The sequence below is a fragment of the Triticum urartu genome, chromosome 3 (assembly GCF_003073215.2).
Source record: "Triticum urartu cultivar G1812 chromosome 3, Tu2.1, whole genome shotgun sequence".
Lineage (NCBI taxonomy): Eukaryota > Viridiplantae > Streptophyta > Magnoliopsida > Poales > Poaceae > Triticum > Triticum urartu.
The window spans coordinates 674,503,993-674,576,081 of NC_053024.1; the positions used below are offsets into that span (position 1 = coordinate 674,503,993).

The window sequence follows — 72,089 nt, forward strand, 5'->3', positions numbered from 1 at the left end:
GTCAACAGGGGGCCAGGGGCCCCACTGGCAGTGACCCAGGGGGTGGCCCCAGGTGTGCCAGCTCAGCGCGGCCGGCGGCTCAACACCGGCGACGCCAAATGCGACGGCGCGTACAGGGGGGATCGGGATTCTGCTATTGGGCACGGGGGAGGTCGCGGTTAGGGGTGTTCAAACGAGCGCACGAAGGCGCGTCGACTAGGGACAGTGGCGTCGCCGGAGTTGGCTGGAATCAGCGCCGGTGTCCAGGCCAGCGGCGGAGCGGCTTCGACCGAAGGAGGAAATGGCGAGGCAGCACGCTATTGAGCAAAAGAGGAGGCTGGGGAGGATCTACGTGGTGCGGCGAGTCCAATGGGCACGAGCCCGTGACCAAACGGTCATCGGAGACGCGTTGGCGACGAGCTACGGGGGCCGTGCATACGGGACCTCGACGGAAACTATGCTAGGAGGCACGGGGAGGGAAGCAAGTGGCACGGGCGGCTTCAGCGAGCGGCCCTGAGCACTCTCGTGTGCTCGGGTGAGCATGACGATGCCCACAACGACGGCGGCGAGCTATGCGGCGGAGCTGCGTTCGGGCGGCGATGGCAGCGGCGGCTACGTTGGTGGATCCGTGCGGGGGAGCGAGGGAAGAGACACGATGGCTCACCGGGAGCCGTAGGGAAGTGGCAGCGTGCTCGGGGAGGCTCATCGGAGGCGTACGGCGGCGGCGATCGACGACGGCCGGGGTCGGGGAGGAGCTCGATCCCGAGGTTGTGGTGGCGCCGGGCTCAATCCAGAGGGCAGAGAGGAAGTAGAAGAAGTCGGTGGAGCAGTCGGGCTCGTCGGAGAGGCACTCGGGGCTCGGTGGCCGCGAAGATGACGAAGGCACGGCGGCGATGGCGCTCGGTTGAGGTGGGGAGGGGATCTGGAGAGCGAGGGAGAGAGCGACGAGGGAGAGAGGGGGCAAGTGGGCGAGTGGGGAGGGAGCCCGAGGCGTCAGGGCTGCCCTTATCCTCCCCGCGGCGCCTGTAGCGGCGTGGCCGCCGAGGTGGTTCGGTGGCGACGTGCGCGCGCGGCCGCTCGCACAGTGGAGGAGGGGGAAGACGACAGGGGGGAGTGGGCCGGCCTAGCATGGGCAAGTTGGCTCGGGTGGGCCGAAGCCCACTGAGAGGCCAGGGGCTCTGGCCCTTTTCCCCTTTTTCTTTTTCCAGCAGCTTTTGCCTTTTCTTTTTAGCCAATAATGACTTTGCAAAATCATGCTACTGGCCTAAACAATTTCAAAGAATTAAAGTGCACTACCACAAAAAGGGTGGGAGGCTTTTGGAATATTTGCCAATTTTATAAATTAAAAAGGGCATCTAATTTATTGCTTAGGTCACTGTTTTAAGTAGCTTAGGCCACTTAAACCCTTTGCAAAAATGTTGGTTCACCACCAATATTAGTTGTGGAATATTTGGCACATGATGAACAATTTTGTTTTCATGTTTGAGCATTTTTGAAATTCACTCAGAATTTAAAATTGAATTCAACTGGAATAATGAAAGATATAGAAGACAATGATGACCAAACACTTGTTTAGCAAAAAGATTAGCTTAACCCCAAGGGTTACTGTAGCATGACACTGGGGGTGTTACAGGGAAGGTCAAGCTCTGGCTGAGGATCTATATGAAAACACAATTCAGATTGCAACGGACTGAAAGAGGGTGGTAGATGATGTCCAGAAGAACTCGGCAGCTGGGTATGGAGCTGTAGTGCATGAGATAATTCTTCGTGCAAACTCTTTTATTTCATGTAAAGTTGTTCATGAGTTTAGGAGCTCGAACTTTGAGGTTCACAATCTCGCTAAATATGCTTTGTCTTTAGGATTTGGCCGTCATGTGTGGCTGGAGATCTTGATTTTCTACCTGTAAACATTATGGACCATGAATAAAGCATGTGAGGTTGTCTAAAAAAACTAGTTTCATTCAGTTTCTATCAGTATTTTTCTTTTTCCCCATTTTTTTCGTTTTTATGAACTTTGTTCCAATTTAAATATTTTAAGAAAAATCACAAAAAAATTCATATTTGCAAACTTTTTTTCAATTTCATGAACATTTTACAAATCCGTTAGAATGTTTTTCAAATTCATGTTTTTTCCCAAATTATGTGAACAGTTTTTTAATTTCGTGAACTTTAAAAAAAATTGTTAACTGTTTTCAAATCCATAATCTTTTTTGAGTTCATGATTTTTAATTCATTTTTTTATTTAGCGATATTTTTCATATTAATTAACTTTCTTTGAATTTAAGACTTTTTTTTCAATCGGGATCCGCCGCGTCGAGAACCGTTAGATTTTGCCACATCTAGTGGCCCAGTCTCGTCCTAACAATTGCAACAAAGTTCGTGTTACAGAACCTTTTGCAACAGAGCTCATGTTGCAAAAAGATTTGCAATACAGATTGTGTTACATGTTCTTTTTGTCTTCGCCTTTTTGCAAGATAGACGATGTTGCGGATATTATTTTTTTGCAATGAAATATATCACAGAAGCTGCACGGTCGGACGCTGTTGTTGCTGTAGATGTTTTGCAGCAGGAGTCTTGTTGCAAACCTTCGTGGGATAAGACGTGCATGGGCCACAACCACGTGCCATTCGTGGAAACAGCGGACAGAACCTATGAGACCGAGTGGATGAAGGAAATCATTGTGTTTTCTCTACTCCTAGAGTGGGAGTTGGTAGCTTCCTGTCACTGGTTTTTTTTTGCCTCACCACTCACCACCCCCTCCCACTGAAAAACCAAATTCCATTAAATTGATGAGATCTTGTTTCGTTCTTCCTTTGGCAGGTGCCAATTCAATTCAATCACGTAAATAATAGGTAATTAAGAATTCAGAGATCGCACCATATATGTAAGATCACCTTTACAAAAGACAGACATAAGATTTTTCTCAATAATGTTTCAAAACAAAATCAGATATTTCTCAATAACAAATCACTAATCTCACACACTATACCATTTATTATTATCATTATCTCTACTATTAATTTACAACCACAACTATCGTAATACAACAAAATAATAATAAAAAATCTTCTTACGAAATCACATATATCTCTATTATTGAAGGGGAGTAATTCGTAGGCCGCATCCGCGCACCCCTGCGGAGGGACTCTGTGTGAGACCCCATGGAGGATGTCGTGGCTGGACCTGACGCCGGTGTGATGCTCAAGTATGCCAGGGTGTGTGGAGAATGGCCGTGGCGGCAGGCGGGTCCTCGGACCGCCATGTACATGTGTTTGTGGACGCGGTCGTATTATATTTCTTATCAGTCATTTAGAGAGCCAGACAGGTTAATTCTCAAATCAAGTGTGTCCATTCAAATGTCAAGAAATTCGTTAAGGAAATGTGTCCTACAATACTCGGTAGGCCTTGTAGAAATGAATCCACTTCAAAAGCGTCTTTACCAACAAGGTTCAATTGAACAATACAAGATGCGCGTCAAATGTGTAATATCTCTTATATAGTCGTCGTTCGTATCAGCCATTCATGCGAAAATAATTTAGAAATCAAACGCTAAATCAATTTCAAAATCAAACCATTAATGCAGTTAATTAGCTAAACAGTTAATTACATATTCAATTAATTAGGTCCATTTAAATAGGATTTTTTGGCCCGAATCAATTTAAAAACCGAGTCATTAATGCAATCAATTAATCGGACAGACGGTTAATTATGCCTACAGATAATTAGAAGTAGGGATTTTTTTCCAATTTAGCAGATAATTAATTGATTTGGTTGGCAGTTAATTAGGCATGCAGAGCACTAGGTAGGTCGCGCCGAATTATTTTGAAAGCGCTCGCGGACAAGGATGGTGAGCTGGCTCTCAACGACATGGCTGAGAACCATTTGCCAATATGGACAACAGCCACCATGCGCTCGCGACATTAGCGGCCAAGCGTTCATCAAGATGGATGACGATCATGCTCTGCAAGATGTCCACACGCTGACGGTTGCAGATGAGCAGTGGCGAATCCAGAACCAAATTGAAGGGTGGACTCAAAGTTAACGGAGAAAAAAAATGAAATGTTCCTTTGAAGAAAAACAACATCATCTCGTAATTCTTTTGTCCAAATGAGCTGAGAATTTCCAAGAATACTACTCGAGGCATCTAGTATTGACTGTAATTGTTTTGGGATTTTTGAAAAATATTATATTTTGAGGTAAATTTTGAATCTGTATAGCTAAAAAAAGGGTTTATGCTCATATTTTTTTTCTCTTCATTTCTGTAAATCTGCAAATAGTTTGCATAGGTACATAGGACACCTAAATTAGTTAACATAACATGAACTAGCAAGTAGGAACCACAAATGTACAAAATTACCCAGCCGTCCAACCATGAGCACTACCAGCAGCCACGCCTCAACAGCTCAACGCCTTGAATCCTTCAGCGTGAACCTTTTTTTTTAGACAAACTCCGAAGCTTTTTATTCCGACGTCACAATGTTTACAGGAACGAAAGAGAGACCGTTCAGCTGTCCCAAATAAACATGTCGGCCAGCCGGAAGGGATAAAGTATGCTTCGCGAGCTTGTGAGCCTCGATATTCGAGCTTCTAAATTCGTGAGAAATATTACAGACTTGGAAAGAAAGTATATGCTCTAATATTTCATGTATGATCGCGCCATACTCTGTCGGGTTCTTCTCCTGGATATCTTGTACCACCACCTTCGCATCCGAGGCCACCTAGATGTTTGCCACGTTCAAATCATCAGCTAGGGCTAGAGCCTCCATGATCGCCATGCAGTCGAGAGTCGTCGGTTCAGCTATACCTCTGAAGACCACTGCCGAGGCTCCCAAGAAATTACCGTCTGAATCTCTAGAAATTGCTGCTATAGCTCCAGGTCCTCTTCCTCTCCCCACTGAAGCATCAACATTAAACTTTGCCAGCCCTCCAGATGGAGCGATCCACCCTGATCGTCTTGGCGCTGGTCTCGAACTCTGCGACGTTTTGATGGACTGCAGTGCATTGAGTTCATTCACGTATGAGTTTACAAATGCTTGAACAGAGGACGGGCTTTGATAGATATGCTCATAAATTGCCTTGCGGCGTGCTCCCCACAGTGCCCAAAGAGTGACCACAAAGTTTGTGAACTCATCATGAGATAACGCCTCTTGCATGGAGAAAAGCCACCTCTTCGGGTCCGGTTCCTCGTTTCTGTTAAGCACATCAAGTATGTGTTCAGAAGACAACGCCCATGTGCTTCGAGAGACAGTACAGTTTAACAGTGCGTGTCTCCAAGTGTCTTCGGCTCCGCATAGGCAGCACGCGGCCGAATCCGCCATGTTTCGGTGATGCAAAAGTGCAGCCGTTGGAGTGGTACGCCTCGCAAGTCTCCACAGGAAGACTTTGAGCTTCGATGGTACCTTGATTCCCCAAAGTTTTGTCCAACCATCGCCATCTGCATGTGTGTGAGACAATCCATCTTGTTCATATAACCAAGCTTCACGACTTAATTTCTTCTGCTGAATCATCCTATAGGTGGTTCTCACCGAGAATATGCCCCTCCTATCTTCGCTCCATGCCCAAAAGTCGTCAATCTGTCTTGTGCAAAGAGGGATCTGCAGAATTGCCTCCGCATCAATTGGTATAAAGGTTGACCGAACTAGCTGTTCATTCCACAAGGAGGTAGTGTGGTTGATAAGTTCTGAAACTCTCTGTGGCGGATGCTGGGTAAGAGATGTGATCGGTCTCTTTATAAGTGAGCGAGGTAGCCAATTCTCAGACCATATGTCGGTAGTTTCTCCGTTGCCAATTCTCCTTACTAGTCCTTGCACCATAATGTCTCTCCCGTCAAGAATAGCCCGCCAGATCTGTGATGGATGGTGGCCCAACTCTGCTTCCAACAAAGATACATCCGGGAAATAAACACTCTTGAGTATGCGTGCGCTCAAGGAGGTAGGGTATTGGAGCAGAAGCCATGCCTGTTTGGACAGTAGGGCCAAGTTAAAAATTTCCAAGTCCCTAAAACCAAGGCCACCGAGATGTTTAGGCTTAATCATCTCGTCCCAGGATACCCAGCTTGGCTTACGCTTCCCTTGCTTACTCCCCCACCAAAATTGCCTGATCATGGAAGTGATACTCTCGCATAAACCCCTTGGCAGGCGGAAGCATGACATAGAAAACACCGGTATGGACTGCGCAACTGACTTGATAAGTACTTCCTTTCCCGCAGCCGACAAATTTTTTTCCATCCAACCTCTGATCTTTTCCCATACTCGGCCTCGCAAGTATCTGAAAGTGCCATTCTTTGAGTGCCCCACGTCCGTAGGCATACCCAAATACCTGTCGCTGAGGGATTCATTCTGGACATTCAAAGTGGTTTTGATGCTTTCTCTCATACCCTGCAGGCAGCCTCTACTGAAAAAGATAGATGATTTCTCGTGATTTATGCGCTGTCCTGAAGCCAAACAGTATTGCTCCAACAGGTTTGATACTGCAACAGCCCCTTTAACACTCGATTTAAACATCAGCAGGCTATATCAGCGAAAAGGAGATGGTTCACGACGGGCGCCGTGGGAGCCACCTTGATTCCTTCTAACTGAGACGACGAAGAACTGGATTTCAGTAGGCACGAAAGGCCCTCAGCTGCGATTAAAAAGATGTATGGGGATATCGGATCTCCCTGCCGAATTCCTCTAGATGGATAAAAAGTGTCAAGTCTCTCACCATTAAAAAGTACTGAGAACGATACTGACCGCACCATGTTCATGATGATTTGTACCCATGCTGGAGCGAAACCTAGCTTGATCATTATCACCTGCAAGTAGTCCCACTCTAGTCTGTCGTATGCTTTCATCATATCTAGCTTTAGGGCACAAAAACTATTAACTTTGGCTTTACTGCGCTTCATAAAGTGGAGACACTCATAAGCACTGATGATGTTATCTGTAATATGTCTCCCTGGCACAAAGGCCGACTGCTCCTCTGAAATAATCTCTGGGAGAACATGCTTCAGTCTATTTGCAATCACCTTGGACGCGATCTTGTATAACACATTGCATAGACTAATCGGCCGGAATTGAGTTAGCAAAGATGGATTCATTACCTTAGGGATGAGAACCAAAACAGTATCATTAATACTTTCTACACTCTCCTCTCCCCGAATTATCATTAGCACAACCTCCGTCACCTCAGCGCCACAGAGCTCCCAATGATGTTGATAGAAATGAGTTGGAAAGCCATCGGGGCCGGGCGCTTTGGTTGGAAACATCTGAAAGAGGGCTGTCTTAACTTCTTCCTCCCTGTATGGTGCACCGAGAAGATTGTTCATCTCTGTTGTTACCTTAGTTGGTACACAATTTAGAACCGTTTCCATGTTGCTTACTCCCTCCGAAGTATATAGAGATTTATAGAAATCGTGCACCATTGCTTTGAGTTCCTCTGGGTCATCAGTTAGAGTCCCCAGAGAGTTTTGTAGAGCCTTAATCATATTTTTCTTCCTCCTAATGCTTGCTCTCAAGTGAAAAAACTTCGTGTTCCTGTCACCCGCCGAGAGCCACTCAACCCTGGACCGCTGCCTCCATAAGATTTCTTCCCTATGATAAAGCTCTACTAGATTTTCATTGATCTTCAGCCCAGCATGACTAGGCGCAGTTCTGCTTGGGTCCGACCGAAGTTTCTCCAGCTCCCCTTTTAGCTTTTTAATTTCTTTCCGCACATTACCGAACGTCTCATTATTCCAGCGCCCCAAATCAAGTGATATCGCCTGAAGCTTAGTTTGTAAGCCGTCTGCTCCATTACTAACTCCGCCTCCCGTCCATGCAGATGTAATTGTATCGCTCCAGGTTTCATGCCCTTCCCACATGACTTCATACCTGAAGGGTTTCTGCTTCCAACTGCTTTGCTGAACTCTGTTTAGGCTCATTAAAATTGGACAGTGATCAGAAGTTACCGCCGTCAAGTGTGTCAAATCTGCTAATGGAAACCTTGCTCGCCAATCACCACTGACCAGCGCACGATCCAGTTGGACCCTAGTGTAGGATCCTCCCCTCACCTTCTTTTCAAAAGTCCAAAAACGGCCATTATAGCCGATGTCCAGCAACATGCACACATCTACTGCCTCCCGAAAACTCTGTATCTGTGCATTGCTCCGTTGTCCCGCTCCCTCATGCTCCTCGGGACGCAAAACTTCATTGAAATCACCAAGGCAAAGCCAAGGGAGGTTGCATGAAGAGCTAATGTTTTTCAAGGTGTCCCATGTTTTATAGCGTAGGTGGGTTTGTGCTTCGCCATACACTACCGTGGCTCTCCAAGGATCGAGCCCATCCTCCTCAATAGAGCAATCTATATGGTAATCCGAATAACCAAGAATCTCAACTTTTATTTCATTGTTCCAAAAAATACCAATTCCTCCGCTTCTACCACGACTGTCAATTGCAAAACTATTGTCATAACCAAATGTACCAGCTAGCAATTCTACCCTCGAGCCTTCTATCTGAGTTTCGACGATACATAAGAGGGTAGGGGTAAATTTGTTCGCAAACTCGCGAACCTCTCGAACTGTCGCGGCTTTACCCACGCCCCGACAGTTCCAGCATAAAACACTCATTGGACCCGGCGGTGCTCCTCGAAGGAGCCCGCCAAATTCTTCACAGTTGATGCTGACAATTCTGAGTCTTCTCCCGCCTTCTTGGTTCTCTTCAAGTCCCTGTGCGGTGGGGGGCTGACTGCAGTTATACCCGCAGGCACAATCGCAAGTGAGTTAGCATCTGCAGGTGCCGTTTCTGGATTCTGACGAGACATGGGGTGTTTGGCTCCTAGCTCGGCTCCCGCGTTCCTCTTCCTGCTCCAGTCCTCCATCTCTGCGTCGCTAGCCGCCTTGCTTGGGTCATAATCCTGGGCTGATCCGTGCACCTGTCTCTCTGTCATGATATCTCTTCCCTCCTCAGAACGGCCACTTGAGCGCTCCCCAGCACGGCCACCTCTGCGGCCACCGTGCTGGCTACGGCCTTCCCCCGGACCCCTTCCATTGCGCATGACCCAGTTAGCTCAGAGATCCTTGAACACAAGGGCTGACGGAGGGTGAACACCATTGTCGTGTTCTTTAAGAGTAGTATTAGAAAAAAAAATCATTTTTTGAAGGGTAGGCTAGAGCCCTATGAAGCCCACCCACTGGACTTGCTACTGCGGACGAGGAGTCGAAATCCAGGGCCGAAAACATGGTAACGTGACATGATGCGTGACATGAGCCGGCCGTCCGGCCACCGCCTGCGCGAGTAATGCTCCGTGCGCATCGTCGAAAACAAGGAATCGCCGAGGAAGCATCTGCGGTTCTGCACTCCTGCCAGCTGCTACCAAGTCGTCATAGTGGGCAGCAGAGCTTCCAAAGAAGATTTAAGTAGCAAGGGCCAAGGCCAACCTGCCACATCGTTCACTAGCTAGTTCCAAGAACACACCGATCGACCGGCGATGGCAGCAGCAGCAGCAAGCAGAGAGGAGCGGTGGAGCCTCGCCGGCAAGACGGCCCTCGTCACCGGCGGAACCAAAGGAATCGGGTACGCCCTGCCCCTGCATGCATCTTTCTTTCATGCCGCTAGTTTTGTGACTGATCGCACACGCTGACACGCTCACTTGCGTACCATGCATGGCGCAGGCGCGCGATCGTGGAGGAGCTCGCGGGGTTCGGCGTCCGGGTGCACACATGCGCCCGGAGCGACGCCGACGTGCAGGAGCGGCTGCGCGGGTGGGCCGCCGACGCCGACGCGGGGCGCCTGAGCGGGCGCGTCACGGCCTCCGCCTGCGACGTGTCCGTGCGCGGCGACCGGGAGGCGCTCATGGCCACGGCCCGCGCCGAGCTGGGCGGCAAGCTGGACATCCTCGTCAACAACGCCGGGCAGACCTTCTTCATGCCGGCCACGCAGAGCACGGCGGAGGACTACGCCCGGCTCATGGCCACCAACCTCGAGTCCTGCTTCCACCTCGCGCAACTCGCGCACCCGCTCCTCGTCGCCGCCGGGGGCGGCAGCATGGTGAACATCTCCTCCGTCGCCTCGGCCATCGCGTACCCGGTGCTGTCGGTGTACTCGGCGACCAAGGCGGCCATGAACCAGCTCAGCCGCAACCTCGCCGTCGAGTGGGCGAGCGACGGCATCCGCGTGAACTGCGTCGCGCCGGGGGGCATCCGGAGCGACATCCTCCAGAGCAGCGGCATCGAGGTTGACATGGAGGCGTTGCTGGCGATGGGGAAGAAGGAGAACGAGCGCGTCGCGCTGGGCCGCATGGGCGAGCCGGAGGAGGTTGCGTCGCTCGTCACGTTCCTGTGCATGCCGGCCGCGTCCTACGTCACCGGGCAGGTCATCTACGTCGACGGCGGCCGCACCATAGCGGCATAGGCTTCGCTTGCTACTTGGTTGCTATACTTGCTACTCGATTAAACTGTTCGAGTAGCTACTGTTCTTTATATGCTAGTACTAAAATAAGCATCTTCGTTTCGAGTTCAAAGAAGACGACAAAAAGGCATCTTTGTTCCATCTTGGACGAACGCTTGAGACATTTTGTTCCATCATGCGGACCGAACTATGTGTGCATTTTCATTGTTATAAAAGACTATTAGCACATATGCCTATGCATTGCAAAGGTCAGAAGAGATAATCGGTGTTTCCATAAAACACGGTCTTGGTTGCGGTAGGCGACAGAGCGAGGAGTTGTGATCTTCTCACGGACATGTTTGGCCCACAAGATCTTGATAGTGGTGGGCTTGATCGGCGTGACAACGACCACTCAACTCATGCTTTTTTTCCTTTGGGTCTGCTTCGTCTTGGGGTTGCGGTTGGCTCCTCATCTGGTGGCTGCGCAACAATCTTGCTTCGACCACTCTGACGGCATAATCGGATGGACTACTAATCGTTGCGCATAACCAAACATGAATGTTTCTTTTTTTTTATCAAGGTCAATTCTCTTTATTTTAGCGTTCACCTGCCCACAGTTTTTTAAGCCAAACCAGGATATTCTATTTCATTGGCATGTGCAAGTTACCACAGACAATAAATATGGGTCCCTAATTTTGCACATAATTCTCGAGACAACTCATTTATTCCAGACAACCACCTTATTTTCAGACAAGCTGGTGATATAAAAATTGGTGGCATTTTAATATAAGGTCCCAAGGTGAGGCTATTGGTATCATAATTGCAAGATAGTGGTTTTGTTTATCATCATAATAGGGAAGGTCCATGGTTCAATCCCCTCGCGGTGTAAATTTTTTGCTGCTCGTTAGTCTGATAAAAAAAAAGAAATGTGTGGTAGGCCCATTCCGCCCACCCGGGGGATAAACGGAAAAAAAAATCCGGAAACTACATGCGGACCGGACGGAACAAAATCAACACATATATTTAATAGGTGGACCAGCCATTTTTACGTAACACGTAACAAGACCGACTAAGCTCAGTTGGCATCCGCCTGAGGAACTAGACGGGACATCGCAAATTCGATTCCTTATGGCCGCAAAACATTTTGCCTCACTCGGCGAGGATCGATGGTCTGGATGTGGAGCAGGAATAGCAGCGGAGTGCGACTCAGGCCGAATACAGCCTGGGCGACAGAGCAATTTTTTTTGTGTGTGTGCCAACGGAGTGGGAGCTAGTATTTGACACTAGTTGCGTCAAATAGCACTTGGGACGCACAACGGTTTGCGTTTGGGCCAGCACACTAGCAGGCACCGAAACGACTTGTATTTGTAAGTCGCGAGTAAAAATCCAAGAAGAATGACGCGTTGAAGGATCGAACTCATGACCTTAAAGACCCAACTAGGTGCTGCTAGCCACTCGAACAAACACGCCTTGCTAAAACCAAAGGCCAGCTCGAATGTTTAAGAACGTACTCATATTTGAAACACCTTTTGTTCTTCTTTTTTGTTTTTTTTCAAAATTTTCAAAAAATAATAATTGTTATGAATTACCAACTATTCTTGGAAACATGAACAATTTTCGAGATTCCAAACAGTTTTTAGTAATGTGAATAGCTTTTTTTGAAAATTCGTACACTTTCAGAAAAACACAAACATTTTTTGAAATTCACAAACATTTTTGGAAAAAATGAACCTTTTATTAAAAACAGAACATATTTTAAATTTTTGAACATTTTTTGGAAAGGAGAACATGTTTTGAACATTCAGATCAATTTTAGAAGATGTGTTTTTGTAAACGCAAAATTTATTTTTGATTTGGTGAAAATTTCCCTAAAACAAGAATATTCTTCAAATTTTGTACACTTTTTAAAATGCATTTTTTGGGGAATCTCAACCAATTTCATAAAACTCATATATTTTTTAAAAAATGGAAGCATTTGCTGAATTTTGAACAAATTTGGAATCTATAACAAAATTTAAAGTTCCTGTCATTTTTCAAAACAGAAACAATATTTTGGAATTCTGGACATTTTTCAAAAAAATTGAATAAATATTGAAATTCTGAACATTTTTTTGAAAATTTATATTTATGGAAAACCGAAAAACAATAATAGACTTGGAGTAGAAAAAAACAGGAAAAAAAAGAAGAAACGAACAGAAAAAAATAGAAACACAACACATAAAACAACAAAAACGGGCCGGTCTAGTCCTCCGCGCCCCTGTGCCAAGCTCCGACTATTTGCCCCAGCAGGCGACAAGTTGGGTTTTCCCTGTTGTGTGGGCAAGAAATAATGCGGGCTGGCTTCACTAGGCCACAATGCGCAAGGCCCACATACAAAATTCTAGACAAACCGTTTATTCTTTTCTAGCAGAGGGACGCATGCGAATCAACCTGTGGTTGAGTTGGTTAGGTGGACAGTGGTATCCCCAACCCACCAGGGTTCAAATCCTGGTGCTCGCATTATTTCTGGATTTATTTCAGAATTTCCGGCGATGCGCTTTCAGTGGGAGGAGACGTTCCCGTCGACGACGAGGCGCCTACGGTGACTTCGTAAATCTCAAGATGATATGCCGGCTCAGTCTCTCGGAGGTGCTCATAGGGGTAGGGTGTGCGTGTGTGCGTTCATAGGGGTGAGTGTATGCGCGTGTATATGAGCGCTTGTGTCTGTACTGATGCTCAAAAAAAAAGCAGAGGGACGCATAAAAATTAAGTTCCACCCAGGATAGAAAATAACCTTTTTCAACAGTGAACCGATCAAAAAATCGGAGAAACGCACGTTACTTTATTAGTAGGTATAGATTGACTCAAACTGAGGTTAAATATTTGCAATACGAGAAGAAAGATGTGTAAACATTGTTATTCCTGAGATAGTTTCATGTTTTTGGTCATGTGATCATGTTTCACTCTCAGAAATTCACCCCCCCCCCCTAAGAAGAGACTCGTAGGTGATTAGGTTTCCTCCTCCTCCGATGACCTTTAGGCTGTGGAGGTGCAGAGGACCTCCGTCCTCCGACGGAGGGACCCCACTCTTGTTCTTATTAGGTTTGGCATCTTCGCTGAGGCTATGTGGTTGCAAGGATGTCTCTAAGTAGGAAGAATATCTCACATTTCCTCTCCGTCCCAATGGTGCGTCCAGAATTGTTGGATGACGTGTGGCGTTGTTTCTCCATCATATCTCACGTCATTTGATTGGTGTCGATCTTTGATGGATCTGTTTGGATCTAGTCTTCGTCTGCATGTTAAAATGCGTATCCTTTCAATCTACGACTCTCTTCATTGATGATGGTTACTGCTCTGGTGTGTTGGTCTATGGGGTCTTAGCACAACGACTTCTGGACTATCTATTACAACAAGGTTTGCTCAATTCTGGTGAGGGAGAGGCGATGACGGCGGTACTTAGAATGGCATACCGTATAGAGCCTATGACAAAAGCATGGGGGACGACCTTCGTCCTTCCTCTTTCTTCTGCCGTGTTCAAGCTTTGAGTCTTACTCAACTTCACACCTTACAACTCAGGTAAGAACCCCTTCTTTGACTGATCTATTTTGAACTCCTTCAAAAACATGTCAAGGTGTGCGTTCTTTGAAAGTATCATCAGGCGTCATGATCTATCTCTATAGATCTTGATGCCCAATTTGTAAGCAGCTTTATCCAGGTCTTCCTTTGAAAAACACTCTTCAAACAACCGTTTATGCTTTCCAGAAATTCTACATTATTTCGAATCAGCAATATGTCATCCACATATACTTATCACAAATGTTGTAGTGCTCCCACTCACTTTCTTGTAAATACAAGTTTCTAGCAAACATTGTATAAACCTAAAAGCTTGGATCACTCCATCAAAACATATATTCCGATTCTGAGATGATTGCTCTAGTCCATAGAAGGATTGCTGGAGCCAGCATACCTTTTAGCATCCTTAGGATCGTCAAAACCTTTTATTGTATCACATACAACTTTTCTTACGAAAACTGGTAAGAAAACTTGTTTTGACATCCATATGTAAGATTTCATAATCGAAAAATACAGCTAATGCTAACATGATTCCGATGGACTTAAGCATCGCTACGGGTGAGAAATTCTCATCGTAGTCAACTTCTTGAACTTGTGAAAAGACTCTTTGCCACAAGTCGAGCTTCATAGACGGTAACATTACCGCCCACGTCCGTCTTCTTCTTAAAGATCCATTTATCTCAATGGCTTGCCGATCATCGGGCAAGTCCACCAAAGTCCATACTTTGTTCTGATATATGGATCCTATCTCGGATTTCATGGATTCTAACCATTTGTCGGAATACGGGCCCACCATCGCTTCTCCATAGCTCGTAGGTTCATTGTTGTCTAACAACATGATATCTAAGATAGGATTACCGTACCACTCAGGAGTAGTACATATCCTTGTCGACCTACGAGGTTCGATAGCAACTTGATCCGAAGCTTCATGATCACTATCATTAACTTCCTATTCAACAGATGTAGGCGCCACAGAAAACATCTTTCTGTGTTGCATCACTTTCTGGTTGAAATAAAAGTTCGACAACCTCATCAAGTTCTATCTTCCTCCCACTCAATTCTTTCGAGAGAAACTCCTTCTTGAGAAAGGACCCGTTCTTAGCGACAAACAATTTGCCCTCGGATCTGAGATAGAAGGTGTACCCAACTGTCACCATTGGGTATCCTATGAAGATGTGTTTGTCCGCTTTGGGTTCGAGCTTCTCCGGCTGAAGCCTTAAGCATCGCAGCCCCAAACATTAAGAAACAACAACTTTGGTTTCTTGCCAAACCAATGTTCATACGGCGTCGTCTCAACAGACTTAGATGGTGTCCTATCTAAAGTGAATGCAGCTGTCTCTAACGCATAACCTCAAAATGAAAACGGTAGATTGATAAGAGACATCATAGATCGCACCATATCTCATAGTGTTCGATTACGACGTCCGGATACACCATTACCTTGTGGTGTTCCAAGTGGCTTCAACTGTGAAACAATTCCACAATGTCTTAAGTGATTGCCAAACTCATAACTCAGAAAATCCCCTTTTGATCAGATCGTAGGAACATGATCTTATTGTTATGATGATTCTTAACTTCACTCTGAAATCGCTTGAACTTTTCAAATGTTTCAGACTTGTGCTTCATTAAGTAGATATACCTATATCTACCCAAATCGTCAGTGAAGATGAGAAAATAGCGATATCCACCGCACGCTTCAATTCTCATTGGATCACACGCATCAGCATGTATGATTTCCAACAAGTCACTTGCCCGTTTCATTGTACCTGAAAACGGGGTCTTAGTCATCCTGCACATGAGGCATGGCTCGCATGTGTCAAGTGATTCAAAATCAAGTGACTCCAAACATCCATCGATATGGAGTTTCTTCATGCATCTTATGCCAATATGACCTAAGCGGCAGTGCCACAAGAAAGTGGTACTATCATTATTAACTCTACATCTTTTGGCATGAACATGTGTATTACCACGACCGAGATTCAATGAACCATTCACATAGGGTGCATGACCATGAAAGGTATTATTCATGTAAACAGAATAACCATTACTCTCTAATTTAAATGAATAACCGTATTGCAATGAACATGATCTAATCATATTCATTCTCAACGTAGACACCTGATAACATTTATCTAGGTTCAATACTAATCCCAAAGGCAGATGGAGCGTGCGATGGTGATCTCATCAACTTTGGAAACACTTCCACCACACATCGTCACCTCACCCTTAGCCAGTCTCCGTTTAGTCCGTAGCTTTTGCTTCAAGTTACCAATAATAGTAACTGAACCGGTATCCAATACCCAGGTGCTACCAGGAGTACTAGTGAGGTACACATTAATAACACGTATATACTTTGTTGAAGTTTCCAGCCTTCTTATCTACCATGCATTTGGGGTAATTCCGCTACCAGTGATCGTTCCCCTTACAATAGAAGCACTTAGTCTCGGGTTTGGGTTCAACCTTGGGTTCCTTCACTGGAGCGGCAACTGGTTTGCCATCCATGAAGTTTCCCTTCTAGCCCTTGCCCTTCTTGAAACCAGTGGTCTTGTTAAACCATCAACACTTGATGCTCCTTCTTGATTTCTACTTTTTGCGGTCTTAAGCACCGCGAACAGCTTTGGGATCAACTCCATCCCTTGCATGTCATAGTTCATCATGAAGATCTAGTAGCTTAGTGATAGTGGCTAGAGAATTCTATCAATCATTATCTTATCTGGAAGTTTAACTCCCACTTGATTTAAGTGATTGTAGCACCCAGACATTCTGAGCACATGCTCACTAGTTGAGCTATTCTCCTCCATCTTGTTGGCTAAAAAACTTGTCAGAGGTCTCACACCTCTCAACACGGGCATGAGCCTGAAATCCCAATTTCAGCTCTTGGAACATCTTATATGTCTTATGGCGTTCAAAACATCATTGCAATCCCGATTCTAAGCCGTAAAGTATGGTGCACTAAACTATCAAGTAGTCATCAGGATGTGTCTGTCAGGTGTTCACAACATCCACAGACAACGTTGTAGGAGTTTGCACATCAAGCGGTGCATCAAAGACGTAAGCCTTCTGTGTAGTAGTGAGGACACTCCTCGGACTATGGACCTAGTCCGCATCATTGCTTACAATATCTTTCAACTTAATCTTTCTGTAGGAACGTATTGAAACAGGGAGCTACAACGCGAGCTATTTATCTACAACATATCTGCGAAGACAATTTAGACTATGTTCATGATAATTGAGTTCATCTAATCAAATTATTTAATGAACTCCCACTCAGATAGACATCCCTCTAGTCATCTAAGTGAAACATGATCCGAGTCAACTAGGCCGTGTCCGATCATCACATGAGACGGACTAGTCAACATCGGTGAACATCTTCATGTTGATCGTATCTTCTATATGACTCAGGCTCGACCTTTCGGTCTTCCGTGTTCCGAGGCCATGCCTGTACATGCTAGGCTCGTCAAGTCAACCTAAGTGTATTGCGTGTGTAAATCTGGCTTACACCCGTTGTATTCGAACGTTAGAATCTATCACACCCGATCATCACGTGGTGCTTCGAAACAACGAACCTTCGCAACGGTGCACAGTTAGGGGGAACACTTTTCTTGAAATTATTACTAGGGATCATCTTATTTAAGCTACCGTCGTTCTAAACAAATAAGATGTAAAACATGATAAACATCACATGCAATCAAATGGTGACATGATATGGCCAATATCATTTTGCTCCTTTTGATCTCCATCTTCGGGGCTCCATGATCATCGTTGTCACCGGCATGACACCATGATCTCCATCATCGTGTCTTCTTGAAGTTTTCTCGTCATCTATTACTTCTACTACTATGGCTAACGCTTTAGTAATAAAGTAAAGTAATTACATGACGTTTATGTTAACACGCAGGTCATAAATAAATTAAGACAACTCCTATGGCTCCTGCCGGTTGTCATACTCATCGACATGCAAGTCGTGATTCCTATCCAAGAACATGATCAATCTCATACATCACATATATCATTCGTCACATCCTTTTGGCCATATCACATCACAAGGCATATGCTGCAAAAACAAGTTAGACGTCCTCTAATTGTTGTTGCAAGTTTTTACGTGGCTGCTATAGGTTTCTAGCAAGAACGTTTCTTACCTACGCGAAAACCACAACGTGATATGCCAATTTCTATTTACCCTTCATAAGGACCCTTTTCATAGAATCCGATCCGACTAAAGTGGGAGAGACAGACACCCGCTAGCCACCTTATGCAACTAGTGCATGTCAGTCGGTGGAACCAGTCTCACGTAAGCGTACTGTAAGGTCGGTCCGGGCCGCTTCATCCCACGATGCCGCCGAATCAAGATAAGACTAGTAATGGCAAGTAAATTGGCAATATCGACGCCCACAACTGCTTTGTGTTCTACTCGTGCATAGAAACTACGCATAGACCTAGCTCATGATGCCACTGTTGGGGAACGTAGCAGAAATTCAAAATTTTCTACGCATCACCAAGATCAATCTATGGAGTAATCTAGCAACGAGGGAAGGAGAGTGCATCTACATATCCTTGTAGATCGCTAAGCGGAAGCGTTCAAGTGAACGGGGTTGATGGACTCGTACTCGTCGTGATCCAAATCACCGATGATCCTAGTGCCGAACGGATGGCACCTCCGCGTTCAACACACGTACGGTTGGGAGACGTCTCCTCCTTCTTGATCCAGCAAGGTGAGAGGAGAAGTTGAGGGAAAACTCCGACAGCACGACGGCGTGATGGTGATGGAGCTCGTGGTTCTCCGGCAGGGCTTCGCCAAGCACTACGGAGGAGGATGAGGTGTTGGAGGAGGAAGAGGGCTGCGCCAGGGGAAGGGTGCGGCTGCCCTCTCTCAACCTCACTATATATAGGGGGAAGGGAGGAGGGGGAGGCTCCCTAGGGTTCCCTAGGGGGGGGCGGCGGCCACAGGGGAAACCCTAGATGGGTTTGGGCGCCCCCACCCCCTAGGAAACTTGCCCCCCAAGCCGGGAGGGGCGGCTGCCCTAGGGGTGGCGCCCCCACCTCTCCTGGTTACATGAGATGGGGTGGGAGGGGCGCTCAGCCCCTTAGTGGGCTGATGTGCCCTCTCCCCTTGGCCCATAAGGCCCCCCAACGCTTGTCGGGGCCTCCGAAACCCCTTTCGGACACGCTGGTCATCACCTGGTACCCCCGGAACAATTCCGGACTCCAATACCCTTCGTCCAATATACCGATCTTCACCTCCGGACCATTCCGGAGCTCCTCGTCATGTCCGGGATCTCATCCGGGACTCCGAACAACCTTCGGTAACCACATACTATTTCCCATAACAACTCTAGCGTCACCGAACCTTAAGTGTGTAGACCCTACGGGTTCGGGAACCATGCAGACATGGCCGAGACATCTCTCCGGTCAATAACCAACAGCGGGATCTGGATACCCATGTTGGCTCCCACATGCTCCACGATGATCTCATCGGATGAACCACGATGTCAAGGATTCAATCAATCCCGTATACAATTCCCTTTGTCCAGCGGTATTGTACTTGCCCGAGATTCGATCGTCGGTATCCGATACCTTGTTCAATCTCGTTACCGGCAAGTCTCTGTACTCGTTCCGTAACACATCATCCCGTGATCAACTCCTTGGTCACATTGCGCACATTATGATGATGTCCTACCGAGTGGGCCCAGAGATACCTCTCCGTTTACACGGAGTGAAAAATCCCAGTCTCGATTCGCACCAACCCAATAGACACTTTAGGAGATACCTGTAGTGAACCTTTATAGCCACCCATTTACATTGTGACGTTTGGCACACCCAAAGCACTCCTACGGTATCCGGGAGTTGCACAATCTCATGGTCTAAGGAAATGATACTTGACATTAGAAAAGCTTTAGCATACGAACTACACGATCTTGTGTTAGGCTTAGGATTGGGTCTTGTCCATCACATCATTCTCCTAATGATGTGATCCCATTATCAGCGACATCCAATGTCCATGGTCAGGAAACTGTAACCATCTATTGATCAACGAGCTAGTCAACTAGAGGCTTACTAGGGACATGGTGTTGTCTATGTATCCATACATGTATCTGAGTTTCCTATCAATACAATTCTAGCATGGATAATAAACGACTATCATGAACAATGAAATATAATATAATAATAACTAATTTATTATTGCCTCTAGGGCATATTTCCAACAGGGCTTGCTCCAGTGATTTTAGTCGTAGCTAGGTGATCCATGGACATGGTTGTCATTTTTCACCCTGATTTTTTTTGTATTATCATGATTGATTATGAATAGATAAGGAATTTCTTCCCAAAGAAAAATCATACCACTTGGTTCTAAAAAAACACTCAATACTTTTCGAAAAAAAGTATATTTTTTATCCCTCAACCTTATCAGTAGTTAGAAATGATTCGTTAAGTGAAAAACTTATTTTCTCAATTATGAAACTAGATATCTTTCGCCTCTTGGGTTGCTTTGGATGGTTTTTGCACCGATGTGGTTTGATTTTGATTGTTGACCTCGCCACATCATCGTCCACCTCACCTCTCTCTCTCTCTCTCTACATCATCGACGCTGACCTTGACATCCTCCTATAGGAAGGGAGAAGGAGGAGGGCAGAGTCAATGCACCCATTTTATGTCAATGTCGCTGAGTGCGCTTGCCAAGCGTGACATCGTCACGGATGCCTTCGTGCCGAAGGGTGCCGATGTGACTAGTATCACTACCTTGGGAGGGGGGGGGGTACTTACGACTTCATCAAAGTGTAAACTCCGCGTCATTGAACCACTTCTCGTTGAGATGTCGAGGCTCATCCCTTCCTCGTTTGGAGTTTAGGGATCTTTTCTAAACAATCAGTAAACTGAGACACAAAAAATACCAGCTTTTAGGAGACAACCAGTCCTAAGTCTAGTGGTCGCTACATTGCAGTCTATGTGCCAAAATGCGGCGGGCCCATTTAACTAGTTCGGTGCGCTCGACCAACACCAAAGGTGAGAAAAATTAGCATCAACGTCAGTGATTAGGCACGCAAATCCGCCATTCCTATTCAGCGTGTAGGTCGTTGTCTAGCGACCTAACGCATAGTCGCATACCCACGTCCACAGCATGGGCTGGCCCAGTCTGGTTTTCTCCCACTCGGCTTTCAAAGAACCGGTTTATTTTTTTTCCTTCTAATTTTTCTTTCTTTATATTTCATTTTTTCCTTTTAATTGTTTCTAAAACCGAAAACATTTTTGAAATTGGCAAACATCTTCGGAAAAAATGAAATTTTGTGAACATTTTTTAAAGTGTGAATTTTTTTAAACTTATGAAACTTTTTAAAATTGTGAACTTTCTTTTCAATCAGACAACATATTTTGAATCCATTAAGATTTAATGAATCGGCGAATATTTTTTAAATCAATAAATTTTTTTGAGATCGATGTATATATTTTTAAATGCTTAATTTTTTTGAAACAACGATCTTTTTTTTTGAATCATTGAACTATTTTTGTAATTCACGATCATATTTGAATTTTGTGAACATGTTTAAAAAATTCATGAAGATTTTCTTAATTCAAAAAAAATTGTTCAAATTCATAAACATTCTTTCTATACGGGAACATTTTTCCAAAATCATGAACTTTTTTTAATCCAAAGTTTTTTTATTTCCAGAATTTTTTTGTAATTTTATTTAAATTTGGTTGCTTTTGGAATAAAATTACGAGGCAAAAAAAACAAAACAGAAAAACAGGGGGCTTGCTGCCCTGCTCTTGAGCTGGCTCAATAGGGCGTACTGGAAGGGAGGGGGTGCGCGCTGGCTAGTTCACCAGCGCATCATGTGCTAAATATGAGCCCTCCTTAAATCCTATTCCGTATGTAGCGCGTTGGCAGTCAATAAAAGGCATACACCGAGACGTTATATGAGCCGGCCAAGTGCATGCTTTTTCTTTTCTTTTTTCTCGGCTGGTTTGATCGGTTTTCTGTCCTTTTTTCTGTTTTTATTTTTATTTTTCTCATATTCAGGTTATTTTTTATTTTACTTTTTCTTTTTTACCATTTTATAATTTTTATCTGTTAGCACTTTCTATAAATGACTACACATTTTTCAAAAATGTGATTTTTTAAATTCCAAATACAAGAACGTATTTAGTTTGCTATTTTTTCCAAATTCATGAATATTTTGAAATTAGGGGAAATTTGTTTTCCAAATTTATGAACATTTGTTTTATAAAAATTATTGACATTTTACAATTCTAAACCATTTTTAAAATATATTCAACATGTTTTAAATTTCAGAAACATTTTCTTCAAATCTGGCACATTTTTGAAAGTTTGCACACTAGCCGGTTTTCCTAGCCAGTTTTTTTAAAGCTCTAAAAAGGTCGGTCCAGTCACTTGTAGTAGTAGCACGCTATACCGAATTGAATACAAACCGGTCTGCCCTAAAAAAAGAATAAAAAGTGGTCAATGTGCCGGCCCACTAGCACGTGCCGGTTTATCTAGCGTGCTTTGTTGTCGTTGAGCGCGAAGTCACGATCAAGGTATGCCTGGTGAACAGTGCGCGCGGACGCGAGTCCGAGTTCGAACCGAACTGCCGGCTTCATATGCTGCCAAGTGCCAACCTCGACGTCCAGCCAAAACCTCCCAAACCCCATTGCTCCAACAATGGCGATGGGATCGCAGCGCGAGTCACCTTCCACGGTGCAAGTTCACTCGAGGATGACGCGGTTCAAGATGCACGCCACGGCCAGGGCGACGCCGTCGCGCGCAGTACACGGCGAGCCGCGCCCGTGCCTCGTCGTGCGCATCCGGTGCTCCGTGCGCCTGTCCACCAAGACGCACCTCGTGGGCGGGACCACCCTGCGGCAGGGCCACCGCAAGGCCGCCAACGCGAGGCGCCAGGAGAAGGCGGCCGCGCGCCGGTTCACCGTCCACGACCCCGCCGTCCTCCGGAGCGAGCCCGCCTGCCGCGCCGCCGTCCGCCGGATGCTGACGGACCTGCCGCAGCTCGCGGGGTACTACGGCTACCGTGCCGCCGACGTCGAGCTCTGGGACCGGCTCGTGCCCCCTGGGCTTGTCGCCCGTATCGTCGCCCGCGTGGCGCGTGAAGATGGTCTAGTTGTGGCCGGCGGGGGTGCTCGCCGGCGTCGGAGCTACGTGTGCGACGTCTGGATGCGCGTGCACGTGACCAGCGTGTACAGCGAGCCGAAGGCGCTGCTGCTGTCGTGCGAGGACGCGGCCGCCGGGGCACGGGCTGGTTCTGGCACTCTCGGCGGTTGCGCTGGCGCGGCTCAGTGCGCGATCTGCATGGAGGAGATGGCGGCCGGCTGTGCCGGCGTCGTGGCTTTGCCCGGCTGCTCGCACGCGTTCCACAGAGGATGCATCCTCAAATGGTCCACAGGGCGGCGTCGTGCCCGTCGTGCCGGCGCGACATGACGCACCATGTTCCCGACATGTGCCGTCTATGGCACATGTTGAAGTAAGTGTACATCTTCGGATCAACTTGCAATGAATCCACAAGATGCTCCAGATGATATGAATGAACTTTAAATCGATGTTGCTAAATCTCAGTCGGCTAAGACTAAATAATGTTTCAGTCAATGCTATATTTTATGAGATCTTGCATGAAGATTAATGCAAAATCTCCTTTTTCTTTTTATATGTTAAGTCACTCGACTGGGACTTGTAAGTCTAAGTCGATTGAAACCTACCCACATCCAATTTTAATAGCCATATGCACGTATGTGTGTGCTCCAGTAAAACAAGCATGGATGAAAAGGTAATGTGTTTAGCGATAGAAAACAAACACGCTGTAAGGACATCTCTAGTAGACCCCCAAAAGTCATATGCACGAAGATTCTTTTTCATTTGGGATTCTCTAGTTAGCAAATCTTTCCAAATTTATTTATTTTCTCCTTAAAAGGTCACCACTAGCCTATTTTTGCTTCAAGAAGAACAACTCTCAACAAATTTAGGCAGCCCGTGTTGTTCCACTCTCCTCCTCTTTCCGCTCCCTCCTCCTCCTCCAGCTCTCTCACCTTCTCTCTCTCTCTCTCTCTCGTATGTTGGCCACCATGAGCGCCACCTTGGAGCTCCGGTCTGGCGCGTCCCGTCACCGTCCGTCACAGCCCACCCCAGAGGCTGCAGTCAGATGTTTGCCTTCTTCAGACGCTGCACGAGCCACGCCGCCGTGAAGCCTCTGCGCAACCCCCGTGTTGACTAGAGCCGACGCCTCGTGCGGAAGTTGCATCACGCACGCAGCCTTGCCTGGGCTGCCCGTAGCCCATTTTGCTATGTGAAATGGTAAGATTACTGCCATACGTGATTTTTTTTCAGAGTGATTCGTGAGACATACCTGATTGTTCTACGGTCCTTGTTCTGTACCTTTACTTGTTAGAAATGATTTTGTCGAATTGAGGTTCTATGAGATACAATGGTAACTAAAATTATGTCCACATGACAATGGATTCTAGAAAAAATAAAAAAAATTGAGTTCATGCTAGAAATATATGTCCTTTTTTCTGTTCATACGGCTTCTGCAATGAATGTAAAATGGTGTGTGTTTGTTAGACTTGCAGGTTTTGATAATGACCATATTAATTGTTTGCTATTGTATCCCCCCATGGTAGCAATTTTTCCATGTGAATTAATTTGAAGTATAGTGATGCCATGGCAATTTTTATGTCATGGCCAAAACTTTGCACTCTTCCGATTCGTTTTTACACATCATGGCAAAAAATTGCATTCTTCCAATTCATTTTTACATGGCAAGTTTTGGCACACATTTCTGCTTTACAAACCATGGCAAGTTCTAGATTTTTGTTTGTAATAGTCATACACGTAATGTAGGCAAACTTACTTCATGCACCATGGCAGTTTCATTTTTTAATACCATGGGTAATTTTAATTCATGGACCATGGCAAACTTTATTCCTCGTATCATGGTAATACTACTTCAAGGGAAGTTGTAATTTTACTGAAGAATAATTTTCATATATTTTCTCTAACATGGCAAACTTATTTTCATGGACCACAGCAAGTTTAATTCAATTACCATGTCAAATTTCCTTTTTTTTCTTATCATGGCAAAAAATTAGTTTTTTTATTGCCATGGCAACTTTACCATGTCTCTTTTTCTTGTCATGGCAAATTTCTCTTTTTTCCGTATCCTGGCAAAATTTACTTTATTATTGCCATGGCAATTTTACCATGTCTCTTTGTTTCAATTACCATGTCTCTTTTTCGTATCATGGAAAATTTCTTTTCTTCGTATCATGGCAAAATTTACATTTTTATTTCCATGTCAAATTTACCATGTTTCTTTGTTTCAATAACCATGTCACTTTCGTATCATGGCAAAAATAATAATAATTCGCATCATGGCAAAATTTACCTTTTAGTGCCATGCCAACTTTACCATTTCTCTTTTTCGTATCATGGCAAATTTTACCTTTTTATTGCCATGGCAACTTTAACCATGTCTCTTTTTCATATCACGGCAAATTTCTTTTTTTTCGTATCATGACAAATTTTACCTTTTTAGTGCCATGGCAACTTTACCATGTCTATTTTCGGTATCATGGAAAATTTTACCTTTTTATTGCCATGGCAACTTTAACCATGTCTCTTTTTCTATCATGACAAAAATTACTAAAATGGTACTTACATGTGATAGAAAAAAAACCATATGCCTGGTGCGACATTGCAATATATTCTTTAGATAGAAAAAAAATCTCCCACTTGCCATGTACATGAAACAAAGTCTACACTCATGGCAACTTTTAAACCTTAATGTGTTGACATGGAACATGGCTATCTTTTTCCTTACTTATATTGCAAATTTATTCCACAACCCATGGCAATTCTATTTTTTAAGTAACATGGCAAATTTAATATACATTTTTATCATGGTGATTTGATCCTCATAACATTTTACAATTTAAGAACATGGCAAGTTTTATTTTTGCTTGCCATGGCAATTTTACCTTCATTGACATGCAACTTTTTTACATGTTTTTGCCATGCCAAAATCTACCTTCATTGCCATGGAAAATTTACTTTCACATGCATGGCAAATTTACTTTATCATACATGGCATTTTTAGTTCAATCGTTCATGGAAATTATAGTTTTTTTGCCCATGGCAAATTCACTTTACGGACTATGGCAAATTTCCTTTGTTTTGCCACGACAAAGTTTACTTTACATCCATGGCAATTTAGTTTTATGATTTCTTTTTTTTACCATCATGGAAATGGGGAGTATGTAGCATGGTGATTTTTCCATCATTTTTTGACACTAAAATTTCCATCATCACAAACTTTTGCACTTTTTTTGCATTTAATGTTGTATCTCTATCCATCACGTCAAGCATCACATATGCATCATGGCAAATTTGCCCCACTTTTTGTCACCATGGTAAACTTATTCATTTTTTGCCATTAATGCGTGTTTTTAGGACCATGGCAAATTTCTCTCTTTTTTTGCAACATGGCAATATTAGTTTTCTATGGGACAGTGGCAAATTTAGTTAATGATCATTTTTATCAAGTAATCCATGGCATTCTTTATACATATATGAATTTCTAGATTTTCTCTGGAATTCTATATATTGTAAGACTTTTCTCTGTTTTTGTATGGTTTTTTCTATTTTCTTCATTCTTTCTTATTGGTTTTTGGGCTTTTTTTATGCAACAGTAGGCAAACTGGGTTGTGCTCGAGTTTTTTTGGTATTGACCTACCTGGGTCCATTCTAGATGGGCAGGAGACATCATTCGGTCCGGGCTTCCTCCCACACTGAATGTTTTCGTGTGATTCCTTCGATCGTTCCCAGCGAATGATTCGTTCGGTCTGAGAGGTCCCAACACCGAACATTAGGTACTTATATCCCCGTCCTTTTATTTAGTTGAGATTTTTGTGATTTGATTGAGTTAATGTGCTTGTAGGATTGTATATGTAGGGAGGGTGAGGATAAATTTGATGGGAGGGAATGCAGTAACCTGCGGTAGGGGAGAAAACCGGTGGGAGGGGACCTAAGCCCGGAAGCGAAACGAACGTACCAACTACTGTGGTGGGAGGGGACCTAAGACCGGAAGCGAAGTGAACGTACCAACTACCCTTTATTAATACTAAATGATAAAGTGTAATGGGGTTCTCCTCGCTTGTGGTGGAAAGAAATTTGCAATCTTCGTGAATCGGCCATTTATCTAAATAGTAAATACTTGTGTACAATTGTGCAACCCATATTTGCACAGTTGTAAATTATTTTTAATTGGAGCTGTAATTTTATCTTTGTACAAATACAAATACTAAATTCTCAAGTACGCTAACCATATAATAATAAATAGGTGTGTCTAGGGCACATCTAGATGTGCCCTAGTTATTGCACATCTAAGTGAGTGAATCAAGCACAAAGAAGAAAAAGAAAAAATAAAAATAAAATATCTACACAAATCTCGACGTAAGATCAATAACATAGGACTTAGATGTGCAATACTTATGGCACATCTAGATGTGCTTTAGCAAAACTGATAATAAAATAGGAATAATAGAATACTCCACACACATTGTTGATGAGTTAACATAACTCCGAAGGCAGGAGCCACATGCAACCATTACCATTATCATCTTTGTAATGGTATCCCTCCGAGGTGATCCTCTCCATGCGTTGATTCATACCTTGGTTTTCCCGATAGATGTTGCAGCTGCCGAGGCCCAACTTCATCAAGCACTCCTTGTGTCTAGCAAGGCTGTCCTGTTGTCGCATATGATAGTAGATGCGGTTTTCCTCCAACCTACCATGCCGGCCCGCCGTCGACGCGTGCACCAACTTAGAGGACTGTGGCCCCAAGAACAAGGCATGTTCCCCCAATGTGGTTACCTCTGCCCATATATTTCTGCCCGGTGTATCCTCGAGCTCAAACACCTTAAAACAGCAAGCTTTATAGCCTTTGGGTGCCGCATTGGCCTCTGACACCACTGCTAGCTTGCCGCACAGCTCAAAAATGTATCTAGGGCAATAGTCCCACCCAGGCACATGTACAAAGGGGATTCGTTGCATTTGGTGAGCCGAGGTGATCACCGGAGCGCCATTTTCGTTGAGGTCGATGACGTACTTGTACAGATCACAGCCACCGACCGTGAGCCCGAAGAGTTGGCCGTTGCAGAAAGCGATGTCCACGAGCTCCCTCTCCGCGTACAGGCCACACCCTCGTGTCGTCCAGATGTTTTCGGGACAGCCAACCCGGCAAAGCGCTAATTTGCACCTCTTGGTGATGGCGGCGAGGATGCATCCGCTCGAGGTAGGGTCGTCGGAGAAGATGACTTTTACAACCGGCGCCCGACTGATGCGAGCATTGTCTGGCTCCTCGAAGGCATCCGGGCACGCACAGACGATGCTCCTTTGATTGTCGGAGAGTGCCACCTGGGCACTAGAGAAGAGATTGACGATCAGGAGTTGGGAGTGGCGCTCGCGCCTTGACGTGGCGGCGACCCAGCCGCCGTCGTAGGACCCGACGAACTTCTTGCCCCTCAGGATCTTGGGCAGCAGGACGCGCAAGGCCCTGCCGTCCACGGGATTGTACGCTCGTATATTCCGGTCACGCTTGCGGTCGCCGGTCCAGGAGAAGAGCAGCGGGAGAGGGGGCCGCGCCGGGTGCCACGACGCGGCGGCTCGCCATGACCTGCAGACGGCCGCGAAGCGCGCGCGGTCGTACGGCGGGGGGCACCTGAGGTGGATGGCGGCGAGGAGGTCGGCCGGGAGATCAGACCACGCCCGCCGCTTGACGGCGCCGCGACGGGCCATAGTTTGTTTTCTCGATGAATTTGGGAGACTGTTCGGATTCGCGTGGTGGCAAATCTGGATACGTGGAATCGATCGGCGTTATATATACGATCACGGAACAACGGGATCTCCTTACCTCTTCTGATTTCATCAGCTTTTTTCGAGTAGGACTAGGACTCCGATAGGAACTCTTATTCGGATCGGCCGGCTTCATATAACCTAACCTCCAGTTCGACGTCGAGCCATCACGAGTTCACCACTGGATCCCAAACTTTGGGTAGCTGCAACAATGGCGGTAGGATCGCAGCCGCAGCGCGAGCAGCCTTTCATGGAAATCATAGACTCAAAGATGACGCGACCGGTTGAGTTGGAGGCCATGCCGCGCGACCAGGCGTGCACCGTGCGCTTCCGGTGGTGCTCTGTGCTCATCGCCAACGAGGATCTCGTCATAGGGGGACGAAGGACGAGGAGGACTGTGCACTACGACGAACTGGACGGGAAGGAGCTCACGCTCCCCGTCGACGGCGGCCCCGCCGTGCTCCAGAGCGAGGGCGCCTGCCGCGGCGCCATCCGCCGGATGCTAATGGCGGTGCTGCCGCGCCTCATGCTGTACAACGGCGGACACCGTACCGAGGAATGCCAGTGGGACGAGTTCGTGCCCGCGGGTCTCGTGGAGAGCATCGTGGCCGGCGCGGCGGGCGGCGGGAGCTACGCCTGCCATGTGTGGATGCATGTGAACCTGACGAGCGTGTACGACGAGGCCAAGGCGCTGTTGCTGTCGTGCGAGGCCGCCGAGGCGACGACGGATGCTGCCGTCCGGCGTGCTTCTGAGGGTGGCGCGGCGATGTGCCCGATCTGCATGGAGGAGCTGGCTGGCGGCGGCCGCCGCGTCACCGGGCTGGCCGGCTGCTCGCACGCCTTCCACAGAGGCTGCATCCTCGAGTGGTTTCACACGGCGCCGTCGTGCCCGTCCTGCCGGCGTGACATGATGCAGTACCTCGATCCGAGAGCCCGCGCGTACATGACGGCGGTGCCAGCAATCAACGCGTACGAGGGAACAGGAAGCGGGGTGCCGCGGCTCGCCGTGGACGACGGCGTGGCGGCGCGGCGGCGTGCTGCGGGGGCTGGAGGCCTAGGTGTTGGACTTCATAGCAGAGGGGTCCGAAGGAGGAGGAGGAGCGGGCGACGCGGCGCGGACGTGCTCGATGCACTGGTTGAGCCGTTGTTCCGTGGCCAAGGTGGGCCCGGCATGTAAGGTCTATCCATAGGCCCGGTGTGCCCATTTTTTCGCCGCCTCGGACCCCACGGGCGGGTCCCACATATCTGTTTCCCAGTAATGAGCACCAAGGTGTCGTGGGTAAAACCGATCGCTCTCGAAGTGGTTTTGTATAATGAGCAATGCTGTTCTCGCTCTTGCAATGGTTTTGTATAATGAGCAATGACATTTTCGCTTTTGCAATGGTTTTGTATAACGAGCAACAATTTGTTGCATATATTCTCCATCATATAAAACCAATTCCCAAAAATTATGAAAGAAATCAAGACTTGAAAAGTACAGCTACAAATTCCGATCAAAGGAGCTACCCAGTTTATAGGGGTACGATTGAGTACCCTGTGGGCTCTCAGCTAGGGTTTCCTCCACCTCTTGCCGGCCGGCACCCCCACCGGTCCGTCTCTTCTCCTATGGTTGTAGGATCATCGAGGCACGATGGATCCCGATCCTTGCCAGCGAGAGGGCTTCGTTTTTAGGTGTTTCTTTCAGTTTTGTTAGGGTTTGTGCCGTGCTCAAGAAAATGATGGAGATGCGGCTTCTTGAAGATAGAATAAGGTTGTTGTTCTGTTGCACTGGTCGTATGGTGTATTAGCACGACGATTTTCTGACTATCTACCACAACAAGTTTTGCCCGACTTCGATGTGGGAGGGGCAAGGACGGCGGCACGCCTTCGACTCGGTCCAGTGCTTGTAGTTGTCGCTAGGTGGACCTAGATGTAATTTACTCGCAAAAAACATTAACACACCTTATATTTTGGAACTGGCGGATTAGATTGGCGGATTGTCATGGAGAAATTCTCGCGACGGGGAGTTATAGCCTAGCTGCGGGAATCATCGCGCTTCAACATTTGTTTTATTTCCAATGCGTTCTAGTTGGTGAGATTGACCATTGTCCGTCTCTTCATAGTGTTTTGGGTGTGGTCATGTGTGGCGATTTCTTTTATTGATGGTACATGGAAGACATATTTCAACATCAAAACGGGTAAGTTTGCATATACTAGCTTGATAAGCATCCATTAAAATTTCTATGAAAGTTTTCACAATTTGTCTAGTGGGGAAAGAGGAGAAAGAAAACGAAGATGGAACGTGTCTTGGACTCTGGATACAATTTCCGAGTTTTTTGACAACCCATGGCCGAAGGAGGGAACCGGGGCTTCTATACTTCTATTCTTCTATTCTATATCTATATCTATATCTATATCTATACTTACTATTAAAAGACCAAACATTATTTTCCCTCGGCCATCAGCCCCGCCTCGCTCGGCCAGCCGCCCCGCCGTCCTCGCCCCTGGTCTCCGCGACGTCCTCGACCCGCTGGACATCCTCCACCCAACTTGCTGCCTCTCCTCACCCCGGCATCTTCGCGATGCCGCCCTCGCCCCAGGCGCCCGCGACGTCCTCCACCCGGTGGACGGCCTCCAGCCGGCGTGCTGCCCTACCTCCGGTGTCATCACCCCTGCCAGTGCACAGGTTAGATCAGATTAATTTGCAAGGTGGAAGATGAGGCAAAAGATAGATGTAATTGCTCTTTTAATCTGACATTCTATAATTTGTACTCTGAAATGTCATACTTAAAGTACAATCATGATCAGCATGTCAAACTGAGTTGCCGAAGGGTTGAAATTCACAAAAAAAATCATTGAGAAGACAATATGGCATCTTCTCAGCGTAGTGGAGTACGTACTCCCTTTCAGGATGTGACAAACAATAGCAATTCAGGTAAATATACAGTTATCACCTACTCTTGCCTACTTATATCTTGTAAATCTAGCATATGTCATTGCCCCGCAGGTCAGCCAACAGATCCAAAAGAGCGGAAGAGACAAAGGGAAAGGGAGAGGTATGCACTAAATAGGGATGCAATATTAAAAAAACGACAGGAGGCAAGGGATCATAAGAAGGCTACCACCGCTATTGTAACTGGAACCAACACTCCATCAAAGCCATCCGGGGCCATGTCACCTGGTTACTCCATTTTACCTGTCCTTTATCATGCATGTCGTGAATGACAAGTAAAATCATGTTGATTAAGTGTTATTTCTGACAGATTTAGACACTGTGGAGAGGCCAAGTGTGCAGTCTGCTGTCACCCACCAACAACACACAACAGCCGCTGAAGGTCATGTGTTGTCCTACAACTGATATTTGTGTGTCACCCACCGGCGTTTGTGTGTCAACAACTGATATTGTACATACCATTATGATGCAGGCATACCTGTTGATGTGATAATGAGTGATCTAACTCCACTTCATGGTCCAGCTTCATTAAGAACACCAGATACAGCCGTTTCTAACAAAGAAAATGTCAACAATTTTGACTCTGGCGTTGGGTCCTCCCAACTGACTGTGTTACGACCGCCACTTCAAGCCTACAGAGGAAGCAATTCATATGGTAGTCAATTGTGGCTCATATTAACTATCATACCGAGTAAAAAACAACGGTTGTTCAATTTGTCTTGTACCTAATTATCACTTGATATACAGAAGCAAAACAAGCACTCAAGAGGCAGAGGGAAAATGCCAGGTATGAGCAACATAAGCAAGGAATATTGCAAAGCCTACGTGACAAGCGGAGGCGAGCCAAATCGTCAACAATAGTCCTTACAGCTGGAGAACAAAATCAATACGAAACAGGTGATGCACAGTACATAAAACACTTTTTATCCAAACTTTGATTTCCTAACTGACAGCCACTCAATGTTTCTGTAGCTGATGAAGATTGTGATTGGCTACACACAAATGATACGTATCGGATACAAAACTCTCGAAGGAGGATGAGCCCAGACAACATACTTACTGCGCCGTCATGTGGACACAATCCCATCGACACTTATAATGGTGCTTTAATTGACTACTACTTGGTTCATTCCTTTCATTCATCGCTCAGTCTTTCCCATTTTACAAGCTGAATATTCTGTCAGGCAACGGCCACGGCAATGATGCATATGGAATACTGGAGCCGGATGGCAACACAAACAATATTGATGGTTCGCATTAATGCATACATGGTTCTGTCTTTAATATACGATATCTTCTACAAACTAATATTTGCCTACTACAGAATGTTGTGGAGACGGAAACCTTCTACAAGCTGAATACCTTGAGCCTGATGAAGAAGCTAGGATGTTCGCCCACCAAGGTACATTATTGCTATGATGAGTTACCATATAATATAATATTGTCATTTCTGTAACAAATGGTGCCTGAATATTCAAATTTTGTTCCAGATATTGAGTTTGAATCCTACCGAGTTGAACAACGTCACACTGATGGAACACACACAAATGATCCTCATGCTATGGTGTACATGAACCTATCCAAAAATCACCACGTCCTTAGAAAAGTTAGGGACTGCCTCCACTGTGGAGCATTGCGGTTTCAGTATGAGGGACCTGCATTTTGTTGCAGAAAGGGGAAAGTAGGTTTGTTTACACCTGAGGTTCCGGATGAGTTGAAACGGCTGTTCACAAGTCAAGGTGATGACGATGCTAAATATTTTCGAGACAACATACGGTATTCGAACTCTCACTTCTCATTCACAAGTCTTGGAGTCACCCTTGATCGTCGAGTAAGCACTGCGGCAGGAACCGGCGTATATACCTTTCGTGCATGTGGGGGGTTGTACCACGCTCTTGATGATCTGGTGCCGGCTGATAATGGTCCTAGGCATTTGCAGCTCTATATTTATGATACAGATCATAACTTGGTGCACAGGGCTAAGAGGTCTCCAGATCTGAATATAGAACTCATACGTAAAACTCTGCTAATACTAGAGCCGAACCCTTATGCACGGGCTTTCAAGAGCCTTGGGTCCGTTCCAAATCTAGATGAGTACAAGATCTCACTAAACATAGATATCAAGTTGGATCAACGTAGGTATAATGCCCCAACGACTTCTCAGGTGGCAGCTATATGGGTTGAAGGGAGCGACCCACAAAATTGTTTTGACAGGAGTGTTGTTGTGCATGGCAAAAAAGGCGACCGGGCCCTGTACATTAGAGCATACTATGGGTGCTATGATCCATTGTCATATCCACTGTTTTTCCCACGTGGGGAGATAGGTTGGAATCGCTGGATGCCGTATGTTCAGGAACACAATGACACAAACCAATATCCGGCGCATTATTCAGATCCGCAAGAAAACCGGGCCTCTGAATTACATACAGGTATTCTATTCATTATTGTTGTGTTATCTACATACTATCTTTATAAATATAATAACATTTGTCTTCATCCACCTATCGAGCAGATGAAAACTTGATGGGTGGAAGGGAACAAGTTGGCAACTTTGGGCCAGATGAAGACCGAGTCACTGATTTACATGCAGGTATGATGTTCATTATTAAATTGTTATGGCATTATCTACTTACTGTGTTGGTGAATAAAAACTTATGTCTTGCTCCCCCAACAAAACAGAACATAATTTGATTAATGAAAGGGAACAAGTTGGGAATTTTGTGCCAGATGAAGACCATGCCAATGATTTACATGCAGGTGCCGGTCATTATAGTGTACCACTTATTCTTAATAAACAAATCTTATGTTGTCAATCATTATGATTCCAGCCATTATACTTGTATTTATATTCGATATTGTAGATGATAATGAGGATAACCAAGATGAGGATTTTGGTGACAATGAGGTGAATGCAACACAATCCAGGAAATTTGTTAGTGCGAGGGAGTACTACTGCTTCAAGCTACAGGTCAGGAAGAAGCTTTTTAACATCGTCTTGTTCGGTGGACGCCTTTTCCAACAGTGGGCTGTTGACATGTATATCAAGATTGAGACTATGAGGCTGGACTGGTACTCAAAGCCAGAGAATCAAAAGGTTATACGAGCTGACCTCTACCAGGTATCGTGCTTGCGTTTATACTAATACATCCTACTACATCAACATTTTGAAAAACATGCCTTTTCCATGACCAAGTATACTGTTACAGGGTCTTGTTGACACCATCGTTGCCGGCGAGTCACGTGGTGATCGGATTGGTAAGAGAATCGTGCTTCCATGCACGTTTCCTGGTGGTGATCGCGACATGCAGCGAAGGTTCCTCAATGCAATGGCAATAGTCCAACGGTGGGGTAAACCGGATTATTTTATCACGATGACTTGCAATCCCTACTGGGAGGAGATAACACTTAATCTGATGCCTGGACAACTGCCACAAGACCGTCCAGACCTGGTGGCAAGGGTATACAGGGCTAAACAGCGAGATATGGACTTGCTAATTAAGGGTAAGCATTTCGGACAAGTCGCAGCTCATGTACATGTCACAGAGTTTCAGAAACGAGGCCTCCCTCATGAGCATATACTTTTAATCATGAAAGCAAATAGCAAGTTGGCAACCCCGGATGACTATGATCGGGTGATATCCGCAGAGATACCTGACAAAGAGAAACACCCAGTTCTGCATGAGCTGGTCGTCAAACACATTCTACACGGACCCTGTGGTGAGTTGAAAAAAAGTTGTCCGTGCATGATTGATGGACAATGTAGGTTCCATTATCCGCGAGATTTTTGTGATGCCACACAACAAGGGAGAGACTCTTATCCCATCTATCGGAGGAGGGACGATGGGCATGGAGTTAGGATCAGAGGAGCCAATTTGGACAATAGATGGGTGGTCCCTTACAACCCTTGTCTGCTTATGCGATACAACTGCCACATTAATGTTGAAGCATGCTCGAGCATCAAGGCAGTGAAGTATTTGTTCAAGTACATCTATAAAGGCCATGATCGGACGTCATTTGCTTTTGAGCAGGACATAATCAATGATGGTGGAATCATCAATGAAATCCGACAATATAGGGATGCACGCTATGTATCTCCTCGAGAGGCTATTTACAGGATTTTTGGTTTTAAAATGTTTGGTGTCAGTCCATCAGTGCTGCAGCTCCAACTTCATTTGCCAAATATGCATACAATTGCACTTAAATCTGGTGAAAATCTAGAAGATGTTGTCGCTCGACCATCTTCATCTAGGTCCATGCTTACCGAGTACTTTGAGATGAACCGGAAGATTCCGCAAGCACGGAAATTGTTGTACAGAGAGTTTCCAGAGCATTATAGATGGATGGCTGGAAAAAAGAAGTGGCAGAAGAGAAGAAATAACAGATCGCAGATTGGAAGACCTGTCTACGCACACCCTGCTGAAGGAGAGAGGTACTACTTGCGTGTGCTGCTAAGTCATGTCCGAGGTGCCACTTCATTTGATGATTTAAAAACAGTAAATGGCAACATGTGCACTTCCTTTAGAGAGGCATGTGAACACTTAGGCCTCATTGAGCACGACAAGACTCTTGATGATTGCATGACAGAGGCGGCCACATTTCAGATGCCTTGTGCCCTAAGACGGTTGTTTGCGGCTATATTGGTTTTTTGCGAGGCAACAGAAATCCGACAATTGTGGGAGAAACATCTACCATCAATGTGTGAGGATTACCGTCTTAATGAATCAAATGAGTCAATACTTGAGCAGATGGTCCTTAGAGATATTAGGGATATGTTGCATTCCATGGGAAAGGATATTAAAAACTATGGACTTCCGGATCTGGTAGAGACCGATGGTTCTTATGACGGTGAGTACAGAGAGGTAACAGAAGAGAGGCAAATCACCGCGGACATAGAACATCTAGATCTATTTAGCAGTTTGAACAATGAGCAGTTGGCTGGTTTCAATGACATAATGGATCATGTGATGAACAAAAAAGCCAGATATTCTTTGTTGATGGTCCAGGAGGCACTGGGAAGACGTACCTGTACAAGGCATTGCTTGCTAAGGTGCGTTCCATGGGCCAAATGGCGATTGCAACTGCTACATCTCGTATTGCAGCATCGATAATGCCTGGAGGACGGACAGCACACTCTCGGTTCAAAATACCAATCAAGCTCACTGACAATAGTATGTGCAGTTTAGTGGTACAGCGGAGTTGCTTAGATAGGCGTCCTTGATAATTTGGGACGAAGTCGCTATGACAAAACGTCAAGCAGTTGAGACGCTTGATAGATCACTACAGGATATAATGGAATGTTCTTTGCCGTTTGGAGGAAAGGTTGTCGTCTTTGGTGGTGATTTCAGGCAGGTCCTACCCGCTGTGACACGTGTGACAAGAGCGCAGATCACGGATGCTACACTTCTGAGATCCTATCTTTGGGAGAAGACCCGCAAGATACGTCTCACACGCAATATGCGGGCACAGGCTGATCCTTGGTTCTCGGAATACCTCCTAAGGATAGGCAATGGAACGCGACGACTATGTCCGTCTCCCTGACGACATTGTCATTGGCTATACCGAGGATGAAAAAGCTATTAACATGCTCATCGAAGATGTCTTCCCATCGTTGCATGCCAATGCTACATCTAGAGAGTACATGAGTGCACGTGCTATTCTATCGACCAAGAACGATCATGTCGATGACCTGAATGACAAGATGATCTCCAGGTTTCCAGGTGAAGAAAAGTTATACCATAGTTTTGACTCAATCGAGGATGACCTACAGAATAATTACACAATTGATTTTTTGAACTCGATCACACCAAATGGCTTGCCCCCACATGTTTTGAAATTAAAGGTCAACTGCCCGGTCATTCTGCTACGGAACCTCGACCCTCATAATGGTCTATGCAATGGAACACGGCTTATGATCAGAGCCTTTCAGGATAATGCAATCGATGCAGAGATTGTTGGTGGTCAGCATGCTGGAAAGAGCGTGTTTATACCTAGGATCCCTATGTCGCCCTCGGAGGACATCTCACTTCCTTTCAAACTTAAGAGAAAACAGTTCCCCATCCGTCTGAGTTTTGCGATGACAATTAACAAGGCACAGGGTCAGACCATCCCAAATGTTGGCATTTACCTTCCCGAGCCAGTATTCTCACATGGTCAGCTATATGTTGCATTGTCAAGAGGAGTGTCGAGAGAGACAACATGGATTTTGGCCAAGCCAAACAAGGATGTCGATAAATCCGGGAAAAGCACCAAGAACATTGTCTACAAAGATGTTTTGGAGAGATGAGGCAAGTGCATTATTCCAATATTTCTTTTCCCCTACTATGTTTGTGTTGAAAACCAACTTATGAAAGAAGCTCCTTAGAAGTTTATCATTTTAGTAGCCGTAAGTCCTGCCATGCACTAATCACTTCATAATTTCTGCTGATTCAGGGTTGACAAATATTTCGTGTTCAGGAGAATTGAGGCTTTAATGTGGTTATATTGGTCTCCAGATGTGCCAACTTGTAAACCTATTTCAAATAGAAGAAGATGGTGGAATGATGCCACGTCATGGTGTCAGATCATCCATAATAAGGAACACTTTGTGTTGTATATTCTGTACTATCTAAATTTAGCAGCCAGAATTCTGTTCTATTAAAGATGTTCTTGAACGCCTAAGTGCTATGCTCTCTGATATATTTGTAATGAAAACTGGAAGAATCTATGACATTCATGGAATATATTGAAGTTAAAAGGCGTTATTACTACTATGTTGCACATATGTTGTTCCCGAATCTATAGCAGATGAGCTCACATGCTTTGTTTTTACAGAAAAAAATCGAAAGAATATACTATATAGAATTCAGAAAAGAAGATAAGGCATGTAACAGGCTAAAATGCTGGATAACCACAGTGGGCGAGAATACCTCCTCCAACATGCGACAAACTAGTTGAAAATATTCCTCCTATTAGGATTCCAGCTTCTTCATCGATTCACTATGCTGCCCCTTGGCTAGCTTGCTCATCACCAACACGTAGCAGGTACGCCGCCTGTTGGTAGTCCCCGCAGTTGCCTTAATTTCAAAAACAAAAAATTAAGTTTGACAAATATTTAAAGGGTGTGCCTTCTCTGAATTATTACACAGCCTGTAGTTACAGAAGGAAGGTGGGCCACACCCAATATTTATGCAGATAAAATGCACTACGGAAATAACTCCAGTAATTTTGGCAAACTGGGGTATAAAAAAAGCACAAGATAAGATTCTGGGCGTCAGATAAATCCGGGGATGATAGCAATCAGGAGTCCCCAATTATCGCGATAGTAGTTTCCTTTCTCCCACGATTCTGCCTTATTTCCTTTCTCTCACGATTCTGCCTTATATTTCCTGATACCATTACTTTAGACCCCTCCTCCACCCCCCTCACGATCTCTCAGCCGCATCCCAACAAACCGCCACAACAAGTCTCTCCACCGCGCCGCACACATTAGCCCTTGGTGAAGCACCGTCATCGTCCATGTCGGCGCCATCGTCATCGGTGCCCCATGCGGGTCAATCTCCAACCAGATCCGGTACTACTGCCGATGCCATCGACACGGTAATGACATATTATATCTCTCTTCTTCCTATACAAGGTTTTCTATCTAGAAATGTCATGCTTGGGTTTTCAGGAAAACATCAATAAGGTAGCAAAGGATGAGGATATAGATAATATGCAGATTGAAGATGTAAAGAAAGACGAGGATACAAACACCGAGGCGGCAGAGGTGATACAAGAAGAATCTACTATGGAGGATACAAAGAATATGCAGGTTGAAGAGGTGATAACCGTACAAGAGGATACAGATCCCGACTCCACAAAGGCTACACAAGAGTCCATTAGGGAGGGTCCACTAAACATGCTTTTTGATGCTGTGATAACACAGGATGGATTACAATCCCCGAATCAACAGAGGCAAGTTTTCTTTCCACATGTCTAACGCCAAAGATCAGTTTGTAATTATCTTAGTACAATATCATTACAAAAATATATTCACGCTCTTATAATATTATACTACCATGGGTTTCAGCTACCTAGCGATGACGAAACAAGTGAGATACTCAACAATAATGAAGTGGAGGAAAATAATTGCATGGATAGCCCAGAATATACACCTATTCTTGAAGAAAACATAGCAAACAGAGAGGATGAAGATTCTGAGCATACACATGTGACTTTCCTTTTCCAACTATATCTTCCCAAATTATTCTAATTATATTATATCCTACACACGGGTAATTCATTCAATATTGTTCTCAGAAACTAACCCACAACGAAACAAGTCAACAAATGGTGGCAGCTCAGGATGAGGAATTAGCACAAACACGGGACACGGAAGGGCTTCAGACTATAGAGGACGAGCTAACAATGCCCGTGCATATAAATAAACATAAACGACGGCATAACAAGCCTAAGAAGGCACAAGACTATGTTGTTTCTCCACAAGGCACGGAACAAAACATTCAATGTCCTTGTACTGCTACATTATTGTTTTTGTGTTATTATCATTACATGTTATCATTGCCATCGTGACAGATTATGCCTACAGTGGCGATGATTGGTCTGTTATAGAAAATATCCGGTCTGAACCAAGCAAAGAAAGAAATTTAGTGAGCATCGGCGACGCATTTTTGAAAAAAAGACATTTACTATCTCTTCTAACTCCCGGAGAATGGGTTGGCGACGAAGTGAGTATATTATTATTATTATCGCATTACGACTAGAAGATGCTATTTGATTATCAGTATGTGTCATCTAATATACTATGTATGCTTTTAATTGTAGGTCATAAATACGTACATAAATTGCATGACTGCTACGGAGCATCTACAAGTAAGGTCAGGTGGAAGTGTGTTCTTAGAGAATGCATGCATCTCAAAGATGATAAAGATCGGTAGCTATCTGCCCTCAGATGACATGGATGCTGCACCAGCATGGGTACTAAACAGAGCCAAAGCGTATTTGGAAAATGATATGGTTAGTCTTTGTGTCCTACATAATTGGATGAATTACAGCTACAATGACCGATTCATCCACGTACAAGTACAACTAAAATAATCATTTTCTTCAGGTATACTTTCCAATAAACATGGAGGACGTTCACTGGTACCTATGTGTTATAAATGCCAGAAAAAAATGTGTCCAGGTGCTCGACTCGCTAGGCCCATACATGAGCCGCAAGGACCTCACTGATACGGTCTGCACTTCATCCTACTGCCCCATCTTTTCTAATAAGCTTTTTTTTTTCTTATTTCTCACTTGTGATGCTTATACTTTTTCCATTTTTTGGTACACCAGCTAGAAGGACTGGAGGATTTATTCAAATATGCATCCAAGCACATGGAATTAAAATCCGATAAGTGGACTGATCTAGATGTTACAACATGGAAAAGAGAAGAATATATTAAGAGCAGTCTTCAGAATGATGGGTATGCCTCCTAATATAACTCAGAGCATTTATGCTTAACAGGGTACATTTGGTATGCTATTATTTTTATTTTTACCCTGCATAGCATTCCTAAAGCACATTTGATCAACAGATTTGGTATGCCAATGCAATTCTTTACCTTATTGTATGACAATGCAATTCACACAGCACCTCTCATTAGATCTGGCCTATATAATGGTGCTCAAGGCGATACATTTCATTAGGCTGCATATTATACATTTGAACAACGAATATGTTACTACACATATGGAAAGAAGCAGATATATAGCATACCTGTATATGTGTTCCGCTAACAATCTTCCAAATCTCTATATCCAATGCATCCATGCCAACATAGAGAAACAGAAACATCTCACAAATGAATGACAATGTGGTGAAGGTGCCTGTTGTGCATACAATGGCATAAGCATCAGCAAAGTTCAGATGTCAAAGAATGGACTCACATGTATTTCTGATAGAAACAGTGCAGATACCAACTTGGTTGCGACACTACAACGTCTCAAAAAGCAAAGACTCAACATCAATTAGAGCTAGCTGATAGTGAAAAATTAAGCCACCCAATATTCAAATCCACAAATTAAGAAGCTTTATCACAACATGGTTGCCTAAAAAATGTCACCTGACTAAATCCCCACTGATAATTGTAGGTGCGTTAACAACATCTAATCGAACAACATACCTTCAGCAACCGAACACCTACGCGAGCTGCGAACTCCTTCCCGGAGAGACTGTGTGAGGTCGACGCACTGGATCTCGGTCCAATTCAAGATGCCTGCTCCCGCATCGTGTCCAGCATCTCGCATCTCGATCTGCTCTGCGGCAGTATGATGGCGGCGGCAGAGTCGATCTAGGGAAGATCCACGGGGTTGGCGGCGAGACAAGTCCGCGGTGGTGAGAGGAGGCGGCGGGGCGAGGCCGTGGTGGGGATAAGAGCCGGCGAGGCGAGGCCGTCGTGGGGATAGGAGACGGGGTGAGGCCGTGGTGGTGGTGGTGGTGGTGCGGGGAGGGGGAGGGGGGGCAGAAGACGTCGTGGCGGGAGAGGATGCGCCCTGCTCGAGAGAAGGCAGCCGGCGGCGTGCGCCCTGCTCCACACAAGGCGGCCGGCGGCGTGCGGCGGAGAAAGCAAAGTGAGTGTCTCTCACCGTCTCACCACGCACACATACTGTTGTGACAAAACGACTGCTCCACATTAGTGTGCAGGGAGACTGAGATACTTTGCACCAGCTGCTCTTTTTTTTAATTTTCTTTTCGCCCGAAGCTCCTCATTAGTGTTCCTCTGGTTGCTCTCTTTCCTTTTGCAATGCAACCTCTGGTTTCTTTTGCGTGGCCAAATTATGTCGCCGAATGGATCATCGGCCGTGTCCCTTTTGTTTTATTTTTAATATCTATGATCGACAACCCATTCGATGAAGGAATAATTATATGGGTTCCTCTCAAAGAAATTATGCATTGACAAATTCATTTTTTTATTGATAGCCTTTTTGTTCAGTTGATTTATAATAAAAAATATGTGTTGACAAATTCAATTATTTTATTGATAGCCCTTTTGGTCATTTGATTTAAATTAGCGGCAAACGTTGTTCAATTCCTTTTTAATCGAGCGTGTCTGATATGACTTGTGGTTCGGTCAACATCATTTTATAATACTAATATTTTAATATTAATATAATATTTTTGTTATTAATCATATCAAAAATTTGTAATCATCCAGGTCATCTTGTGGTCTCTGGATGTTAAATTACATGGAGTACTTCACGGGAGATAGTCTGTCTGACACTCCCGAACATGTATAATTTGCATCATATCATGATACTAATTATTTCGTATTTTATCATTATTTGAAAATTAAGTCTTGTTACTACTTCACTTTAGGTTCATATGACAGATTTTAGAATAAAATTAGCTGTCATTTTAGTCGACTCGGAATTCAATGATGATGATATAAGAAACCGAGACTTGATGATGATGAAACCAACACGGATCCCACCGATTGTATGATCGTCGAAAGACCTCCTAACAAACCCAAAGCATCCAACTCATCATCACAAGTTGAGCTCATCTCGCAATCATTTATCCTTTCGCCGTTTCTCACTCCAACAAACGACGACTTAATGGATGAACTTTGCTTGTTCATCAGCATGGTTGATGATATCCCTTTGCTAGAGTAAGACACATTTTTCCAATTCTTTTTTTCTAATAAATTATTACTCATGTATAATTATAATTGACAGAATTCCCATTTCACAGGAGCGAATGGGTGAAAAGCTCTCAACCTTATCCTATTAGTTTGAACTTGAGACAATTAAAGAACATATTAAAGAATGATGAGTACATGGATGTTGATTGTTTTAACATGGCTGTGAGGATACTAGCATGCCACGACGTCCAGCTTGCTAGAGACGTCCCAACACACTATATGGATCTACGATTCTGTGTAAGTTATTATAATCACATTTTACAGTTTGCCTCATTCTACTCATGTTTTCTTACATTACTGTAGTCCATGTCCCAGTATGCACGAGTCCCCAAGTCATCATGATGGTATGGACATTGCTATGTTGGCACAACTATTTGATAGCTGGCCTAATAGCAACGAGTATCATATCTCAAAATGTGATACGGTAAGATTTCAATTCAAAGTCATTGTTTATTTGGTCCTAATAAATGATAATGATTGATGCGTCATTGCAGATTTTATTGCCTTGTGATATTCTTGGACTATTTTTGTTGTTCATCTTGGACCAACAAAAAAAAGTTGTTTCTATTTTGGACCCGCTTTCAATACCTATTTTTGGAAAGCATATACTTAAAACTATGGTCAACGATCTAAACCTTGCACTTCAAACTGCAAACCCTGCCTTTAAGGACGACATTTTGAAATGGGGATGCAAAGTTCCTGTTGTTCCCACAAATCCATACGGGTAAGAATATTGTCAATACATCACACTCTTAATTGATTCATTCAACTCACATGTAACATTTTATACATGCAGTCCCCTATCTGGTTATTTGATTTTCAATTTAATGCACTCATGGCATGATGGAACACTACATTTTCCAGTACCCAAGGTAAGTATTTCACACCATGCTCATTTCTACACACGTTACTCATGTTTTTTTTTCTAATAACAATGTTATATAATGCATATGTAGGATGATTTTGAACTGAGGAAGCGCTTTTTGGTTCATATTTTGAAGTATGAAGAAAATGAAGTTCTAAACAATATCCCAGTCTTAGAACGAAGCATTATAGATCGAATCAAAAGATGGCCTTCTAGAGAGGATCATCATCAAATGATGATTACTAGATAATGTTGCTTAGTTGTTATTTTTAAGTATTTTTGTAATAAGTAACAATTACAATACATTTATGTGATCGTTAATTTTATGTGAAGACATGTGTATTGGTCGTGTGTTACATGCACGAGTTTTTTCATTTTTGTATTTTGAATTTTGGAATCACAACATTTCAACAATGAAAATCTTTCACCGTCAAACAAGACCTATGACTTAATCTAAAATAAATTATTACATTAAAAATTGAGTATGACAGCACATTTAAATGTTTCGGTACAACAATACAAAAGTTCATGTTTTTATTTTAGTTTATTAGGATACGTGCGTTGCACGTGCACGCTTACTAGTATAGGTATATGACACATTTTATGTCATGTAGGAGCGCATCGCATAGGAGTCCACACGACTGGGCTGGCCCATTGGGGCTAAGCGAGCTGTGTTTTGTAGCAGCGAGATAAAAATCCCAAAAATGCAGTGCACATGCTAGGAATAAAACTCGACCTCCAATACTAAACGCGTGCTACCAGCCACTGGAACTAATAGCTACTGGTGATTGATGGGAAGCCCAAAATATTTAAGAAAGCACTGCATCGTCAAAATTTGCCACAGTTTTGGAAAATTCGAAACCTTTCCTTGAAAATGGTGAACAATTTTGAAATGCCCAATATTTTTTGAAAACCCAGATTTTTTTAAATATGAAAAAATTGGAAACATGATTTTTTAAATGCTGGACAGATTTTTAATGCAATTAAAAAAAACACGAATAGGTTTTGAAAACACAAACAATTTTTGAAAGCATGAATTGCATTGAAAATATGAACGTTGTTTGAAACTCCAAGGAACATTTGGAAAAAAAGCAAATATAGTTCGGACCTATGAACAATTTTTGAAACTCTGAACAAAAATTTGAAAACACAATCATTTTTTCAAATACACAAATTTTTTTTGAAGTTGTGAACATATTTATGAAATCAAAAATAAATTGAAATGGGTGAAGTTTTTTAAAAAGGAAAAAAATAAATAAAATGAAAAAAGCAGAAAAACGAAAAATAAAGAAATGAAAGACTAAAAGAAATCCATACAAGAACATATAAAAACGTATAAGAGAAAAGATATAGATAATACCCAGTTCTAGGAGACAGTTCGACACAACCAGCGATGAATATATGCCAATCTTTATTTTCGGCTAGCTTTGTTTCTGGCTAGAAATCGGTTTGGTGAGTCCGACTCCGGCCCGAATCCGTCCACTTGCGTGTTTATAAATCAGCCCCCCATCCATCATCACAATTCACAAGCGAGAAGGCGAGCGGAACGAGTTGGAGACGGCAGATCTTCTGGAAGGCATCGTCCACCGAAAGCTGCACCTGGGACGTGAACTCGATGGCTTCTGGCGGCGATGACGCGGCGGCGGCGCAGTGCCCGATCTGCATGGAGGAGCTGGTGGCCGACGCCGGCGCCGCGGCCAACAGAAGCGGAATCGTCACGAGATTGCCCGGCTGTTCACACGCTTTCCACGAAAGATGCATCACGGAGTGGCTCCGCGGGGCGGCGACGTGCCCATGCTGCCGGCGCGACATGACGGCGTACAAGGTGACCACGGCCGCGTCCTCGCCGGAGACAGCCGCGGCGGTTGCGCGGCCCATCCGGCGCCGTCCTCGACAACGCCGTACGGCCCCGTACACGCCCCCGGGGGTCACTTACATCCCCGTAGTACTGAATCGGGTGCGCGATGGACCGTTGTTCCGGCGTGTGGCCTCTGTCGACACCCACTGATGAGATCGGCACGAGCATGTTGGTGCACTGTCCCTGTACTGCACAGCACGGCAGTATGTTTCTCGTGGCCAGCTACATCTTCCGGTGGAGAAGGATGATTTCAGGTCTCGACAATGTAATGTGGTGTAGTTGAAACATTGTTCAGAATCAAACTGAATTCGTGAAAGTGTCATATGTCGCTCTGCTTTTTTGAACTGAATAAACACATTGTACAGATGATGGCCGATCTGTTTTGCTACGGACAAGTTCCTTTCCTTGGATAGTGATGAATGTGGATTTGCGGTATTTTTCTTTAAATGACATACTTGGCAATTTTTAAGAGAGCCTGTAGACGGACCACGGCCTGCATCATTTGTAGTGTAGAAAAGAAAAGGAAACAAAACAATTCCCAAACGATGGTACTAACAGAAAATTATGCCGCCTGCCTCCCTTTTTCTGCTTTCTTTTTCCATTCGGGGTGTAATCTATCTGTTTTTTTCTTTGTATTTTCTACTTATACATAATTACTTTGGTCCAAGAGTGTACGTACGTAGCATGTATGGACGATCAGCTCACTCACGGACAGAGTATCAGCAGTCGGTCTTCACCAAGACAGGATCACTCGGTTTATTCTTCCAGCCATAGATCCTCAAGAATTATGAGCTAAAAGAACCTATAATGGGTATTGTTGTTGTTGTCTTTGCAAAGAATCATGTATATTGCGCACATAGCTCACATCTATGAAAACAATAATAAATCAAGATAAGAGAAAGAGCAAAAAAAAAAAGGAAAGCTTATTCTAAAATGATCAGGTTGGAGAAAGACTATTATAGAGTAACATGAAAATCATCGCATGACATTTCAAAAGACCCCCTCAATCTCCGTACGAGAGCAAAACCCGGAGGCCCTACATATTTGGTATGCAGGAGAAGAAATTTACTTGTGAAAGATAATGAAAATGATCAGTCCCGCACTTTAGTGTACCAACTCCTATGAAAACATATACTACATGAATGAGGGTAGAATACCCCTTATGGTCTATCAAATTTGTACTTTGCTACCGAGAAAATGATGATTCACTAACGAACAGGAATAAACATCACTGTGCTGCTTGTCGACAATTTGGCTCTTTGGTCAAAGTGTTTGTCTCAACCACCGACGATCAAAGTATCCACTCTTAAGTAATAGGTTGTTGTTAGAACTCATGATATGTAAGTATTTAAGTACTTCGTTCTGCATTGTACGCCCTATAAGGCTAATCTGGAAGGTTCATACCATAACCATTTCAACATCCACATATGCTTGCAAAAGAAGAAGTTCTCCTGGTATTTGTTTTTTGCTCTTCATGGCATGTATTGCATAGAATTCCATGAGTATATGTCCTACACCATTTTATTTTGCTACTAAATCAAATATTAAAGATCTGAATATTAACTCACATGTTTATGCTGTGTGCAGCGTCATGTCGCGCCTTGCTAAGACACTATGTTAGAGTCATGCGAATTCCTTGGCTAATTGGTTGGTTACTACTTGCTCATTTATCTCTTTGCATTGTTGTGTATGTAAGATAATAAAAATTTGAATGGGATACTTTGTATGAACATCAAGCTATTGTTCTTGTTTGAAATAGTGAACATTTTTCAAATACATAAACACTTTGTTGTATCACAAACATTTTATAAATTTGTGAACTTTTTTACAAATTTACAAACATTTTTTTTAACATTTGCGACCAGCTATTTTGAATGGCGAACATTTTTCTGAAATTTGGGAACATTTTTTGAAATGCAGGAACTTTTTATGAATATTCTTTTAAGGCCATGAATACTTTTTTGAATCAAGGCACATTTTTGAATTTTGTGAAGTGTTTCTAAAATTTGGGAACAATTTTCGAAATTTCCCCCAAAAAATTGAATATTGTGGACAGTTTATAGAAATTCATGAAGGTTTTTAGGAATTAAAGAACTTTTTTTGAAATTTTGAATATTTATGAAAATAGATGAACATTATTTAATCTGTGGGCATTAATTTGTTTCGAACATACCCACGTTTTTCAAGATCATGAATATTTTAGGATTTTCCTAACATTTTTTGAATTCACGAACATTTTATGATTTTAAACCTTTTTTCAAAATTCATATTTTTGAATTTTTTTAAATCCTAAATTATTTTGAAAAAGAATAACGCAAAAACAATAAAAAGCAAAATGAAAAAAAGGTGGGCATCTCGCCCGGTACATGGGCCGGCCCAAAAGGGCACAAGGGGAGCCGGGGTGCGCGCTCGCTGTCTTTGCAGCGCGTTGTGCGCCAAATAGGAGGTCCCCATGCCCGGTTGGTTCACTGAAATGGGAAGCGTGACGCGGTACGTGGAGTGGGCCGCATTTTTAGTTCGTGACACCGAGGGAGCCTGCTAGGCTGGGATTAGTAAAATTCTGAACGCACCCTCACCGATGATGTCCAGTTTTGGATTTCGCCCAAAAAAATTAATTTTGGCCAAAATTCATCCTTCTTGTTTGGGCCCGGTATTAGTACAAACCGGGCCAAGAATTTTGGCCATATTTGAATTTTCAGGTCGAGCCCCAGTTCAAAATAGCCCACAGACATCGCAGTGGTATATAAACCGCAACCAACCTTTTGTAACCCTAACTTTCATCCCCTCTCCAAATCTCCACCCCTAGCGCGGCGGCCTTGGCAACCAGCAGAGGGAAGCAGCGCCGATCCGCCTCCGCCCTCCCTCCTACAGTGCTCTAGGTGCGTCAAGCCTCCTTTCCTCCGGTGCTCCACCTCCTCGAGCACTCCTCCCCATTCTTCTCTTTCCCATGGAGGGCGAAGGTTGCGACTGTCACTGCTCCGTGTACGGGGCGACTCTGTTGATGAGCATGCCCACATGAGGTTGAGGCTAATAAATTTTTGGGTCAAGGCTATCTCACGCCCACTTGACCACGGTCGATTTTCGAGAGGAGCATCTTTCCTTCTGTGGCATCTGTTGTTTATTCCTTTTCTAATCTGCACAAAAATTCATATGTGACTGGTTCACCTTTCCTCCGTAACATCTGTCCCTGGCTTAACATAGATGGAATGTTTAGAGAAAGACAACGGCCCCACGATTGAATTTAGGAGAGAGGGATTTATTAGAGGAAAGGCACCGAGCCCCACAGTTGAATTCAAGGTGGGGGATACTTATTAGTAGAAGAAAGGCACCGCGCATGCAACCATCCAATTTTTTTTCCTGCATGAACTGTATAAATTTTACACGTATATTTGCTAAAGATTCTACATACACTTCTGCTCTGGTTTATGTCAAAATTTTGGGAAATTTCGGTCAATTTTCATTCTTGGTTTGTCACTTTTGTATGAAATGTACTGAAAAAAACAGATTTTGCCCATTTCCCGCAGGCCCCCGATGGCACCGGCGCATGCTCCTGGAGGCGGCGATGACGTGACCGTGGCAGAGTGCCCAATCTGCATGGAGGAGCTGGTGGACAACAACAACCGTGGACTTGTCACAAGATTGCCCGGCTGCTTGCACTCCTTCCACGAAAGCTGCATCGCACAATGGTTCTGCAGGGCGGCCACGTGTCCGTGCTGCCGGCGCGACATGCCAACGTACAGTATGTGCACGTACCCGCTGCCATCTTACTACCCGGAGAGGGTCATTACGATTGCGCTGCCCATTCCGCGCCGTCCTCAACAATGATGAGATCGTTCCCCTGTACTGCACAGCAGGGCAGTATGAACATTGCTCAGAATCAACCTATTTCAACAATGTATTATTGTGGTGTAATTGAACATTGCTCAGAATCAAACTATTTTTCGACAATGTAATATGTCTCTGTGCTTTTTTGAATTGAATGAAGACACACATTTGGTTGTTTAAACCGGACGACTGAATTCACAGATGGTGATGGTTGATATATTTTTGATAGTTCCTTGGATACTGAGGAGGTGTTTGTTTCAGAAGTCCTAGAACTTTTTCTAGTCTCAGGTACTAGTCAAAAAAGACTCTTCAATAGAGTCTTTTTCTAGTCCCTGTAGAAAAAGTCCCTCCCGTTTGGTTCCTAGGGACTTTTTCTAGTCTCTGGGACTAAAAAGTCCCTGAACCAAACACCCCCTGAATGTGGATTTGCGGTATTTTTCTTTAAATGCCATACTTGGCAATTTTTAAGAGAGCCAATTGAAAGACCACAAGATGCATCATAAAGGAAATTTGCCCATACACCTGAGGACTACAAAAATAGAAACATTGATAAGGGAAGATGATCATACTACTGAGAGTAAAATACACCTATATGTGCTTGGGCATCAATGAGCGGACATTTTATCAGTTTAAGAAAGAATTGACAGAAGTACAATAGCTACCTGTGTGGTTTATATCTGGGTTTTCTGTGACCCGTGATGCCTTGATATACTAGTTTCCTAGAACCTTGCGCACAGTCCTTTCAACAAAGTCCATTTCTAAAAAAATCCTTTCAACAAAGTTCTTAATAGGTAGAGTCCCCATGGTTTCAATGAGGCACGCGTGGCAGAAATCATCAGTAGTGCCAGCCAAAGTGCGAAGGGCCCAAGCCCGAGGTAATTGGTTTATGTCAGATAATCCTTGTGGGATAACTTGATAGAAAGCATTTGATGCCTGCAGCAACAGCAAGAATTATTTACAATCACTTCGAACAGCAAATGCCAATTGATCAAGGAAAGAAATAAGCTTCTTATTCAAAATCCAGTGGTTCCAAGGCCAGAGATTTCTTGCAGTCTGAACTAGTGGAGAACTCGAGATGCAGCACCCATTTATATGGACTGTGGTTTTTACAAGGATGCTGAGCATGCCTTACGTCACTTCATTAGTCTTGTTTTCATGTTGAGATGTACGTAATGAACAACCATCTTTCCGGCATTTTTGTCGGGAGGGAAATTTCGAGTGGAACCAAACCAAACCTGTGGGATGAGCAACAACAAGAATTTTCTTACAATCACTTCCAACAGCAAATGCCCATCGACTAAGAAAAGAAATGAGCTTCTTATTCAAAATTCCGTACTTTACTCGAAGATTGAAACTTATGCAGTACCATCGGTTCGTCCTTCACGACCTCCCATGCTTCAATCTTCCCGGCCGAACCACTCAATTGCGGTCATCTTGTCCGGTGACGCGACCTGCATATGATGCGGTTAGCTCATAACGTAACTTGGGCACGATGCGGTGCGCCGACCACAGTGCAGGGGCCAAGGAAAACGCCATGTACAAAGCTAACCTTCCAAGAGGGTTAATCGATTTTGTCCAGGTGCTCTAGCTTGCCCGTCTGTATTTTCTTATTCAGTCAATGCCGATGAGCGATCATGAATGACTTCCATAGTTGATGCAGTCATAAACTCGTAATGCATGATGCCACTTCTCCTAACTGACTTTCTGTTTTCTAACTAACCACTTATCTTTTTTTTGAAAAGAAGGTTATCCCCTGCCTCTGCATTAGAATGATGCATGCGGCCATTTTATTAATAAGCAAATAGTCCAACAAAGTGTCCAAGTCTCAAAAAGCAAAAGGGTTTTCAAAGAGCTAAAAATATAAAAACGGGATAGCCACAACCAGCAGAATAAAAATAGATAGGAAACTAAACTATCATATTACATGACCGTTATCCAAACCGGTTGAAGATAGCTTGCGCTACCGTCTCCCAACGGATAGACCCAATAACCATACGCTCCCTGTCATCCGTTTGAGTGAGTAGCGGCCACATACGGATGACAACTAGAACATCAAGCCATGGTAAACTGCCAAAGCTTCTGCTGTAGTGTAGCACCAGGGTTCAGCCTTCTCCTTGCCGAGTTGCATCGCCCGCATCGTGTTCAATTGGAAAGTCTGGCAAAGGCGCTTCCAACTCCTGGTTCAGGGTCTGAGGTTACCAAACAAAGATGAATCCTGCGCAATCAGAGATTAAGCCATAAGATCCCACCCAGAAACTGGAAGAGTCGGGGCAATATAGTGGCCCGAAAAATTACCTGCAAGAAATGAATATGTGTTGTTCTGTTAAAAACCAAATTGTTCTTGCAGTTCCATATAGCCCATAATAAAGCACATATTCCTACACGGATATGTTTCGCTATTTCTGACTCAACTCCATCTAGCCACGTCCCAAATAACGTGTGGATGGTATTTCGAGATCCTGTCCAGTTACGTTTTGTCAAATTGTCCTTAGTGAGAATGACTTGTTTGTGGACAAACCACATGAACACTTTAAATATTAAAGGTACTTTGACTTTCCAAATATGCATAGATCAAGGGATAGAGCCAGAGTTGATGATATTCAAATACATAGATTCTACCGAAAACACTCCATTCTTGAAACTAACCACTTATCTATTGGATCAATTTATTATGTGTAACTTGTAGCATGTCCCAATAACAATATTTACAGAACGTACAAATAGCTGAAGACGTGGATATGAATATATAAAGAGTAAGGAGCTATCGTCATGACACAGGTCAGGTATAAGAAGTATCGCCTTCATTTCTAGAGCAGTGAGCTCATACACAAGGAGACTACTTGCAAAGAAATCCCATTGTATTTACTTAGCTATCTCCAAGGCCTTCAACTTTACCCTGAAGGTCTGCGTCCATTTTAACATTCATGGACCATTTAGAGCACCGATCACATGTGCAAACAAGGGTGCCAACATTACCTGTGGATTTATAGTATTTCCTTTTCTTTAAATTTCAGACCTGGCAATTTTTAAGAGAGCCAGTTGGTGGACCGCAGCTTGCATCATGAACGAAATTTGTAGTGTAGAAAAGGAAACAAACTAATTCCCAAACAATGGTACTGATAAAAAATTATGCGGCATTCATCAAATATAACATAGAAAAGGGTTTGCAGTTATTCTACGAAGTATTTAACAAAAAACTACCACAATTCACCAAACCATGCTCATAAGTTATCACCTTACAAATTTATGCCAAAAACTACCATTTTTCTCTTATCTTTAACTAAATACTACCACATCAACTTAATGACTGATTAGCCAAAAATTAAACCTGATTAGTGCCAGGTGGTGGTAACTTCTCCCTGCCCGCTCACCCTCAATCGGGACCACGCGGCCAGCCGGAGCTAGCTAGCTAGCTCACGCGTTTACCGCGGCCAGCCGAAGCTAGCTAGTTCACGACGGACGCAACACTACTAGGAAAAGACTTACTAGTGGCGCACCAGTTTTGCCTACTAATGGCGCACTACTGGTGTGTCACTAGTACCACACCACTAGTATTTTTTACTAATGGCGTATCATTGGTGCGTCATTAGTATCTGATATACTAATGACGCACCACGCCATGCATCATTAGTATAGACCACCATGCGCTATTAGTATGCCTCCCAGGGGGGCATATTTACCCACGTGCTTTGGCATACTAATGGCGCACTGTGGGGTGATGCGCCATTAGTATCCTTTGGCATACTAATGGCGCACTGTGTAGTGATGCGCCATTAATATCCTTTGGCATACTAATTGCGCACTTTGAGATGATGCGCCATTAGTATAAATATTAGGTTTTATTTTTTTTACTTTTCTGATTTTTGCACAGGTTATAAAATATATTATTGGACAGAATATAGACAGCAGCACACAGCAACAGCAGATTCATCGAATACAATAGAAGATTAGTCTCCGAATACAATTCATCATATTAGTCTCCGAATTCAAAAGACCGAACAAAGATAAAACATTACAAGTCTCGAGACCGCGAGTAGCGAGTTTGTCTTTACATTACAAGTCGACATCGATCATCTAAACTACCATCACATAGAAGAGAGCTGCGGTCATCACGATGAGCATCATCGCGATAAAACTGGTCTTCATCCGGTTCCTCCAACGCTCCATCCTCTCTCCCGCTAGATAGTGGGCGTATCTAGATTCCGCCTCCGCCCTAGTGGTGTATCCTTTGTAACTGTTACCGCTGAAACGGTGAAACTGTCTCCGACACTCCTCCTAGTCGTCGTAGACTCCGGGAACCTTACCCTTGTACACGACATACGACTACATCTCTATGCACAAGCCAAACAACAGACAATACATAAGCAATATATAAGTATGCAACAAAAGGATCGGAAGAGAAAATCAAGACATTAATAGCACGATTCATGGTCCTACTAATAAATAGCATCGATTACATCTAAGTTGAACGACTGTCCAAACCAAAGAGACATACAATTCATTGAAGTTTAATTACAACATGAGCCAATCAATGTTTCAGAACTACACGTAGCATCACTACTTTCGACTCGACTCATGGGACCGGAGCGTGGATGAAGCCGCCGTCTGTCGTGATGGTCATGAAATCGCGGGCGTTGTCAGCCTGCATTTGTAGCGTTGTGTCTATCTCACTGTTGGACGGTTGATATCTGAGGTAGAACTGCTCCGAGGTATGAAGGACATCTTGATGGATGATTTCCGCTAACTCCGACTGGATGCGAAAGAATTCTTGTCTGATGTCCGCGTCCTGGATTGCCGAAAAGCTCGTGGCCCAATCTTTGAGATTATCTGGTAGCAGAAGGTGATGATGATCCCGTACGATCGCCTGCATGTGATGGAGGGTGTAGTAGGCATCCTTCTGACCGCCAGGCGGCTGCTTGACGCAGCAGAACTTAGTATTGTGGGCGAACACGTGCCTGTCGTACCTACGAACTGGCCTGGTGAAGGTGCCTCCAGATTTGGCGTAGCCGGGGAGAACATCATCAAGAACTTTATTGATATTTGTGTAGTCTATCTTGGAGTCACGGTTCGGGTCGAAATACGTGGCCATGGAATATTTCGGGCTTAAGAGGATGAGTGTGCAATGTGTGTCACTGCATAGAACACAAAATGTTAGAAAAAAGAAAGAACGATCGAAATCTAAGAAATCATTTGTTTCAGGGTGGTTAAGGGATGACTTACTCGGGAAAGTAAGACACGAGGAAGTTATCCTTATCTGGGTTTGCTAGAATGACGCCTTCGAGGTGTGAACTCGCGACTTGGCGGTCCCCAGCGCTGCCCAAGAGCTTGGCACGAAGGGGTCGACTATCACAATGTCCGGGGTCTTGTCTCAAATGATCCGCATCTCCATACTCAGCAAAAACAGCCGAACGAAGGTGTAGTGCAGCGGATGAAGGTTAAACATAGCAAAGATGTCATCAAACCGCAGGACGATCGTACCCCCGATGGCGCCATCCACAAAGCCCTTGCCCTCTGGCACCTTGGCCACGAAAACCGGGTATGCCACATCATTCTCTCTGAGACGCCGCTTCTCCAAAGAAAGAACACTGTCATGCAGACTCCGCATAGCACCGGTTGCAGCATTGAGCATATTTGTCGGTAGCATCGCCCTACCCACCACATGCACCCTCCTCGAGATATCCTTAGGTGAAGGTGGCCCGTCCTGAGCACGGATCGTACTCGGTGCCGGCTGGCTCGCACCGGCGCCCTTTTTAGCCTTTCGTTTCCGTCCCTTCTTCTTGATCTGCTGTAATGGGACCGAGTTCTGCTCACAGACCACCTTCTTGAGCGTGTTGGGGCTGATAATATTTGGCACCTCAGCTATTTGAGGCTCGGTGAAGGCGGCAGCTGGAGGCGTCTCCTGAGAACTGAATGCCAGATGACGCCTGTTGCAATTGGGTTTCTCCGCCGTACCAGCTAGATCGCGGTCGTCTTGGTTGGGTTCTTGAGAAGGAGGCCCGCAGAACTCATCACCGTACCCATGTTCGGCAAAGTACTTATCAACGTTGGTAAATGTACCGTCGTCGTTGTCGTCGTCATCCGGATCCTGTGCCATATGCATGTCCGGATCCTGTGCCATAGGGATGTCCGGCATGTCCGGTAGCGTTGCGGCGTTCTTGCCATGGCTTGGCGCCGGCACGACTGGCGGTCTTGTCTGTGGGGTGGTGTCCCCCGTCCCCAAACGAATCTGGCTCTTCGGCCAAAGCAGGGGCCAGCTTACGCAGGCGCTGAGGGTCATCTCATCTTCTTTGTCAGCCCCAGCGGGTCGAATCGGAGGTAACAGCCTGTCGCAGCCTGGCAGCACCCGAACCACTTCAACCCTATATACTGTGGGTGGCATCGGATTACCGTGGAACACAGGGTTGCCCGGTTGAACGATTCTGCCTTTGGCGACATCGACCAACTCGCCGCCCACGAAGTGCAGTAGAGTGCAAGGAACGTCGGCGGCACCCTGCGAAAACATGTAGGGCGTCAGGGATGCCCAGTCAAAGGCAAGGAGATGAAGTCATCGACCGAGAGGCTTAGTTACCGTGATGCCGTCGAGCTCGGCTAATGTCGAGGCACCGCCAACGGCGGGCGTGCAACTGACGGAGGGGCCACTTGCTGGTGAGGTGCCGGCCGGCGTACACCCGGGTGCATTAAGCTCCAATGCTCGTGCCGGCGTCGGAGACACGAATACCGCCTCCGCCGGAGACACCAATGGCGCCGCCTGCGCGTTGTGCGAGTTGCTGGCCGTGAAGCTGGGAATCGGGGGAGGCCCCTGTTGGCCACCCGCAATCCATGTCGTCAGCCGATGAATCAACGTAGACACCATGGCGTTGAGCGTCGTTCCCAGTTGTTGTTGCACTTGCTCTTGGACAATCTCCGGAATCCGCGCCACTTGTGCCTTGAGTGCTTCAACCTCGCATGACTAGCTTTCCGAGCTGGTCTTTTTCTCCTTTCGCCCACCAGCGGTATAGTATGACGACCATTTTGTGGACAAGCCTTTACCGGCCACACGACCAGCTGACGTCGGCTTACTGAGCTTATCCTTGTTTTTCATTACGTTCAACGCCCTATTTAAAGGGGTGTCGAAAGGGGAGTTCTGAGACGACCCCGTGCTACTGCTTTCATTGTCCTGCGGAAGGAACGTGAACCATTTAGAAATATTGGGGATTAATTAGAATGCAACCATATGGAGCTAATTACGCGGGGGTGTATTCCTTACCAGAACAAGCTCAAGCGCCTTGGTCTTCGGATCCATGGTAACCTCCTTTGTTACCGGGTCCTCCTTGTACCGGGCCCTGAGAAAGTTCCTGGTCTGCTTGTCACGGTATTTCTCGAAGCGGGGCGGTAGGCCTTGCTCGGCACGCTCCGCGTCCTCCTTGTCCCATATAGGTTCCGCCACTCTGTAACCGTCGCGACCGAGTTGGTGGACCCCTAAGTTCAACTTCCGCATTTCTTTCCCCCACTGACTTGATTCGGAGGTTGCGCTGCTCTCGCACTTGATCTTGAACTCCTTGTAGTCATCTTTGCTCATCAAAGGATATTTCGCCTTGATCTTCTCATAACTATCACCTTTTTCAATCATTGCCTTCACCGTGCTTTTCCAAGTAGACAGGGCCATGCTCATCCTTGTGAGGGCGGCACCGTTCACTTTATTCCCTAAGAGACGTGTGTTTGCAAACTCAGCGGGGAACTTGTATCGTTCGTGCAGCTTCGTGAAGAGGAGGCTGCGCAAATTCCCTCGGTCCTTATGCCTTAGGTTCTCGGTGTTGATCGAGACGGTGCTCCGGAGAATGCACCCGAGCTGAACCGAGTACCCCTTGACTACGTGTTTGGGCGCCGTCGGATGCCTGTCGGAGTTCACTTCAGTAAATTCCTCCCTGACGGTGCCGAGCACGCTCGGGCACCGGTCCTTCCGTTGCCTCTTCGGTTGGCTGCCATCTGTGCATGCGCCACCATCATCAGTGGTGGCATCCGCGGCGCCATCATCAGTGGTGTCATCCCCGACGCCACTAGGGGTTGTGTAGTCAGGATCGGTGTCTTCCGCGGCGCCCTCATAGCGGTGAGGTTCTTCCTCCAACTCCTGGGACAGCTCCCAGAATTGCTTGCCGCCCAAACCGACGGCCTCATCGTTGTGGGCCATGTTTCGCTCTAAATAGGGAGGGACGAGGGAGGGAGCGGCGCGGTGGAGGGAGAGGGACGAAGTGTCTGGCGAGAGGGAGGGACAAGGGAGGGACGAAGTGTATGGATGGGAGAAGATTACTAATGGCGCACCCCCTGGCGGTGCGCCATTAGAATGTTTTTTTCATAGCAATGGCACACCAGCGGGACCGTGCACTATAAGTATTGTTTTTTTAGATAGCAATGGCGCACCAGCCAGCCGTGCGCCATAAGTATTCTTTTTTTAGACAGCAATGGCGCACGAGCCAGCCGTGCGCCATAAGTAAGATTTTTTTATTATTATTTTGTTGCATCTAATAATTTTTTAGAAAATGAATATGAATATGAATATGAAATAGTAATAATTTTTTATAGAAACAGTAATAATTTTTTAAAAAATATCATCAGATTTGTTATATGAAAATATTTATGAATATAAAAAATATCATCAAATTTGTTATTTGAAAATATAATCAAATTTGTTTTTTGAAAATATAATCAAATTTGTTTTTTTGGATTTTTAGTTGCATTCATTTGTGACGGTGGAGCGGGGGAGGGTGCGGGGGTCGTCGGCGGTGGTGGAGCGGGGGAGGGTGCGGGGGGTGCTCGGCGGCGAGGGGGGATAGCGATCGAGATGGAGGGGGATCGAGATCGAGTGTCCTCATGAATATTCAATATTTTTTCATGAATTCAAAAAGTGCCCATGAAATTTAAATATATTCATGATAGTTCAAAAAGTGCCCATGAAATACAATCGAGAAATGAAGACTACAATTTAAATACAATCGATCTTAGCTAGCTAGCTAGCTATCTGTTCACAATCTTCTTGCCCTTCTTTTTCGCAAATGGAGTTCTTCTGTGGAACGGACGTCCTTTAGGTAGGGTGGTCCTGCTTCTTTTTGTGGTGTATGCTGCTACTTCATCGTCGTCGTCATGTTCGATCTTCGGGTCGCCATACTTGTCGAAGTCTTGCTCATTAGCTACTCCATCCATTCCGATGATCTTCCTTTTGCCTCTCCTCACAACAACACGACTGGGCTTTGACGGGTCGGTAATGAAGAAGCATTGGTCCACTTGGGAAGCCAGTACCCATGGCTCATTTTTTGCGGTGACGTTTGCGCCCGCGGTCTTGGATTTGGCTTCGGGTATAACCATGGTGGTGAAATACCGATCTTCTTTTAGGACACTCTTGGCCCATCTGACACGGAACATCGGGACCTTCTCTCCAGTGTAGCTCAGCTCCCAGATCTCCTCGATCCTTCCGTAGTATCTGTCCTTGTTGTTACCGGTGTAGGATTCCATCGTTACCCCGGAGTTCTGATAACCATCGCTCTTCATGTCCTTGTCCTCGGTGTAGAATGTGTAGCCGTTGATATCGTACGCCTCATAGGTCAGCAGGTTGTGCTCGGCGCCCTGTGACAAGGCGAATATGAGTTGTTCTTCCGCGGAAGAATCCTCATGTAAAGGGTACGACAGAAGCTTCTGCTTGAACCAACGCGTGAAACATGAGTTGTGCTCTTTGATTATATCTCCGTCTGTCCTCTGTTGGCCTTGGTCATTGTACGTCTTCTCAATAAAGGTTTTGTGCTCTACCACCCAAGGATCGACCACGTCTATGTGTTGTAGCACGACTAGGTTTTCTCTTTCAAAGTCGGCGATTCGACCCTCGAAGTCGGCATGCATTTCGCGGCGACCCTCACGGTGACCCCATCCAGCGAGCCTGCCGTGGTGCCTGTTGACGGGCAGACCAACGGGGTTCTCGATGCCTAGATAATTCGTGCAGTAGGAGATGCACTCTTCGGTCAGAAAGCCCCTGGCTATACTTCCCTCTGGACGTGACATGTTGCGAACGTATCCTTTGATGACACCATTCATCCTTTCAAACGGCATCATGCTATGTAGGAACGTCGGCCCGAGTTGGATGACATCCTCCACGATATGGACCAGCAGATGCACCATAACGTCGAAGAATGCGGGCGGGAAGTACATCTCAAGCTCGCATAGTATCACCACGATCTCTTCCTGTAGCCTTCTGAGATGCCTCACGCCAACCGACTTTCGAGAGATGACGTCGAAAAAGTTGCATAGGCCAAATAGCGTTTCACGGACGTGCGCGTCCATGATCCCACGAATTGCAAGTGGAAGTATCTGCGTCATCAGCACGTGACAGTCGTGAGACTTCATCCCGCTGAACTTCTGCTTCGCTGGGTCTAGGCATCTCCTTATCTTCCCCGCGTAACCGTAAGGAAGTTTTACTCCTACGAGGCAGGTGAAAAACTGCCCGATCTCCTCCTGACTTAGAGTGAAGCACGCGGGAGGGTAGTCATTTCCGGTCTTCTTGCCCTTTTTGCCTTTGCGACGACTTTCTGTGTCCTGCTTCGCCTCATCATCATCATCATCATCATCATCATCATCATTAGCGTGAAGCTCCTGCCTGATCCCCATTGATTTCAAGTCTGCCCTTGCTTTTGGCCCATCTTTGGTCCTCTCTGGCATGTTGAGCAGGGTACCAAGCAGACTCTCGCACACGTTCTTTGTGATATGCATGACATCAAGGCTGTGAGGCACACGGTGGATCTTCCAGTACGGCAAGTCCCAGAAAACAGACCTTGTTTTCCATACCTTCAGCAGCGGCTCCGGCGCCTTTCGCTTCTTTCCCGGCTCTGGCGCCTTCTGCTTCTTTCCCGGCAGTGGGCAATCTTTCCAATTTTTCAACAGCTCGTCTATTTCCGCGCCGCTCCTCGTACGCGGGCGTCTTCGGGGTTCGGTTTCACCATCGAACAGATCCTTGCGTTTCCTCCATGGGTCATCGTCGCGAAGCCACCTTCAATGTCCCATGAACACGGTTTTCGAAGACCCGGGATCTCTATCTAGCTGGCGATACGTTGTGTCATCCATGCACCTGACGCATCCAGAAAATCCGTGGACCACCTGCCCCGCGAGATATCCGTAACCGAGATAGTCGTGCACCGACGTGAGCAGTGCGGCTCTCATAGGGAAATATTCTTTCTCTGCGGCGTCTCACGTATTGGCTGGCGTTTTCCACAACGTGTCTAGCTCCTCTTTCAGTAGCCCCAGATACAGATTGATGTCGTTCCCTGGTTGTTTCGGCCCTTCAATTAGCATACTCATATGAATGTACTTCCTCTTCATGCACAACCAGGGGGGAGGTTGTACATCCACACAAACACAGGCCAGGTGCTATGTGTGCTTCTCTGGCTGCCAAACAGATTGACTCCATCAGTGCTCGCGCCCAGCACGATGTTCCTTGGATTGTTCCCAAATTCTGGGTCTTCGAAGTTCAACGCTTGCCACTGGCTCGCATCCTTAGGGTGACTCAGCATCTTGTCTTTTTTATTTATCTCCGGATCATTTCCATCATCTTCCCTCTTCTTCTCCTCCCTATCCGCGTGCCAACGCAGGAGCTTTGCTACCTTAGGGTCCGCGAAATACCGCTACAGACGAGGAGTGATCGGAAAGTACCACAGTACTTTTCGAGGAGCTTTCTTCCTGTTCTTGTATCGAATGACGCCGCACACCGGACATATGGTAGACTCCGCGTGCTCGTCCCGATAAACGATGCAATTGTTCATGCACACATGGTATTTCACGTGCGGTAAATCTAGAGGACACACGATTTTCTTCGCCTCCTCAAAACTGGTAGGGCACTTGTTCCCCTTGGGAAGACGTTCGTGCCAGAATGACATGTTCTCGTCGAAGCATGCGTCGGTCATTTTGTGTTTTACCTTCATCTCCAGAGCCATGAGCGTTACTTTCAGGCGGGTATCCTCGGGCCTGCATCCTTCATACAATGGAGTAACCGCGTCTATCTCCAGTTGATCTAGCTTGGCTTTCTCTCGGGCGGCAGCTCTTGCGTTATCCGTCTACTTGAAAAGCAGCTCTTGAATATGAGGGTCCTGCACCCAGCCTCCATCGTCATCTGCTCAGGCATCTTCATCTTCATGATCATGCCCTTCGTCTTGATCTTCCTCATCATCATGTCCGGCATCTTCTACATGATGACTGTGTAGAGCATCACCGTCGTGATCATGTCCTGGAGATTCTTCGTCTTCTTGCCCGCCCGAGCCGCGGTGGTTGTTTTGCTGCCCTTCCTCATTTCTTGCCCGGCCCCCATGGACGACTTCATAGTCATCTTCATCACCTTGCCACCGATAGCCATCCATGAAACCATGCAAGAGCAGGTGGTCCCGCACCTGCCCGGAATCCGGGTCCGCAATAAGGCTCTTCAGCTTGCATCTTCGACACGGACATCTTATCTCCTTCTCGTTCTTTTGAAGCATCTCGGCCTTCGCGGAGCTCAAAAACCTATTCACGATGCCTTCGGTCATCGTGTGGACCATGGTCACCTGCGGGGTAGAGCAAAACGATATTTTAGAAGTAGAACCAAGAAAAAATTTGGCATGACTTTCCCTAAAAATAGGACCAAAAAGAATGCATAGTGCCAAAATTCTCGCCGCATCGTAAATGAATCAACATTCCGGCAAAATATTGGCAACTATCGCAATTCAAATACTGGTACCTGCAAACACAAACATATATGCAACACCACAAACATATGCAACACCACAAACATACATAGATCTAGCTAGGCCACAAAAAGTGCATGTGCACGTTGTTGGAGCGAGCTAGGGGAGAAAAAAAGTAGATCTACAACATAAAGATAGCTGTCCCCTTACTTACCTATTGAAAAAGGTAATTTAACCACTTAATTTTGATGAATCTATGGTGCAAATGAGGTGAGGAGGAGGCAGCCGACAAGCTTGGAGAAGGAGGTGGAGGGAATGAAGTGGGGAAAGTGAGTGTGTAGGTGTGGCTGTCCAAAGTATCTAGCTGGTCTCAGGTTACTAATGGCGCACCACCCACACATGCGTCATTAGTAACCCAACACACTAATGGCGCACCTGCTGGCAGTACGCCATTAGTAGTTTTGCAAAAAAAATAAAAAAAATAAATATATACTAATGACACGGTGCGCCATTAGTAGTTTTGCAAAAAAAAATACAGTAGTGGCGCACTGTGTGGCTGGTGCGCCATTACTAGTTAGAACTAGTAATGGCGCACTTTGCCTGGATGCGCCATTAGTATGTTTGGAAAAATGAAAAAAGAATTGTTACTAGTGGCGCATTGTGTGTCTGGTGCGCCATTAGTGTCTTCCACACTAATGGCGCATCAGCACATGGTACGCCATTAGTATATACTAGCGGCACACCACTTGTCTGGTGCGCCATTAGTGTCAATTTCATCTATAGCCCTTTTCCTAGTAGTGCAGCCAGAGCAAGCTAGCTAGCTAGCTCACGTAGGCACCGCGGCCAGCCGGAGCTAGATAGCCATCTGCGACCGCCGCTTGCTGCTGCTGCTGCTTGTCGTCGCTCCCGCTTGCCGTCCACAGCTGCTGCTTGCTTCCGCCACTGCTTCCCGTTGCTCCTGCTTGCCGCTGGCTGCTGTGGCGTTGGGGCTACGGGAGAGAGACCGGCCATCGCCCACAGAGTCGCTGACGAGCTCCGGTGATGAGCTCGCCGGCGGGACCTGATTGCTTTTTATTTTATTTAACAGGGACTCGATCGCTTTAAAAAATTCTATGGGGACCTGATCGCATTTAAAAAAAATATTTCGGCCCTGACTTGTCATAACATGTCAACGGTCAACCTGGCGAGTGGACCTTACGATGCCATGCCAGCACTTACATGCGGGCCAGGCCTGTCATAAGCGCGTTTAAAATGGATGAATCGGCCGATTTACAGACATGGTAATTTTTAGGGGAAAATTAGTAAGAAAGTGATAGTTTTCGGCACAAATTTGTAAAATGGTAGTTTGTGGGCACGGTTTGACGAATTGTGGTAGTATTTCGTTAAATACTCTATTCTACAAGATTAAATAGAACTTACTCTATATCAGACCTTTGGGTGATCCATTCTAGATTGAACAAGATGCTAGAATCAGAAATTTCAGCTGACATGCTCCACTTGCTTTCATCAAACACTAGAAACATGCCGGCTGGTCCACATTCACACACTAGAAATGAGAGGAACCATGGGGTGTAGCAAAATTTGGCAATGATATGTTCATAGGTGATAGGTTGCATCACATGCACACACTAGAAACAAGCCGGTTGCTCCACCGAATACCAAGTTACCAACCACGGCTCATCGCAAGGCATCATACATAGAGGGACTGAAAACTCCAAGGGGGCTTCTGGAAGGAGTTCTCAGTTCGAGGGCTGAAATAGATAAGGAGCAATTCAGTCGGGATCTGCGGACGAGCGAGCGTAGGGGGATTCAGTCGGGATCCGAACCTTAGCTTGGGGAAGATGTGGGAGGCGAAGACGCCCTACACGCTGGTGGCGACTGGCGAGGAGCCACGCTTGGCGCTTGAACCGACCTCATCAGCGTCAAAGCGCACTAGTAGAAAACAGGGCTTTGGTTCGGGCATGGCAAGCCCATTAGTCCCAGTTTAGTCGCGAACCGGGATCAATGGGGGCATTCGTCCCGGTTCATGAGCCCGGGGGGTGGCCGGGGCCTCGTGGGCATTGGTCCTGGTTCATATGGACCCATTTGTCCCGGTTCTAGGCACGAACCGGGACCAATGGGCCTCGCTCCTGGCCCAAAACCATTGGTCCCGGTTCTTGGCTTGAACTGGGACAGAAGGCAGGGCTTTAGACCCGGTTCCAGCCACGAACCGGGACAAATGAGTTGCCTATATATACCCCATTGCTGCAGCAGAGCACTCCGCAGTGCTTTGCTTTTTCTGGCCGGCGAGGAGAGGGCATTTGGGTGCTCTAGCTCACCTCCTATGCACATGAGGTGTTTGATGAAATGCCCGAGCCACACTAGTTAAGCTTTCTCCTCTCGAAGCTCGACCTCCAAACTCCATTTTCCCCAAGATTTGCATAGGTTTAGCGGTCCGTCACGTCCCGTCCCCGTCTTCACCACCGTCGATCGCCCGCGCCGATCTCGTCGCCGGCACCACCGTGGTGAGCCTCTTGTTCTTATCTTCTTTCTGAAAGAAAATAATTCTTACTTTAGATAGATACTTGTCTAATTTTCTAACTTTTATTATTGCTTGTTATTATATAGTGCGATGGTTTTGGTATCCGCCGCTGTCGGCCCTCGTCATGTCTATGATTCAGATATGGTATATATTATGTTTTTATAACTATTTGGTTCATTTATTGTTTATGACAATTATGCCGACCAATGTGACATAGATTTTATTTATGTAGGAGGTAGTTGAACCGGAAATTCCAACCGACCCTATTGTCGAGAGGTTAAATTTAGTTGAAGAAGAAAACAATTACTTGAAGGAAAAAATAAAAAAATTGAGGAGGAGAAGATGATACTGGAGTTGCATGTTGCGGATGTCGTCGATGATCACAAGATCAAGAAGGATGCAATGCGGTTGAAAATTAGAAAGATTACAAAATATGCCATTCATACCGAGGCTTGGTATCATTATACCGTTGGATCAATTTTTACCTTGGTTATGATTATGATCGCATTTGTTGTTGCATTGAAAGGTTTTACATAGTTTCATTGTATGGTTTAACTAGATGCTCTGGAGAGCTATATCTTGTTCAATGAGAACTATGTATGTACTTGTTTTTAATGTGATGATGAACTTTTATTAATTTGGTCACTTATCTATTCATGAGAGCTATCTGTTGCCTTCAATTTCAGGGTCTTATAGCTCAAAATAATCAGTAAATGCACGAAAAAAACAAATGAAGTCAGAAAGGGTTAAAAATTGATGATGTGGCTTTAAATTGTGCATTTTGAACACAGAAAAACTATGGAGTTCAAATAAGTTAAAAAAATGAAATCCCTTTGTAACAGAAGAGTTTCGGTATGAAACCCTGATACTTCAAAAGAGATTGTCCGTTTTGTACATGAAGTGCATCCAGTTTTTGCCGTAACCCTCTCTATTTTCTTGCACATGCTATGTGGATGAAATGATGATACCATGCCAACTTTCAACCTTTTCAGAGTTCATTTGAAATGCTTTTCAATTTCAGGGTCTTATAGCTCAAAATAATTAGTAAATGCATGAAAAATAACAAATGAAGTCAGAAAGGGTTGAAAATTGATGATGTGGCTTTGAATGGTGCATTTTGAACACAGAAAAACTATGGAGTTCAAATAAGTTAAAAAAATTAAATCCCTTTGTAACAGACGAGTTTCCGTATGAAACCCTGATACTTCGAAAGAGATTGTCCGTTTTGTACACGGAGTGCATCCAGTTTTTGCCGTAACCCTCTCTACTTTCTTGCACATGCTATGTGGATGAAATGATGATACCATGCCAACTTTCAACCTTTTCAGAGTTCATTTGAAATGCTTTTCAATTTCAGGGTCTTATAGCTCAAAATAATCAGTAAATGCATGAAAAATAACAAATGAAGTCAGAAAAGGTTGAAAATTGATGATGTGGCTTTGAATGGTTCATTTTGAACATAGAAAAACTATGGAGTTTCTGTTCAAAATCATTAAAAGCAAAAAGAATTTTCATAAAGAACTTTTTTTGTTACAAACTTTAATAGAAAAAAGAATTATCATAAAATAAAATAAATAAGTAATTAGAAACAAAAAAAATAAAAAAAATAAGTATTTTGTTATAAGTAGAAACAAAACAAAATAAATAAAGTAAAAAAGAAAACAAAAAAACTGAGAAAAAATAAAAAATTGCCACCTACTCGGCCACCACGGCCTGAATACGACTAGGAACCCATCCATGGAGTTTCTGTTCAAAATCATTAAAAGCAAAAAGAATTTTCATAAAGAACTTTTTTGTTACAAACTTTAATAGCAAAAAGAATTATCATAAAATAAAATAAATAAGTAATTAGAAACAAAATAAAATAAAATAAAATAAGTATTTTGTTGTAAGTAGAAACAAAACAAAATAAATAAGGCAAAAAAGAAAACAAAAAAACTGAGAAAAAATAAAAAAATTGCCACCTACTGGGCCACCACGGCCTGAATATGACTAAAAACCCATCCATGTGCCAGGATTCAGGCCCGTAGAAGGCCCAGTAGGCCCATAGGCATAGAAGTGTTAGATTTGGCCTATAGGCCTGCAATTCAGAGGAGTTCGAAAGGGAAGAAGCAACCGAGCTTATAAACAGGTGTCGAACACTCTCAACTAGCGAGGTGAGACTAAACTCCCACCACCACGCCGATGTTCAAGGCCTTTGGTCCCGGTTGGTGGCACCAACCGAGACTAAGGGGGGAATTGGTCTTGGTTCGTGGCACCAACCGGGACCAATGCCCACCCTTTAGTCCCGGTTGATGCCACCAACCGGGACCAAAGGCCTCTGCTTCCCGCCCTTTGGGCTGCTGAAAAGAGACCTTTGGTCCCGGTTGGTGGCACCAACTGGGACTAAAGGGGGCATTGGTCCCGGTTGGTGCCATGAACCGGTACCAATGCCCTGGGTATATAATAAAACACTTAGCAGTTTCGACGAAATCCATCACTTCTTCTCCCCCGACGCCCCTGTTCCTCCTCGCCGTCACCGCCCGACGCCCCTGCTCCACCTTGCCGTCGCCGCCGCCACCGACGCCGTCAGGCTGCTCAACGTCACCGTCCCCGCCGCCACCGACGCCGTCAGGCTGCTCAACGTCGCCGTCGCTGCCGCCGCCGCTGACGTCCTTTGCCCTGCTACCTCTTGAGCACTTGCGTTGGTTTTCCCTTGAAGAGGAAAGGGTGGTGCAACAAAGTAGCGTAAGTATTTCCCTCAGTTTTTGAGAACCAAGGTATCAATCCAGTAGGAGGCTACGCGCCTGTCCCTCGCACCTACACAAAACAAATAAATCCGTGCAACCAACGCGGTAAGGGGTTGTCAATCCCTACACGGTCACTTACAAGAGTGAGATCTGATAGATAAGATAAGATAATATTTGGTATTTTTATGATAAAGATGCAAAGTAAAATAAAAGGCAATGAAAATAACTAAGTGTTGGAAGATTAATATGATGGAAGATAGACCCGGGGGGCATAGGTTTCACTAGTGGCTTCTCTCAAGAGCATAAGTATTTTACGGTGGGTTAACAAATTACTGTTGAGCAATTGACAGAATTGAGCATAGTTATGAGAATATCTAGGTATGATCATGTATATAGGCGTCACGTCCGAGTCAAGTAGACTGACTCCTGCCTGCATCTACTACTATTACTCCACACATCGACCGCTATCCAGCATGCATCTAGAGTATTACGTTCAAGAGAACAGAGTAACGCTTTACGCAAGATGACATGATGTAGAGGGATAAACTCATGCAATATGATGAAAACCCCATCTTGTTATCCTCGATGGCAACAATACAATACGTGCCTTGCTGCCCCTACTATCACTGGGAAAGGACACCACAAGATTGAACACAAAGCTAAGCACTTCTCCCATTGCAAGAAAGATCAATCTAGTAGGCCAAACCAAACTGATAATTGGAAGAGACTTGCAAAGATAACCAATCATACATAAAAGAATTCAAAGAAGATTCAAATATTGTTCATAGATAAACTTGATCATAAACCCACAATTCATCGATCTCAACAAACACACCGCAAAAGAAGATTACATCGAATAGATATCCACAAGAGAGGGGGAGAACTTTGTATTAAGATCCAAAAAGAGAGAAGAAGATATGTAGCTAATAACTATGGACCCGAAGGTCTGAGGTAAACTACTCACACTTCATCGGAAGGGCTATGGTGTTGATGTAGAAGCCCTCCATGATCGATGCCCCCTCCGGCGGAGCTCCGGAACAGGACCCAAGATGGGATCTCGTGGATACAGAAAGTTACGACGGTGGAATTAGGGTTTTGGCTCCTGTTCTGATCGTTTGGGGGCGCCTGGGGGGGTAGGCGCGCCCCCTACCTTGTGGCTTCCCTGTTGGTTGCTTGACGTAGGGTCCAAGTCTCCTGGATCTTGTTCGTTCCAAAAATCATGTTCCCGAAGGTTTCATTCCGTTTGGACTTCGTTTGATATTCCTTTTCTTCGAAACCCTAAAATAGGCAAAAAAACATCAATTCTGAGCTGGGCCTCCGGTTAGTAGGTTAGTCCAAAAAATAATATAAAAGTGTATAATAAAGCCCAATAATGTCCAAAACAGAAGATAATATAGCATGGAGCAATCAAAAATTATAGATACGTTGGAGACGTATCAAGCATCCCCAAGCTTAATTCCTGCTCGTCCTCGAGTAGGTAAATGATAAAAACAGAATTTTTGATGTGGAGTGCTACTAGTCATAATTTCAATGTAATTCTTCTTAATTGTGGCATGAATATTCAGATCCAAAAGATTCAAGACAAAAGTTTAATATTGACATAGAAATAATAATACTTCAAGCATACTAACTAAGCAATTATGTCTTCTCAAAATAACATGGCCAAAGAAAGTTCATCCCTACAAAATCATATAGTTTAGTCATGCTCCATTTTTGTCACACAAGAATGCTCTCATCATGCACAACCCCGATCACAAGCCAAGCAATTGTTTCATACTTTAGTAATCTGAAACTTTATAAACCTTCACACAATACATGAGCGTGAGCCATGGATATAGCACTATGAGTGGAATAGAGTATAATGATGGGGGTTATGTGGAGAAGACAAAAAAGGAGAAAGTCTCACATCAACGAGGCTAATCAATGAGCTATGGAGATGCCCATCGATTGATGTTAATGCAAGGAGTAGGGATTGCCATGCAACATATGCACTAGAGCTATAAATGTATGAAAGCTCAACAAAAGAAACTAGTGGGTGTGCATCCAACTTGCTTGCTCACGAAGACTTAGGGCACTTGAGGAGGCCCATTGTTGGAATATACAAGCCAAGTTCTATAATGAAAAATTCCCACTAGTATATGAAAGTGACAAAACAAGAGACTCTCTATCATGAAGATCATGGTGCTACTTTGAAGCACGAGTGTGGAAAAAAGGATAGTAGCATTGTCCCTTTTCATTCCCTTCTTTGGGCCTTTTTTGGCCTTTCTCTTCTTTTTTATTGGGACAATGCTCTATTAAATGATGATCATCACACTTCTATTTATTTACATCTCAATGATTACAACTCGATACTAGAACAAGGTATGACTCTATATGAATGCCTCCGGCGGTGTACCAGGATATGCAATGAACCAAGAGTGACATGTATGAAATAATTATGAATGGTGGCTTTGCCAAAAATACGATGTCAACTACATGATCATGCTAAGCAATATGACAATGATGAATGTGTCATGATAAATGGGATGGTGGAAAGTTGCATGGCAATATATCTCGGAATGGCTATGGAAATGCCATAATAGGTAGGTATATGGTGGCTGTTTTGAGGAAGATATAAGGAGGTTTATGTGAGAAAGAGCGTATCATATCACGGGGTTTGGATGCACCGGCGAAGTTTGCACCAACTCTCAATGTGAGAAAGGGCAATGGACGGTACCGAAGAGGCTAGCAATGATGGAAAGGTCAGAGTGCGTATAATCCATGGACTCAACATTAGTCATAAAGAACTCATATACTTATTGCAAAAATATACAAGTCATCAAAAACCAAGCACCACGCGCATGCTCCTAGGGGTATAGATTGGTAGGAAAAGACCATCGCTCGTCCCCGGCCGCCACTCATAAGGAGGACAATCAAAGAACACCTCATGTTTCAAATTTGTTACATAACGTTTACCATACGTGCATGCTATGGGACTTGCAAACTTAAACACAAGTATCTCTCAATTTCACAACTACTCAACTAGCACAACTTTAATATCACTACCTCCATATCTCAAAACAATCATCAAGCATCAAACTTCTCTTAGTATTCAAAACACTCATAATAAAGTTTTTACTAATCTTGAATACCTAGCATATTAGGATTATTTAAGAAAATTACCATGCTATTTAAGACTCTCAAAATAATCTAAGTGAAGCATGAGATATCAATAGTTTCTATAAAACAAATCCACCACCGTGCTCTAAAAGATATAAGTGAAGTACTAGAGCAAAACTATATAACTCAAAAGATATAAGTGAAGCACACATAGTATTCTTATAATTTCCGAATCATGTGTGTCTCTCTCATAAGGTGTGTAAAGAAAAGATGATTGTGGTAAACTAAAAAGCAAAGACTCAAATCATACAAGACGCTCCAAGCAAAACACATATCATATGGTGAATAAAAATATCGCTCCAAGTAAAGTTACCGATGGAAGTAGACGAAAGAGGGGATGCCTTCCGGGGCATCCCCAAGCTTTGGCCTTTTGGTGTCCTTAGATTATATTGGGGGTGACATGGGCATCCCCAAGCTTAGGCTCTTTCCACTCCTTGTTCCATAATCCATCAAATCCTTACTCAAAACTTGAAAACTTCACAACACAAAACTTAAAGTAGAAAATCTCGTGAGCTCCATTAGCGAAAGAAAACAAAAGACCACTTCAAGGTACTGCAATGAAATCATTATTTATTTATATTGGTGTTAAACCTACTGTATTCCAACTTCTCTATGGTTTATAAACTATTTTACTAGCCATAGATTCATCAAAATAAGCAAACAACACACGAAAAACAGAATCTGTCAAAAACAGAACAGTCCGTAGTAATCTGTAGCTAGCGCAAGATATGGAGCCCCAAAAATTCTAAAATAAATTTCTGTACGTGAGGAATTAACTATTAATAATCTGCAAAAAGAATTAACTAAATAGAACTTTCCAAATAAAAATGGGAGTAGTTCTCGTGAGCGCTAAAGTTTCCGTTTTTTACAGCAAGATTAACAAGACTTTCCCCAAGTCTTCCCAACGGTTCTACTTGGCACAAACACTAATTAAACACAAAAAACACAACCAAAACAGAGGCTAGATAAATTACTTATTACTAAACAGGTGCAAAAGGTAAGGAATAAAAATAAAATTGGGTTGCCTCCCAACAAGCGCTATCGTTTAACGCCCCTAGCTAGGCATAAAATTTCAATGATGCTCACATGAAAGACAAGAATTGAAGCACAAAGAGAGCATCATAAAACACGTGACAAA

General features: G+C 44.6%; 2 protein-coding genes across 7 annotated transcripts; one reads left to right on the top strand and one right to left on the bottom strand.

Annotated features, from left to right (window-relative positions):
• Positions 1-9,225: 9,225 nt before the first annotated feature.
• On the top strand, positions 9,226-10,483 carry LOC125549065 (noroxomaritidine/norcraugsodine reductase-like). The gene is made up of 2 exons (XM_048712557.1): positions 9,226-9,509; positions 9,608-10,483. Exons 1-2 carry the CDS (start codon positions 9,424-9,426, stop codon positions 10,344-10,346), a joined length of 825 nt encoding a protein of 274 aa, XP_048568514.1. The 5' UTR covers positions 9,226-9,423; the 3' UTR covers positions 10,347-10,483.
• Positions 10,484-30,904: 20,421 nt separating this feature from the next.
• On the bottom strand, positions 30,905-42,323 carry LOC125545863. 6 transcript variants are annotated; one of them, XR_007300312.1, is made up of 6 exons: positions 41,806-42,323; positions 41,400-41,509; positions 38,566-38,712; positions 32,139-32,292; positions 31,830-32,061; positions 30,905-31,379 (listed from the first exon to the last, which is right to left on the bottom strand). XR_007300312.1 is itself a non-coding variant. In XM_048709912.1 (4 exons), exons 1-3 carry the CDS (start codon positions 42,314-42,316, stop codon positions 32,287-32,289), a joined length of 627 nt encoding a protein of 208 aa, XP_048565869.1. In that variant the 5' UTR covers positions 42,317-42,321; the 3' UTR covers positions 30,905-31,379; positions 32,139-32,286. The 6 variants fall into 6 exon arrangements, 1 of the variants encoding a protein (XP_048565869.1); XR_007300314.1 differs by lacking the exon at positions 31,830-32,061 and adding an exon at positions 41,245-41,293; XR_007300313.1 differs by having other exon boundaries at positions 31,830-31,903; positions 41,806-42,322.
• Between the last annotated feature and the right edge of the window lie 29,766 nt (positions 42,324-72,089).

What these genes read in the sequence shown, in the direction of transcription:
- LOC125545863 (XM_048709912.1), bottom strand. Translation starts at nt 42,316, where the DNA reads ATGTGGAGCAGTCGTTTTGTCACAACAGTATGTGTGCGTGGTGAGACG. An exon ending in TAGGTGTTCGGTTGCTGAAG is followed by an intron (nt 41,510 to 41,805) that starts GTATGTTGTTCG and finishes TATGCACAACAG; the next exon opens with GCACCTTCACCACATTGTCA.
- LOC125549065 (XM_048712557.1), top strand. Translation starts at nt 9,424, where the DNA reads ATGGCAGCAGCAGCAGCAAGCAGAGAGGAGCGGTGGAGCCTCGCCGGC. An exon ending in GGCGGAACCAAAGGAATCGG is followed by an intron (nt 9,510 to 9,607) that starts GTACGCCCTGCC and finishes TGCATGGCGCAG; the next exon opens with GCGCGCGATCGTGGAGGAGC.